Source organism: Triticum aestivum, chromosome 2B (genome assembly GCF_018294505.1).
Source record: "Triticum aestivum cultivar Chinese Spring chromosome 2B, IWGSC CS RefSeq v2.1, whole genome shotgun sequence".
Taxonomy (NCBI): Eukaryota; Viridiplantae; Streptophyta; class Magnoliopsida; order Poales; family Poaceae; genus Triticum; species Triticum aestivum.
In genome coordinates this window covers 249239725-249311813 of record NC_057798.1, presented here as the reverse complement: position 1 = coordinate 249311813, position 72089 = coordinate 249239725, and positions in this window count along the sequence as shown.

The window sequence follows — 72089 nt, the reverse complement described above, 5'->3', positions numbered from 1 at the left end:
GCTCGTTTTGCTGCGATTTTCGATCTCTTAGCTCAAAGCTCCATTCAGAAAACTGCTTTGGGAGATTTTTGCTTGGTATGTGACTCCTCCATTGGTCCAATTAGTTTTTGTTCTAGTGCTTTATTCATTGCAAATTTTTGCTACATAGGTGACCATGTCTTGAGCTTGCATGTTAAATTTTTGAGGTCCCAAGCAATTCCAATGCATGATATAGGCCCTAGGCACTTGTAGGAGTAGTTGCTATCAATCTTGTTTAGTTTTATTCACTTTTATTTTGAAGTTACTAAAATTTCATATAAAAATCAGAAAATGTTAAGGAGGCTCTTTAAAGGCTCTTCTAGCCAAAGCTCTAAGGAAAAACAAGACAAAGAGAAGGAAAAACCCAAGTATAATCTTCCTTGCTTAGCGGAAGTACGGTATGTGAATGGCCGTGTGAGGATTTCTTGAAAGAAGCCGGAATTCATGAAGACTTTTATGCTTTAATCGGGACTGCAGGCCTCACCGGTTTCATGAACGACCGAATCGATCAGTATCTCTTACTTACCAATACTTTCGTGCAAAACTTTTATTATTATCCTAAGAAGTCACCGCCTGCAGTATCATTTCATTTATATGATGAATTCAAAGAAATTTCTTTATGTCATTTTTGCGTGGTATGTAGGATACCTTATGAGGGAGAATTAGAGGAACCCCATCGTGAAGATGTGGATGGCTTCGTTAAAACTATTGTTGTAGAAGAGCCAAAGAAAGGCTCTGGGGCAAAAGTCTCTAGCATACACTTTCCTGTTTTACGCTACTTTGCCATATTTGCTAGTAGATGCTTCATTGGTCGTGGGAATAGTGGAAATTTGAGAGTTCCAGATATTATTATTCTTCAACATGCTTTGCTGAGAGACAATACTTTTAGTATGTGTCGGAGTAATGGGCCACGGGTAGGCTCACCCGAGTCCCTAGATTTATCAAGACTTTGGGCCAGCTCCGCCTAGCTGGGCCCCAAGCTGAAACTCCGCCCTCTGGGGCCAGCTGGCTTAGTGGCCGGCTGCCAGAGGGCGGCTGACCCAAGACTACGATGCTCCGAGTGGCCGGCTCCTGGTGGCCGCCCTCCACAGAGGGCGGCAACGGGCAGGCGGCCACCTCACGACTATGGGGCGGCCGAGCTCCCGTCGAGAGTACAAGTCAAAGCATTGCTACAGTGAGGAACGAGGCCTCCCACATTCGAGACAGGCGTGGCTACAGTGCTCCGTATAGATGGAGATCTCCGCACGATGGGGCACTGTGCCGTATCTACCCTGACGTCACTCCGGGCAGGCGGAGCCCTGTTCCCCACGACGGCCTGTCGGTACGGCCAGCCAGAGGCGGGCCCTATCGGGCAGTGACCCCAAGGAAGATGGTGGAAGCTCAACCAGGCGGATTAGAGACGGGCCGGCCTCCAGCAGGCGGCCGTCCCTTGTCCCGAGGCGAGCACACCGTTAAGCTGATAAGACCAGGTGTGGCTACAGTGTCCTCCCACCAGGCGGCGGGACTGTAGCCACGCTAGGATGACCAAGCCCCCATCACCAACAACACGGCTACAGTGAACAGCCACCAACTAGTCGGCGGGGCCCACCAGGTGGCGGGCCCAGCGGTTGGCGGCGAAGCCGGAGGCTGAAGACACTGACAGTCGGGCCCAGCAGCCGGCCAGATTACCGTTGTACCCCTGGGGGGTAGGCCTATATAAACCCCCCAGGCCACCCATGCAAAGGGTTCCCACCCCATTAGAACTAGCCACCCCCTAGGGCAGGAAGAGAGCTAGCCTTGCCTCCTTCTGCCTCTAGCATACAGCTCGAGGAGCACCATTGTATCACTTGTGCCTTAGTGATTGAGGGAGTCCTGGATTTGGGGGTGTCCGGATGGCCGGACTATGACCTTTGGCCGGACTCCCGGACTATGAAGATACAAGATTGAAGACTCCGTCCCGTGTCCGAATGGGACTTTCCTTGGCGTGGAAGGAAAGCTTGGCGATACGATATGAAGATCTCCTCCCATTGTAACCGACTCTGTGTAACCCTAGCCCTCTCTGGTGTCTATATAAACCGGAGAGTTTTAGTCCGTAGGACGAACAACAATCATACCATAGGCTAGCTTCTAGGGTTTAGCCTCTCTGATGTCATGGTAGATCCACTCTTGTACTACCCATATCATCAATATTAATCAAGCAGGAGTAGGGTTTTACCTCCATCGAGAGGGCCCGAACCTGGGTAAAAACATCGTGTCCCTTGTCTCCTCTTACCATCCGCCTAGACGCACAGTTCGGGACCCCCTACCCGAGATCCGCCGGTTTTGACACTGACATTGGTGCTTTCATTGAGAGTTCCTTTGTGTCGTCACCTTCAGGCCCGATGGCTTCTTCGATCATCAACCATGATGCGGTCAAAGGTGAGACTTTTCTCCATGGACAGATCTTCGTATTCGGGGGCTTCGCACTGTGGGCCAACTCGCTTGGCCATCTGGAGAAGATCGAAAGCCACGCCCCTGGCCATCAGGTCAGGTTTGGAAGCTTAAATTACACTGCCGATATCCGCGGGGACTTGATCTTTGATGGATTCGAGCCACGGCCAAGCGTGCCGCACTGTCTCGATGGGCACGATCTAACTCTGTCGCCGGACAGCGCCCAGAGTGCCGCTCAGGTGTCCGCTCTGATCATTAGCTCGGAGCCAACTGCGCTAGTCGGGGATGGACGGTTGGACGCCGCTCCGGGAGCCGCAATCTCTACAGCGATAGAGCCGAATACCAGCCTAGTCCTTTGCAAGGCCCGTGACTCCAAGGTGTCGGACTCTGTTCCGAACTCCGCAACCCTTCCAATTGAACCCGATTGGGCTCCGGTCATGGAGTTCACCGCCGTGGACGTCCTTCAGCACTCGCCCTTGGACGATATCCTGAATTCACTAAAGTCTCTCTCTTTGTCAGGAGAGCCCTGGCCGGATTACGGTCAGCATGGTTGGGATACGGACGACGAAGAAATTCAAAACCCACCCACCACCCACTTCGTAGCCACTTTCGATGATTTAACCGACATGCTCGACTTCGACTCCGAAGACATTGACGGTATGGACGCCGATGAAGGAGACGACCAAGAACCAGCACCTATAGGGAACTGGAAAGCCACCTCGTCATATGACATATACATGGTGAACACCCCCAAAGCAAGGGATGGCGATGAAAAAACGGAGGACGACCACTCCAAAAAGCAACCCAAGCGCCGACGTCAGCGGCGCCACTCTAAACCCCGCCAAAGTAAAAACGGCGAGTCCGGCACCGGAGATAATAACACGCCGGACAGTGCCGAAGACATCCCCCTCCAGCAGGACTCAGTGCAGGAGGACGAAGGAGCCAACCCTAATGAGAGAGCGGCCGATAGAGAGGTCAAGGATGACAATTATATGCCTCCCTCCGAAGACGAGGCAAGCCTCGACGACGACGAATTCGTCGTGCCAGAGGATCCCGTCACGTGAGAGCATTTCAAACGCAGGCTTATGGCCATGGCAAGCAGCCTCAAGAAAAAACAGCAGCAGCTTTGTAACGCCCCAGATGTAACTTTCCCTATTTGTACTCCAACTCTTGCCGTCTTCGGCGCTAAGTCATATTTATTTCTCGGGTTCAGGTCTTTGTCTCCGTGTGTTGTTTTTGTTTTCATGCATCTCATACCATGTCATCACGTGCATTGCATTTGCATACATGTTCATCTCATGCATTCGAGCATTTTCCCCGTTGTCCGTTTTGCATTCCGGCGCTTCGTTCTCCTCCGGTGGCCTTTTCTAGCTTTCTTTCATGTGTGGGGATCAAACATTTCCGGATTGTACCGAGACTTGTCATGCGGCCTTGGTTTACTACCGGTAGACCGCCTGTCAAGTTTCGTATCATTTGGACTTCGTTTGATACTCCAACGGTTAACCGAGGGACCGAAAAGGCTTCGTGTGTGTTGCAGCCCAACACCCCCCAAAAGTTGTCCCAAAACCCACCAAACTCTGCTCCATGTCCTAGAGCGTTCAATCACGATCGTGTGGGCGAAAACCGCACCTAATTTGGACTCTCCTAGCTCCACTTATGCCTATATATACACCCCCCATTTCGGATCTCGTCTTCCTCCCCGTCCTCCTCCTAAAAAAAACAGCTCAACCCCGCCACCGACGGACGTGTCCGGATCCGACCGGACAACGTCCGCCCGCCGCCGCCATCCAACCCGCCGCCGCCACGTGTCCCCGCGGGACCAGTTCGCCGCCGCCACCGATGCGGGCCCGAGGCCCAGCGCCGGCCCCCGAGGCCCGATCCGCCGCCGCCTCCTCCTTCGCCCGAGGCCGCCACCGCCCGACGCTCCGCCGGCCGCCGCCCTCGTCACCGGCGCGCCCCGCCGCCCGCATCGGCGCCGGCCGCCGCCGCCCTCGCCGGCGCGCGTGCCGCGTCCACCGCCGCCGGGCGCCGCCACCGGCCTCCCCCGGCCTCCCCGGCGCCACCCCGGCCTCTCCCCGCCGCCTCGCCGGCCTCCCCTCCTCCACCGGCTCCAGCGACGAGCTCCTCCGGCGACTCGTGCTACAGTGCCCCGGCCGCCTCGTAATCCGTGCCGCTGGATCTAGATCTGGGTTGACCTCTCTCCCCCGAAACCCTAATTTTCGTGCATTTTTTGACTGCTTGCATCTCCGCAACCGTAGCTCCGCTTTGGGCATATGATATACCAAATCCTTCGTCTGCACATGTACATCATTTCGTTCCATTGCATCATTTGCATTTGAGGTCATTTTGATGCCCAAAATGCTGTTAGAAGAAGGCTTCGTGAGTAGATTGCAGATCCGTTAGTTCATCATGCACTTTTGTCATTTTTGCCATGTTTAATTCGTGCATGATATGCGTGTGCCCCTTTGGGATGAATTGTTAAGCATTTTGTCTTCTTTCCAGAGGTGCCACCCGTGCATTTTTAGGATGTGTGTGGTGTCTTGTGCAAGCTTTCAAAGAGAGGTACCTGAGAATGCAGATTTCAGGGACTTGTTTCCTAGTGATCCGTGCCTCTTTTGAGGATGATCAGTAAGGGAGTTTTGATATTTTTGTTATGCTCTTTCCATCCAAGTCTTTGTTTGCATATGTAGAGTGCTCTAGGTTGACTCAATCGAGCTCAACTTTTGCTTCGTTGTTAATCTGGGCAGATCGTCAACTTGTTTGCGATTTTGCCAATGCTATTGTTAGTGATCCGTGCATGCTATGCCATTGTTCTTGCCATGTATAGCTTGTATTTTGTGTCTTCTTAATGGATGTATGCTTGCCTTGCCATGACTTGCACCGTGGTGAGTGCATCGAGCTCGTTTACATGCCTTCGTGAGTTATATTTCTGCATGCCTCAGTTTTCACTAAGTCTGAAAACTGATTGTGTTCGAGCTATGTTCGTGAGCTCGGTAGAGTATTTTGTGAACCCTTTTGGCCCCAGGTCACTTTGGATGTTTTGTTACGCTTGTTGAGTAGCTCCATGCCATGTTCTTACTTGTCATTTTCAGGTCATGTATCATGTTGTTTTGCTGCTCCGAAGAGGGCTTCGTGATCTGAAATTTCAGACTAGTGTTAATTTCACTAAGTCTGGAATCTGTTTTGCATTTGCATTTTAGCCATGATTGTTTGAACCTCTTAATGGATGAATTGGCCGTGGCTCAGTGCTAGTCTTTTGTTAACCATCTTGTGTACATCACTTTCATGTATTTTGTTTTCATGTTTGGTGGATGTAGCATGTTCATTTCGTTGCATTTAGATGCCTACTTGCTGTAAATCGCAGACCGGTGTCATATCTTAAAACGCTTGCCATTTCCAAACCGTAACTCCGATTCCAATGATCTTTATATCGTATTCAAGAGATTTCATCCCCTCTATCCAGTGGCACACTTGGTTTTCCATGTTGATGCCAGGTTCATGAATTTCCTGTCATATCTTGCATTTTGCATCCCGCATCGCATCCCGCATAGCATATCGTCATTTCATCATATTGCTTGGTCTTGCCCGTGGTTGATTGTATCCTTGTTGCTTGTTTGTCTTGTTGGGTAGAGCCGGGAGACGATTTCGCTACCGAGGAGCCCGTTGAGTTTGCTTGTGAGGATCTAGTCAACTCTAACAACCGTGCAGGCAAGATGATCATACCCTCGAAATCACTACTATCTTTGCTATGCTAGTTTGCTCGCTCTTTTGCTTTGCCACTGCTACGATGCCTACCTTTTTCTTGGCAGCCTCCCAATTGCCATGTTGAACCTCTAACCCACCATTGTCCTAGCAAACCGTTGATTGGCTATGTTACCGCTTTGCTCAGCCCTTCTTATAGCGTTGTTAGTTGCAGGTGAAGATTGGAGCCGTTCCTTGTTGGAACATTTATTTTTCTTGTTGGGATATCATTATATTGCTATGTTGTCTTAATGCATCTATATACTTGGTAAAGGGTGGAAGGCTCGGCCTCTCGCCTAGTGTTTTGTTCCACTCTTGCCGCTCTAGTTTCCGTCATATCGGTGTTATGTTCCCGGATTGTTGCGTCCCTTACGCGGTTGGGTTATAATGGGAACCCCTTGATAGTTTGCCTTTATTAAAGCTTTTCCAGCAATGCCCAACATTGGTTTTACCATTTGCCACCTAGCCTCTTTTTCCCTTGGGTTTCCGGAGCCCGAAGGTCATCTTATTTTAACCCCCCCCCCCCCCCCGGGCCAGTGCTCCTCTGAGCGTTGGTTCAAACTAGAGTCCTGTGCAGCGCCCCCTCGGGGAAACTCGAGGTTTGGTTTTAGTTGTATGGAGCGCTCATCTGAGTGTGCCCTAAGAAAGAGATATGTGCAGCTCCTATCGGGATTTGTCGGCACATTCGGGCGGTGTTGCTGGACTTGTTTTAACGTGTCGAATCATCTTGTTGTACCAAGATACCGAGTCTGATCGGTGTGTCTTGGGTGGAGGTCTATTCCTTCGTTGACCGTGAGAGCTTGTTATGGGCTAAGTTGGGACCCCCCTGCAGGGATTGATCTTTCGAAAGCCGTGCCCGCGGTTATGGGCATATGGGAATTTGTTAATGTCCGGTTGTAGATAACTTTAACTAAACTTAATTAAAATGAATCAACCGTGTGAGTTACCGTGATGGCCCCTTCTCGGCGAAGTTCGGGAAGTGGACACGGTGTTGGAGTTATGCTTGCGCAGGATGTTCCTTTAGATTCTCGCTCGTGCTTCGCCTTCTCTTCTCGCTCTCTTTCGCGTATAAGTTAGCCACCATATATGCTAGTCGCTTGCTGCAACTCCACTTATATTGCCGTACCTGTCCTATAAGCTTAAATAGTCTTGATCGCGTGGGTGTGAGATTGCTGAGTCCCTGTGGCTCACAGATACTACAACTCCAGATGCAGGTCCAGGTGTTTCTGCTCCAGTTGACGATTACGAGCTCAAGTGGGAGTTCGACGAGGACTCTCAGCGATACTACGTGTCTTTTCCGGATGATCAGTAGTGGTTCCTAGTTGGGGTTATCGATTCAGGGCCTTGTCACATGTTGGGGGTCTTTTCTATTTTGGCACCGTAGTCGGGCCATGAGTGATTTGTATGATGGATGTTATTTATGTACTCTGATGTGACGTGGCGAGTGTAAGCCAACTATGTTATCTCCCCCTTTTATTATGTATTACATGGGATGTGTAACGATTTCCCGACTTGCGACATTGCTTTCAATGCGGTTATGCCTCTAAGTCGTGCCTCGACACGTGGGAGATATAGCCGCATCGAGGGCATTACAAGTTGCTAATCAGAGCCTTCCCCGACCTTAGGAGCCCCCATTGCTTGATCATTTTTAGCAGCCGAGTTGTGTCTAGAAAAAAATGTTTTGAGTCCTTAGGAATTATATATCGGAGAGCTTAGGAATTCTTTTACTTCCCAGTCTCCTCATCGCTTTGGTAAGGCATCCTGGCGTAGAGTTTTGACTCTTCTCTTCTCAAATTTCACAAAAAAAAATTTAGGATCACGCGAGTATCTTGGTTTTGTTCCGATGGTTTTGTGACGAGAACATTGTTCTTGGTGCCTCCTGTCTTTAGGGGTTGTGGCAGTGTCCCGGGGAGTTGAGCTCCGAGGTGTTGTCGTCACAATTTTATCGTTGCAATTCTGGTATACTTGAGATATGTGCGCGACATCGGAAATCTCTTTTATTCAGTTCGTTGGTGAGATAACCTCGACGCCACCCAGTACTGGGGCGGGAGTTCGGGAGTATCGCCATAACTTGTATAACAGATGCTTTTCAAAGGTTGAGGTAGATGGTTTCCGAAGTTTTCTTGGTTATGTGTTGAAGGATGGATACAGCTGGATGTAGGATTTGCTAGTTTGGGTGAGATATTGTGCTTCCCCTGTATCCCCAACACCTGATTGCATAACCAGAAAGGTTCGGGAATTTCATAGGTGGGAATTCTTGTAGCTCTAGTTCTTCTTCCACGGATATTGGTTTGAGATTGGGATTTCTTACCGATTATTCGTTCTTGATCCGTACCTTGTTGATTTATTTCTCTACCTTAATTCTTCGTGGCTTCGCAATTTATGGATATGTGACCACTTCAAGAGAAATGCATTCGTTCATTTTGTTCGGATGTGAAGACTTTATGTTGCAATTTCATTCCGTTGGATTCAGCTTCAATACTTGTCTGTTTGGGTGCTAATGGTGGACAACCTGTTCAGGATGGCTCCTCCAACGCGCACGACTCCGAATCCTGATCCGCCTCCACCTCCGCCTCCTCCGGAAGCATGGCAAGCTGTGATGGCCGCTACTAATGCAAATACACAGTTGATCATGCAAATTCTCCAAGAGCGCAATCAAGGCAGTCAAGGGAATCAAGGCCATAATCAGCACCACTTTGCTACTCTGAACCAGTTCCTCGCAAATGGCCCAAAGACGTTCAGCGGTTGTGTTGAGGCTACCGATGCTGACGATTGGCTAGTGGATCTGGGCAAGCATTTTGAATGTAGCAACGTCAGGCCTGAAGATTTCGTCAAGTTCGCTTCTTTCCGGCTCAAAGATCAGGCTGCAGAGTGGTTCCAGCAGTACAAGGATTCCAGAGGTGGACGTCTGATCACTTGGGACGATTTCCGTCAAGATTTCTGCGCTCATCACATCCCTCAAAGTGTGGTTGAGAGTAAGCGTCAGGAATTCCGCAATCTGAAGCAAGCCTCTTTGTCTGTCTATGACTACAACAAGTTGTTCCAGAAGCTCGCCCGTTGTGCCAAGCAGGATGTTCCTGATGAGAAGAGCATGATCTATCAGTTCAGGGGTGGTCTTCGTGAGGAAATTCAGCTCGCTCTTGTCCTCTTTGAGCCGTTGAGATACGATGAGTTCTATAACATGGCACTGAAGCAAGAGGCTGCTCAGATGAGGTGTGATGCTTCCAGGAAGCGTGCCAGAGATGTTACTCCGTCTTCCTCTACTCAAGTGGTCAAGCAGCGGAAGTATTGGCTTCCTCCTCCTCCGTTCCGTCAGCCGTATCAGCAGAAGAGCAAAGGTGGCAGTGGTTTCTCCCACCCACCCAACCCAGGCTTTCAGAACAAGTCTTCGTCTCAAGCGCCAAGACCGAGTGCTCCGTATCACCGTCCGCTTTCAGAGGTCACGTGCAACAAGTGCCAACAGAAGGGTCACTATGCCAACAAGTGTACCAACCAAAGGCGTCTTCCTCCTCCTCCTCCTGTCAGATCGGCAAGTACAGCTGTGGTCAAGCACAATCCCAAACATGCCAAGGTCAATATGGTGAATGCAGCTCAGGCAGAGGATTCTTCAGATGTGATCATGGGTAACCTTCCTGTTAATGATATTCCTGCAAAAGTTCTTTTTGACACGGGTGCATCGCATTGCTTCATTTCCAAACCTTTTGCTTCAAAGTATGAGTGTGATTATCAGTATCTGCAAAGTTCCTTGCAAATTGTGTCACCGGGCAAGCAGATGACAGCTAACACCTGCGTCCCTGAGGTTACTATCACATTGGGTGACTACAAGTTCCTTTCTTCCCCAATTGTTCTCGGTAACTCGGATATTGATCTTATTCTTAGAACGGATTGGCTTTCTAAGCACAAGGCACATCTTGACTGTGCTGCCAGGCAGATTCAACTGACTCATTCGTCTGAGGATGTAATTGTCTTTGCTGCTCGGGATAATACCATCCGGTTGTTTTCTCTCAATGAGAAGGGTGAATTGGATGCTATTTCGCAGATTCCGGTTGTTTGTGAGTATCAAGACGTTTTTCCAGAAGAGCTCCCAGGAATGCTCCGCACCGGCCGGTTGAATTTGTTATTGAACTTGAGCCCGGTACGGAACCTGTGTGCAAACGTCCCTACAAGCTTGGACCTGAAGAGTTGAAGGAGCTGAAGAAACAACTCGATGAGCAAGAAAGATTGGGTCTCATTCGGCCTAGTACTTCTCCGTGGGGTTGTGGTGTTCTTTTTGTGAAGAAGAAGGATGGATCGAGTCGACTTTGTGTTGATTACCGTCCAGTAAACAAGAAGACCATCAAGAACAAATACCCACTTCCCAACATCAATGAGCTATTCGAACAACTCAAGGGTTCTCAAGTATTCTCCAAGCTTGATCTCCGTATGGGTTATCATCAGATTCGTATTCGTGAGCAAGATATTCCCAAGACGGCGTTCAGAACAAGCTTTGGTTCATATGAATACACCGTCATGTCTTTTGGCCTCGCCAACGCTCCGCCAACATTCTCTCGCATGATGAACTTCATCTTCAGCCCCTACACCAATGACTTCGTTTTGGTCTATCTCGATGACATTCTGGTTTTCTCCAAGAACAAGGAAGATCATGCCAAGCACTTGCGTTTGGTTCTTGACAAGCTCAGGGAACATCAGTTCTACGCCAAGTTCTCCAAGTGTGAATTTTGGCTCGATGAAGTTCTTTATCTTGGTCATATCATCTCTGCCAAGGGCATTTCCGTGAATCCTGAGAAGGTGTCCGCAATTGTGAATTGGGAACCTCCTCAGAACGTGAAGCACCTCCGCAGTTTCCTCGGTCTCGCAAGCTACTGCAGAAGATTCGTTGAAAACTTTTCTAAGATCGCCAAGCCTCTCTCAAATCTTCTTCAAAAGCACGTCAAGTACGTTTGGTCTCCGGAGTGTGATATTGCTTTCAACACTTTGAAAGAGAAGTTGATCACTGATCCAGTTCTGACTCCGCCTGATGAAACCAAGCCGTACGAGGTCTTTTGTGATGCCTCTCTCCAAGGTCTCGGTGCTATACTGATGCAAGAGAAGAAAGTTTTTACTCATACCTCTCGCCAGTTGAAACCTAATGAGAAGAACTACCCCACTCATGATCTCGAGTTGGCGGCAGTTGTGCACGCTTTGTTGACTTGGAGACATCTTCTATTGGGAAGAAAAGTGGACATTTTCACTGATCACAAGAGTCTCAAGTACATCTTCACCCAGCCTAATCTCAACCTCAGGCAGACTCGATGGGTCGAAATGATTCAAGAGTACAATCCGAGTATCGAGTATACTCCAGGCAAGGCCAATGTGATTGCTGACGCTTTGAGCAGAAAGCATATTGCAACAGTCTGATTCTCAAGCCTTATCAACCCGAGCTTTGTGAAGCTTTCCGCAAACTTAATCTGCAAATTATTCCTCAAGGTTTCCTCGCCAACCTTCAAGTTTCTCCTACCTTGGAAGACCAGATTCGCCAAGCCCAGCTTCTTGATGATATGGTGAAGAAGGTGAAGATTGGTATTGCAAAGAGTCAGTCCAAGTACAAGTGCTACCGACTTGATGACAAGGACACTCTCTTCTTCGAGGATCGAATTGTTGTGCCCAAAGGTGAACTTCGTAAGGTGATCATGAACGAGGCTCACAATTCTCTCCTCTCCATCCACCCTGGGAGTACGAAGATGTATCAGGACCTCAAGCAAGCTTATTGGTGGACTCGAATGAAGCGCGAGATCGCTCAATTCATGAATGAGTGTGATGTCTGCAGAAGAGTGAAGGCAGAACACCAAAGGCCAGCAGGTCTCCTCCAACCTCTTGCCATTCCAGAATGGAAGTTTGACCACATTGAAATGGACTTCGTGACTGGGTTTCCAAAGTCCAAGCGTGGCAATGATGCTATATTCGTCGTCATCGACAAGCTCACCAAAGTGGCTCACTTTCTGCCTATCAAAGAGTCAATCACTGCAGCTCAATTGGCGGAACTCTATACCTCTCACATTGTCTCTCTGCACGGTATTCCTCAAGTGATATCTTCAGACTGTGGCAGCATCTTTACCTCCAAGTTTTGGGATTCTTTTCAGAAGGCCATGGGCACCAGTATCCGCTTCAGAACCGCTTTTCATCCTCAAACGAGCGGTCAAGTCGAGCGTGTCAACCAGATTCTCGAAGATATGCTCAGGGCTTGTGTGATTTCTTTCGGCATTAAGTGGGAGGACTGTCTTCCTTATGCTGAATTCTCATACAACAACAGTTTTCAAGCAAGTTCGGGCAAGGCCCCTTTGAAATTCTATATGGAAGGAAGTGCCTTACCCCTCTCAACTGGTCTGAAACCGGTGAACGTCAGCTGCTGGGTAATGACTTAATCACAGAAGCAGAAGATATGTGCAAAGTCATTCGTGATAACCTCAAAGAAGCTCAATCCCGCCAGAAGAGCTACTATGATAGTAAGCACCGTGAATTGGCTTTCGAGATCGGAGATCATGTTTACCTCCGCGTCTCTCCCATGAAAGGTACTCGTCGCTTCGGTATCAAAGGGAAGCTTGCCCCTAGATACGTGGGACCTTTCAAGATTGTCAGCAAGAGAGGCGACCTCGCCTATCAACTCGAGCTTCCTTCAAACTTTGCAAATGTTCATGATGTGTTCCATGTCTCTCAGCTTCGAAAGTGCTTCAAGACTCCTGACCGCACCGTCAACTTCGAGGACATTGAGCTCCAAGAAGATCTCTCTTAACGTGAGCACCCAGTTGCTATTCTTGAAGAGACTGAACGCAAGACTCGCAACAAGTCAATCAAATTTCTCAAAGTTAAGTGGTCACACCATTCCGACCGTGAAGCTACCTGGGAACGCGAGGATCACCTCCGTTCGGAGTACCCGGAGTTCTTTCACTCCTAGATCTCGGGACGAGACCTTTCGTAGTGGTGGAGTGTTGTAACGCCCCAGATGTAACTTTCCCTATTTGTACTCCAACTCTTGCCGTCTCCGGCGCTAAGTCATATTTATTTCTCGGGTTCGGGTCTTTGTCTCCGTGTGTTGTTTTCGTTTTCATGCATCTCATACCATGTCATCACGTGCATTGCATTTGCATACATGTTCATCTCATGCATTCGAGCATTTTCCCCGTTGTCCGTTTTGCATTCCGGCGCTTCGTTCTCCTCCGGTGGCCTTTTCTAGCTTTCTTTCTTGTGTGGGGATCAAACATTTCCGGATTGTACTGAGACTTGTCATGCGGCCTTGGTTTACTACCGGTAGACCGCCTGTCAAGTTTCGTATCATTTGGACTTCGTTTGATACTCCAACGGTTAACCGAGGGACCGAAAAGGCTTCGTGTGTGTTGCAGCCCAACAACCCCCAAAATTTGTCCCAAAACCCACCAAACTCTGCTCCATGTCCTAGAGCGTTCGATCACGATCGTGTGGGCGAAAACCGCACCTCATTTGGACTCTCCTAGCTCCACTTATGCCTATATATACACCCCCCATTTCGGATCTCGTCTTCCTCCCCGTCCTCCTCCTAAAAAAAACAGCTCAACCCCGCCACCGATGGACGTGTCCGGATCCGACCGGACAACGTCCGCCCGCCGCCGCCATCCAACCCGCCGCCGCCACGTGTCCCCGCGGGACCAGTTCGCCGCTGCCACCGACGCGGGCCCGAGGCCCAGCGCCGGCCCCCGAGGCCCGATCCGCCGCCGCCTCCTCCTTCGCCCGAGGCCGCCACCGCCCGACGCTCCGCCAGCCGCCGCCCTCGTCACCGGCGCGCCCCGCCACCCGCATCCGCGCCAGCCGCCGCCGCCCTCGCCGGCGCGCGGGCCGCGTCCACCACCGCCGGGCGCCGCCACCGGCCTCCCCCGGCCTCCCCGGCGCCACCCCGGCCTCTCCCCGCCGCCTCGCCGGCCTCCCCTCCTCCACCGGCTCCGGCGACGAGCTCCTCCGGTGACTCGTGCTACAGTGCCCTAGCCGCCTCGTAATCCGTGCCGCTGGATCTAGATCTGGGTTGACCTCTCTCCCCCGAAACCCTAATTTTCGTGCATCCTTTGACTGCTTGCATCTCCGCAACTGTAGCTCCGTTTAGGGCATATGATATACCAAAATCTTCGCCTCGACATGTACATCATTTCGTTCCATTGCATCATTTGCATTTGAGGTCATTTTGATGCCCAAAATGCTGTTAGAAGAAGGCTTCATGAGTAGATTGCAGATCCGTTAGTTCATCATGCACTTTTGTCATTTTTGCCATGTTTAATTCGTGCATGATATGCCTGTGCCCCTTTGGGATGAATTGTTAAGCATTTTGTCTTCTTTCCAGAGGTGCCACCCATGCATTTTTAGGATGTGTGTGGTGTCTTGTGCAAGTCTGGGATATTTTAGTTCATGATGCTATATGTCCAGCTTGTTTCCTAGTGATCCGTGCCTCTTTTGAGGATGATCAGTAAGGGAGTTTTGATATTTATGTTATGCTCTTTTCATCCATGTCTTTGTTTGCATATGTGGAGTGCTCTAGGTTGACTCAATCGAGCTCAACTTTTGCTTCGTTGTTAATCTGGGCAGATCGTCAACATGTTTGCGATTTTGCCGATGCTATTGTTAGTGATCCGTGCATGCTATGCCATTGTTCTTGCCATGTCTAGCTTGTATTTTATGTCTTCTTCATGGATGTATGCTTGCCTTGCCATGACTTGCACCGTGGTGAGTGCATCGAGCTCGTTTACATGCCTTCGTGAGTTATATTTCTGCATGCCTCAGTTTTCACTAAGTCTGAAAACTGATTGTGTTCGAGCTATGTTCGTAAGCTCGGTAGAGTATTTTGTGAACCCTTTTGGCCCCAGGTCACTTTGGGTGTTTTTTTAAGCTTATTAAGTAGCTCCATGCCATTTTCTTACTTGTCATGTTCAGGTCATGTATCATGTTGTTTTGCTGCTCCGAAGAGGGCTTCGTGATCTGAAATTTCAGACTAGTGTTAATTTCACTAAGTCTGGAATCTGTTTTGCATTTGCGTTTTAGCCATGCTTGTTTGAACCTCTTACTGGATGAATTGGCCGTGGCTCATTGCTAGTCTTTTGTTAACCATCTTGTGTACATCACTGCCATGTATTTTGTTTTCATGTTTGGTGGTTGTAGCATGTTCATTTCGTTGCATTTAGATGCCTACTTGCTGTAAATCGCAGACCGGTGTCATATCTTAAAACGCTTGCCATTTCCAAACCGTAACTCCGATTCCAATGATCTTTATATCGTTTTCAAGCGATTTCATCCCCTCTATCCAGTGGCACACTTGGTTTTCCAAGTTGATGCCAGGTTCATGCATTTCCTGTCATATCTTGCATTTTGCATCCCGCATCGCATCCCGCATAGCATATCGTCATTTCATCATATTGCTTGGTCTTGCCCGTGGTTGATTGTATCCTTGTTGCTTGTTTGTCTTGTTGGGTAGAGACAGGAGACGAGTTCGCTACCGAGGAGCCCGTTGAGTTTGCTTGTGAGGATCCAGTCAACTCTGACAACCGTGCAGGCAAGATAATCATACCCTCGAAATTACTACTATCTTTGCTATGCTAGTTTGCTCGCTCTTTTGCTTTGCCACTGCTACGATGCCTACCTTTTGCTTGGAAGCCTCCCAATTGCCATGTTGAACCTCTAACCCACCATTGTCCTAGCAAACCGTTGATTGGCTATGTTACCGCTTTGCTCAGCCCTTCTTATAGCGTTGTTAGTTGCAGGTGAAGATTGGAGCCGTTCCTTGTTGGAACATTTATTTTTCTTGTTGGGATATCATTATATTGCTATGTTGTCTTAATGCATCTATATACTTGGTAAAGGGTGGAAGGCTCGGCCTCTCGCCTAGTGTTTTGTTCCACTCTTGCCGCCCTAGTTTCCGTCATATCGGTGTTATGTTCCCGGATTGTTGCGTCCCTTACGCGGTTGGGTTATAATGGGAACCCCTTGATAGTTCGCCTTGATTAAAGCTTTTCTAGCAATGCCCAACATTGGTTTTACCATTTGCCACCTAGCCTCTTTTTCCCTTGGGTTTCCGGAGCCCGAAGGTCATCTTATTTTAACCCCCCCCGGGCCAGTGCTCCTCTGAGCGTTGGTTCAAACTAGAGTCCTGTGCAGCGCCCCCTCGGGGAAACTCGAGGTTTGGTTTTAGTTGTATGGAGCGCTCATCTGAGTGTGCCCTGAGAAAGAGATATGTGCAGCTCCTATCGGGATTTGTCGGCACATTCGGGCGGTGTTGCTGGACTTGTTTTAACCTGTCGAATCATCTTGTTGTACCAAGATACCGAGTCTGATCGGTGTGTCTTGGGTGGAGGTCTATTCCTTCGTTGACCGTGAGAGCTTGTTATGGGCTAAGTTGGGACCCCCCTACAGGGATTGATCTTTCGAAAGCCGTGCCCGCGGTTATGGGCAGATGGGAATTTGTTAATGTCCGGTTGTAGATAACTTTAACTAAACTTAATTAAAATGAATCAACCGTGTGAGTTACCGTGATGGCCCCTTCTCGGCGGAGTTCGGGAAGTGGACACGGTGTTGGAGTTATGCTTGCGCAGGATGTTCCTTTAGATTCTCGCTCGTGCTTCGCCTTCTCTTCTCGCTCTCTTTCGTGTATAAGTTAGCCACCATATATGCTAGTCGCTTGCTGCAGCTCCACTTATATTGCCGTACCTGTCCTATAAGCTTAAATAGTCTTGATCGCGTGGGTGTGAGATTGCTGAGTCCCTGTGGCTCACAGATACTACAACTCCAGATGCAGGTCCGGGTGTTTCTGCTCCAGTTGACGATTACGAGCTCAAGTGGGAGTTCGACGAGGACTCTCAGCGATACTACGTGTCTTTTCCGGATGATCAGTAGTGGTGCCTAGTTGGGGTTATCGATTCAGGGCCTTGTCGCATGTTGGGGGTCTTTTCTATTTTGGCACCGTAGTCGGGCCATGAGTGATTGGTATGATGGATGTTATTTATGTACTCTGATGTGACGTGGCGAGTGTAAGCCAACTATGTTATCTCCCCCTTTTATTATGTATTACATGGGATGTGTAACGATTTCCCGACTTGCGACATTGCTTTCAATGCGGTTATGCCTCTAAGTCGTGCCTCGACACGTGGGAGATATAGCCGCATCGAGGGCGTTACAAGCTTAGAGCTGACCAAGATTTGCTAGCCGACAGATGGACCGAAGTCCTGGCGGCCGAAGAGAATAAACTCGAACGCCCCTCCAAGAGCTACCCAAAGCGCAGGCTGCTACCCCAACTTGAGGAGGAGGCAACTAAACCTACATCACCAGCATACGATGCGCCCGATCGGCCACCCTGTGGCCGCGACAGAGAGGCCTTCAAGCCCTCGATCCAAGCCGCACCCTGGCACCGCTCAAAAAATACCAGAGTGCGGGGAGACGCAACAGACCTGCGAGACATATTGGAGAATAAGGCAAGGCACACAAGATCGATCTACGGATCGCATGGGCGCCCCGCTTCACGTGACGCTAGCCGTCACGCCGGACATTATAAGTACGGCCAGGCCGAATACAACAGACCAAGCTCATCCGAGATGCGTCGTGATATAGCCCAATACAGGGGCGCCGCACACCCACTATGCTTCACAAACGAAGTAATGGATCATCAAATCCCCGAGGGCTTTAAACCCGTAAACATCGAATCATACGATGGCACAACAGATCCTGCAGTATGGATTGAGGATTATCTCCTTCATATCCACATGGCCCGTGGTGATGATCTACACGCCATCAAATACCTCCCGCTCAATCTTAAAGGACCAGCTCGACATTGGTTTAATAGCCTGCCAGCAGAGTCAATTAGTTGCTGGGAGGACCTGGAATCGACATTCCTTGACAACTTCCAGGGCACTTATGTGCGACCACCAGACGCCGACGACCTAAGCCACATAATCCAGCAGCCAGAGGAATCGACCAGACAATTCTGGACACGGTTCCTAACCAAGAAAAATCAAATAGTCGACTATCCGGACGCCGAGGCCCTTGCAGCCTTCAGGCACAACATCCGAGACGAATGGCTTGCCCGGCACCTAGGACAGGAAAAGCCGAAATCTATGGCAGCCCTCACGACACTCATGACCCGCTTTTGTGCGGGAGAAGACAGCTGGCTAGCTCGTAGCAATAACATAACCAAGAGCCCTGGCAACTCAGATACCAAGGACAACTATGGCAGGTCAAGTCGCAACAAGCACAAGCGCCGCATTAACAGCGACAATACTGAAGATACGGCAGTCAATGCCAGATTCAGAGGCTCTAAACCCGGTCAGCGGAAGAAGCCATTCAAAAGAAACCCTCCGGGCCCATCCAGCTTAGACCGGATACTCGATCGCTCATGCAAGATACACGGCACCCCCGAACAGCCAACCAACCACACCAACAGGGATTGTTGGGTGTTCAAGCAGGCAGGCAAGTTAAGTGCCGAAACCAGAGACAAGGGGCTGCATAGCGATGACGAGGAGGAGCCCCGGCCGCCGAATAACAGAGGACAGAAGGGATTCCCCCCGCAAGTGCGGACGGTGAACATGATATACGCAACCCACATCCCCAAAAGGGAGCGGAGGCGTGCTCTCAAGGATGTCTGTGCGTTGGAGCCAGTCGCCCCAAAGTTCAACCCATGGTCCTCCTGCCCGATCACTTTGGATCGAAGGGACCACCCCACTAGCATCCGTCACGTCGGATTCGCCGCTTTTGTCCTAGACCCAATTATCGACGGATTTCACCTCACTAGAGTCCTAATGGATGACGGCAGTAGCCTGAACCTACTTTATCAGGATACAGTGCGAAAAATAGGTATCGATCCCTCAAGGATTAAACCCACAAAGACAACCTTTAAAGGCGTCATACCAGGTGTGGAAGCCAGCTGTACAGGCTCGGTCACACTCAAAGTGGTCTTCGGATCCCCAGATAATTTCCGAAGACAAGAGTTAATCTTCGACATAGTCCCATTCCGCAGTGGCTATCACGCGCTGCTCAGACGAACCGCATTTGCAAAATTCAATGCGGTGCCGCACTATGCATATCTCAAGCTCAAGATGCCAGGCCCTCGCGGCGTCATCACGGTAAATGGAAACACCGAACGCTCTCTCTGAACGGAGGAGCACACAGCGGCCCTAGCGGCGGAAGTACATAGTAGCCTCTCAAGGCAATTCTCCAATCCAGGTGTTAAACGTCCGGACAACGTCAAGCGAGCCCGAAGTAACCTACAACAAAGCCGGCTGGCACGTTCCGAGCAAGCATAGCAGTGCGGCCCCAACACCAGCCCTCGCCAGATGGCAATACCGGTACCACGCGTACATAATTACGCTTTAGAAATACCATGGGCATAAGGGGAGGGGCACAACTATGGCACGCCCAGAATACGGCTCAATCGCACTAAGGGGCTCCCTATTCCGCCGTTCCTTTTTATATACTTTCAGGACCCAACTATTCGGAAGGCCTGTCCGGCAACACACTTGCCGAACACACGATGCAACAGCTAGGGAGGGAACAAGCCGCGCCAAATGTCCAGGTAGTCCCTATAACGAGCTTAATACCTGTTTTACTTAAAGTCCCGCAGCTTGCCCCTGGAGGGGGACATGTCAAATAATCCCATCTCTTGCTTATCGCACTATTTGTATCGTTCTGCTTTCATAGCAGCCCTTTTTTAATAAACAATACATAGCTCTTATCTATTATTGTACTCATCTATTTTTTATACAAATAGGCTCAGTCATGACATTACGCAACCGTACACTTTGGTACGGCCAATACACCAGGGGCTTAAGCACCCCATAACATGGTGTGAGAAGACCGAACACTCTCACGAGTGCGGCACCCCGAACTTATAGCACTATATGCATCGGCTCCGAATCATGTCTTGGGTCAATAGTTGGGTTTGCCTGGCTCCCATGTTTTGGTACCTTATGTTCCGCAATGTTGCCTAAGGTAGCGCTGGGAGAACTACTGGGATTTTTCCCCAGTTGAGCTGGGTTAACACCTCAGTAGAGAAAGCTAAAACTGACTGTCATGATAGTGCGAGAGACCGGTCGCTGTTCGCGAGGTTTTTTGAGTCCTTAAAGACTTATGCCGCTTAGAGCGAGGAACCGAACTTATCCGGCCTAGGCGTGGATAGCGCCCCGAACTCGATCTTCCGAATACTAGGGGCTTCGCCGAAATTTAAAATTATAGAATTCTATGGCTAAGTGAGAGTGATAAAGCATTATAAGTCCGACGACCTGGTTCGTTGTGCTGAGCGCCTCCCTAGATGAACCCAAGAATGGGAACACGAGCGCTCAGGTTTATCCCGAACACCCCAGCACTCGTGGCATGGGGGTCGAAGCCGACGACTTGCATCTCTCAAATTTGATAAACGGCCGCACAGAAGGTAATATTTTAAATTAACAAGTGTTGCTTAACGCATATGAACAAAGTTTTCAGCGTACAGGATAACAGATGCGAGTCTACTAAAAAATTACATCTTTGGAGCATTCATCCGCTATAAGGCGGTCACCCTTCAGGATGCCCTTATAATACATCTAGGGCGTGCGATACTCCTTGCCCGGCGGTGGCGCGTCCGTCAAAAGCTTCTCACTGTACAGCTTGCCCCAGTGCACTTTAGCACGGGCAAGGGCCCGACAGGCACCTTCGATACAGACGGAGTGCTTGATGACCTCAATCCACGGACACGCATCCACCAGCCGCCGCACCAGACCGAAGTAGCTCCCAGGCATGACTTCTCTAGGCCACAGCCGAACTATGAGGCCCTTCATGGCCTGTTCGGCCACCTTGTGGAGTTCGACCAGCTGCTTCAGCTGGTCGCTCAGGGGCACCGATTGTCCGGCATCAGCATATTGAGACCAGAACACCTTTTCCGTCGAGCTCCCCTCTTCGGCTCGGTAGAATGCGGCAGCATCAGACACACTACGGGGCAGATCGGCGAACGCTCCTGGAGAGCTCCGGATTCGGGTAAGTAACAAATAATTTACTTTTATATTCTTGCTTTGCATAAAGAATGCCTTACCCGCCGCTATCTTCTTCATTGCCTCGATCTCCTGAAGGGCCTTCTGGGCTTCGGCCTTAGCGGTCTTGGCACTCTCAAGAGCCAAGGCAAGCTCGGACTCTCGAGTCTTCGAGTCACGCTCCAAACTCTCGTCTTTTTCCACGAGAGCCTAGAGCTCTTGCCGCACCTCCGCCGCCCACGCCTCCTGCTTCTCTCACTCGGTGCGCTCCAAGGCCGCACTGTTTTCGGCCTTGGAGACCGCCTCCTTCAGGGTCGCCACCTCGGCTGTGGCCCCTGCAACATTTACGTTGGTCCTGTCATTATTTGCAACCAAGTATTTCTATATACATTTACATGTGGTATTACATACCCTCTTTGTCCTCGAGCTGCTTCTTGGCACGGCCGAGCTCGTTCTCGGACCGCTCGAGGTTCTCCTTCAATGCATTGACCTCCGCACTCAGTGCGGCAGAGGTCAGCAGCGCAGCCTGCATTCCCATATTGACATATTTTTTAGACTCCTGTGTATATCTTTTTAGATCCTCAGCCCGGCTTTTCTTTCTGAACGCCGAACTGAGCATCAGGGGCTACTATCTATGTGATAACATTTTTATATGTTTTTGAACACATACCTCAAAGCCTGTTAACAGGCTTGTACAGGCTTTTGTCAGCCCGCTCTTGGCGGACTGAACCTTCTGAATCACCGCACTCATAACAGTGCGGTGTTCCTCATTGATGGAGGCGCCGTTAAGCACCTCCAGCAAATTGTCCGGTGCCTCCGGATGGACGGAGGTCGCCGGCGTCGTAGGCTTGCCCTTCTTAGGAAGGCGTCGCCTGTCGGGCTCTAGAACCATTGACGGTTCCGGAGGAGTGTCCGGCCCAGGGCCGGACTTAGATCCCTCGGCAACGTTATCCCCTGTGGGCCTCGAGTCCGGTAGGTCGCCTTGAGGCGCCTCCAGGACCACCTCCTCCTGGTTCAGTCCCTTTTGGGACTCCACCTCGGCGTCATCTGTAGGGAGAGGGGAGGAGGCCGTCGGAAGTGAAGCACTATTCACATCTGACGAATTCAGGGAGCCGCTCGACGATTCGCCAAGCTGAGCCCTGGGCGGACTGCATAATTAAATTCGCCGTCAGAAGCTACCGAATAATAGAGGAGCGCCATAAGTCATTCGGGTAACCGGATGCATACGATTTTGCCGGGGGCTTGACCCTGGATGGCCACTCCTCCATGCCGTCTTCGGCATCGGAGGCATAGTCCGGCAGAAGGGTCTTCCCCTTCTTGGACCCTCCGGCCTCCCCAGTTGGGGCGGCCTTTCTCTTCTTTCCTCCCCTCGTTGGAGGGGGAGAGGCTTCTTCTTCCTCCTCCTCGTCTTCAGAGGCGGAGGGTGCTTCAGGGTCGTTGGGCGATGAATCCGACACCACCAGGCGCCGGGAACTCTTTAGGGTCCCCGTGGCCTTCTTCTCGGCCTTCTTCTCCAGCACCACGTGAGGTGCCGAAACTAGCAGCTTCGCCAAGCATGCATCTGTTGGGCCTTTGGGCAAAGGGGTCGGACAGTCAAACTGTTCGGACGTCCTCTTCCAGTCCTGTCAAAGGAGCGGGAGTTTAGATCCTGCATAGAGTCAAACTATGAAAATCAAGTGCCCCGTAAAGGATAAAAACAAGCTTACTTCGGTGGCTTGGCGCTTAGCGCAGAATCCGCGATCCTCGGTGACGGGAGGGGAGACCTCGGAGCTCTTGAATAGCACCTTCCAGGCGTCCTCGTGCTTTGTGTCGAAGAGCCTGGACAAAGTCTGGTGCTGGGCCGGGTCGAACTCCCACAAGTTGAAGGCCCGTCGTTGACACGGGAGGATCCGGCGGAAGAGCATGACCTGGACTACGTTGACAAGTTTGACCTTCTTGTTTACCAGGTCTTGGACGCAGGTTAGGAGTCCGGTCACCTCTTCCGGATTACCCACAACTGGCCCGTCTCTTTCCAAGATGTGAGCCGTGTGGGAATGCCAGATTGGAATTCGGGGGCCGCTGCCCACTCAGGATCACGCGGCTCGGTGATGTAGAACCACCCCGATTGCCACCCTTTGATGGTTTCCACGAACGAGCCCTCGAGCCATGTGACGTTGGGTATCTTAAGCACCATGGCGCCTCCGCACTTCGCTTGGCGGCCGCCCACGACCTTCGGCTTGACGCTAAAGATCTTCAGCCATAGGCCAAAGTGAGGCTGGATGCGGAGGAAGGCCTCGCACACGACGATGAACGCCGAGATGTTGAGGATGAAGTTCGGGGCTAGATCGTGGAAGTCCAGGCCATAGTAGAACATGAGCCCCCGGACGAATGGGTGAAGAGGAAAACCCAGTCCGCGGAGGAAATGGGGGAGAAATACAACCCTCTCATGGGGCCTAGGGGTGGGGATGAGTTGCCCCTCTTTTGGAAGCCAGTGCGCGATGTCGTCAAACAAGTATCCGGCCTTCCTCAACTTTTTGATGTGCCTCTCCGTGACGGAGGAGGCCATCCATCTACCTCCCACTCCGGACATGATTGGAGAAGGCTGAGGTGGGAAGTGCGGGCTTGGGCGTTGGAGCTCGAGCGCGCAGGGACGAATAAGCAAAGGAGGAAGAAGGCGTAAATGGAAAGGGTAGATTCTTATCCCCTTATATGGGCGGCCGAAACTACGAGCCCCCACCGGCCTAATAAAACTCGCTTATCTCCCAAGCACCGCAGTTAATGGCGCGGTTGGGTTACCCACGCCCGTATTGATGAGAATCCTGGAATAAGGGGACACGATCTCTTCTTTGACAAGACGTGCCAAGGAAACTGCCTCGCTAAACGCGCTGAGGTGGAACATTAAAATGAATAAAAGCCTAGCCGTGGCGTGATGTCACGCTGCGGAATACGTCAGCAGATTAGATTGGTGCAAATATTATTCTCTCTACGGTGGCATGTGGAACTTATTTTGCAGAGCCGGACACTATCCTGGTGTTCAACATCTTCTATGAAGTATTCGGAGGAGGAACCCGCCTTGCAATGCCGAAGACAACTTGCGCGCCGAACTCATCGTCATTGAAGCCTGGTTCAGGGGCTACTGAGGGAGTCCTAGATTAGGGGGTGTCCGGATGGCCGGACTATGACCTTTGGCCGGACTCTCGGACTATGAAGATACAAGATTGAAGACTCCGTCCCGTGTCCGGATGGGACTTTCCTTGGGGTGGAAGGCAAGCTTGGCGATACGATATGAAGATCTCCTCCCATTGTAACCGACTCTGTGTAACCCTAGCCCTCTCCGGTGTCTATATAAACTGGAGAGTTTTAGTCCGTATGACGAACAACAATCATACCATAGGCTAGCTTCTAGGGTTTAGCCTCTCTGGTCTCGTGGTAGATCCACTCTTGTACTACCCATATTAGCAATATTAATCAAGCAGGAGTAGGGTTTTACCTCCATCGAGAGGGCCCGAACCTGGGTAAAAACATCGTGTCCCTTGTCTCTTGTTACCATCCGCCTAGACGCACAGTTCGAGACCCCCTACCCGAGATCCGCCGGTTTTGACACCGACAGTGATCATGCGGAGACCCCGCAGAGCAGGACTAGGGGTGTTATCTCCTAGGAGAGCCCCGAACCTGGGTAAAGTACACCGGCGTTCGTGTCTACGCCTTATCCCGCTTCTAGGCACCGGCGACGTTCTACTCGCTCCCACCATGATAAGCCATCCATTGGCATATGTTGCACCCAACCCCCAACATTTGGCGCCCACCATGGGGCGAGGTGCACCATCTCCCGGAGATCTGCTCTGGACGGGAAGCCTGTTCCTTCCTGGTGAGCGAAGCCAGCCCAGCACGCCCGACGGTGTCAGCCTCGACGCGCTGCATGGCGCGGAGATTGCCTGCGCAGCGAGTTGCCTCGCTGAGCTCATCGGCGAGATCGACCTCTCCGACGAACCGGCCTCCGACGCGGGCACAAGCTGCCCTGAGAGCCGCCTCGTCAGCCTCCTCGACCAGCTCCATGTCACCAGCGAGCCTGCTATGGACCTGGAGTCCGTCAGCTCGACCGATCCGATGATCGTCGACTCCGACACGGCGTCGCTCGACGCGCTTCCCACCAACGTGGTGGTCTATGACGAGCAGCCCCCTCACGAGTACAGTGGCGGGAGCACCGTCACGGAGGTGCTCGTCATCAACAGCGAGGAGCACTTGGACGAGCGTGCTCAAGATCCCCTCGAGGCCACCCTACGCGACCTCACGGCGCCCATTATCGAGGGCGCGGATGCTGAGGTGCTGGAGGCACGCCGCCTCCAGCTTATCGAGAGTGCTGGCCGCCTGGCCAGCATGCGCCGGCTTTCGGACGCTTATCGGCGCGAGATGGACCGGGCGGTAGGCGGCACGTCAGCTCCTGAGGGGCCTAGCCGCCTCGGCACGGTTCGGCAGCATGGTGCGACCATCGCCAGCATGTTCGGGGCAGAGCGCCCCATCTATGCCACGCCTGCAGAGAACATCTGGGCCGCCCAGGCGGTAACGGATGAGCTGAACAAGTACAACAGTGACGAGCTCCGCCACATGACGGAGCGAGTCCAGCGGCTCCTGGACGCGGCTGCCGCGCATCACGAGGCCGCCTACCACGTTGAAGTCCCAGCCGGACGAAACAACGAGCCGCCCCCATGCCGAGATCATGAGGCGACCTCCCGGACGCCGACTGGTGGCGCCCGCGGAGGAAAGGGCAACGAGCCGGCTGCTAGCCGCAGTCGGACGCGCCTCTCCATCGAGTGGGACGAGGACGGCCGCCCTCGTGCAGTAGAGCGGCGAGGCGACCTGCCGCCTCTCCCGCCTCGTGGAGCGAGGTACCCCACTCTGCCTCCTATCACGCATTCGACACTCGGCGACCGCCTTGGCCGCCGAGAGGGAGTCGGAGAGAATGATGCTCACCATCAGATCGATCATCTCAACCGATCCCTGGCAATTGAATAAGAAGATGCGCTGGGCCTGCCTGCTTCGGCCCCCGAATCCGCGATGAGCCCTTCCCCAAGGGGTTCAGCCTCCCGCGAGACACGCCCAAATACACCGGCTCCGTGAAGCCGGAGGACTGGCTGGTCGACTAGTCCACAGTCGTCAGCATAGCAAACGGCAACAAGCGCGTTGCCGTGAAGTACGTCCCGCTCATGCTTCAAGGCACTGCCCGGACGTGGCTCAACAGCTTGAAGCCCCGCAGCATCAACAGCTGGGTTGATTTCACTGAGGTCTTCATCCGCAACTTCACCAGCACCTACAAGCGGGCTCCCAAGCCCCGACAGCTCTCCTTGTGCGTCCAAGGGACCATGGAGTCAACTCGCGACTACCTCACGCGCTGGACCGAGTTGCGCAATTCCTGCGAGGGCGTGCACGAGGTGTAGGCGATCGAGTACTTCACCGCCGGGTGCCGAGAGGGCACCCTCCTCAAGCACCGCCTCCTCTGCGACGAGCCCGAGACCCTCGATGAGCTGCCGGTCATCGCCGACAAGCATGCCACGGCCGACTCCTCCATGAAGGCGGAAATCCTGGTAGATGCATCCGGCAAGGTGGCACCTTAGGCCCCTCGGACTCCGGCTGGTGACACCAGTCGGCGACAACAACTAGGTGATAACAAGCGGAAGGCCACCCAGCCGGCTTCCACCAGCCGGCAGGTGGCAACGGTCGAGGATCAGCAGCCAGAAGGGCAGCCAGCCCCCAAGCGGTAGAAGGGCGGCAAGTCCAATTGGTTGCCCGCCATCTCTTACGAGCAAACCTTAGATGCACCCTGCAAGTTCCATAGCGGCGCGAAGCCCTCCAACCACACCACTCGGAAGTGTCACTGGCTCACCAGAATTGCCAAGGGAGATGGACTCCTACCTCCTCCGCCTGCCAGACCGCCGCCTCCTCAGCCCTAGTAGCCGGCGGCCCGACCAGTCGGCGCCTTACAAGACGAGTACCCGAAGGAACACGGAGCTTATGTTGTGTTCACCAGCGTGGCCGACGACAGGCGCAACAGGCGGCAACAACAACAAGAAGTGCAAGCAGTGGCCTCCAACACTCTAGAATTCATGCATTGGTCCGAGAAGCCTATCAGTTGGAGCAGGGCCGACCACCCGGAAGTGATGCCTTCCCCTGGTTCTTATGCCTTGGTCCTAGAAGCGACCCTTGCAATGGAGAGGCGGGCAGCCCGCTTCTCCAGAGTCTTGATAGATGGTGGCAGCAGCATCAACATCCTGTACCGCGATACAATGGAGAAGTTGGGAATCAAGCAGAAGCATCTCGTCCCCAATCGGACTGTATTCCATGGCATAGTCCCCGGCCTTTCCTGCTCACCAATCGGCAAGACCCAGATTGATGTCATCTTTGGAGACAAGAATCACTTCCGCCGAGAGCCAGTTTGGTTTGAAGTGGTGGACCTTCAGAGCCCCTACCATGCACTGCTAGGCCGGCCTGCTCTGGCCAAATTCATGGCAGTCCCCCACTACGCCTACCTCAAGATGAAGATGCCGAGTACCAAGGGGATCCTGACAGTGGTCGGAGACTACACGAAGTCGATCACTTGCACCGCAGATAGCAGCCGGCTGGCCGAGTCCCTCGTGATTGCAGCTGAGAAGCGGCTCCTTTACCGGGTGGTGGCGTTGGCAGGCAAAAAGCCGGAAATGTCACCCACACCCCAGGAGTCGGAGGCTGAGGGCTCGTTCAAGCCGGCCAAGGAAACAAAGAAAATACCCTTGGACCCGGAGCACCTGTAGAGGCACGCTGTCGTAGGCACAGGCCTTGACAGCAAATAGGAAGGCGAGCTTGTCGATTTCCTCCATGAGAATCGTGACATCTTCACATGGTCCCCCAAAGACATGCCTGGTGTTCCGACGGATTTCGCCAAGAACAAGCTACATGTCTGACCTGACGCCAAGCCGGTCAGGTAGCCCTTGCGCCGCCTGTCAGAAGAGAAGAGAAGAGTTGTCGGAGAAGAGATAGCCCGGCTCCTAACAGCCGGATTCATCATGGAAGTATTCTTTCCGGAGTGGCTGGCCAACCCAGTCCTAGTGTTGAAGAAGAACAAGCAGTGGCGCATGTGCATTGACTACACCAGCCTCAACAAAGCCTGCCCCAAAGATCCCTTCGCTCTGCCAAGGATTGATCAAGTGATAGACTCCACAGCCAGACGCGAGCTGTTGAGTTTCTTGGATGCTGAACCCGGCTGACAGGCTAAAGACCGCCTTCATCACGCCGTTTGGAGCCTTCTGCTACCTAACCATGACGTTCGGCTTGAGAAACGCCGGTGCCATATTTCAGCGTTGCATGCAGAAGTGCCTCCTCAAGCAACTAGGCAGAAACACCCATGTATATGTGGATGATGTGGTGCTGAAGATGGAGAAGCGTGGCATGCTGCTGGAGGACCTCAAGGAGACATTTGAGAACCTACGCCGATTCCAGATCAAGCTCAACCCGGAGAAATGTGTCTTTGGAGTGCCAGCCGGCCAGCTTCTCGGTTTCCTGGTCTCAGAGCGCGGCATAGAGTGAAATCCCGTGAAAATCAAGGCAATTGAGATGATGAAGGTGCCCACCCGACTGTTGGACGTGCAGAAATTCACCGGCTGCCTGGCATCAGTCAGCCGTTTCATCAGTCGGCTGGGCGAGAAGGCTCTTCCTCTATACCAATTCATGAAGAAGACCATTTTTTCGAGTGGAACGACAAGGCAGACGAGGCATTCCTCCAACTCAAGAAGATGTTGGCAACTCCGCCTGTCCTGGCGGCTCCGACTGATAAGGAGCCCATGCTCCTCTACATTGCAGCCACCAGTCAGGTTGTCAGCATAGTCATGGTCGTAGAGTGCAAGGAGAAGGACAAAGCATTGCCGGTCCAGAGACCGGTGTATTACTTGAGTGAAGTGTTGTCCGCCTCCAAGCAAAACTACCCTCACTACCAGAAGATGTGTTACGGTGTGCATTTTGCCGCCAAGAAGCTGAAGCCTTACTTTCAAGAGCACCCAATAATTGTCGTCTGCACAGCCCCGCTCGCTGAGATCATTGGAAGCCGGGATGCTTCTGGCCGAGTGGCCAAGTGGGCTATTGATATGGCCCCTTATACCATCTACTACCAGCCTCGCACCGCCATCAAATTACAAGTGTTGGCCGACTTCCTCGTCGATTGGGCCGAGACCCAATATTTGCCGCCTGCACCAGACTCCACTCATTGGCGGATGTATTTTGATGGTTCAAAAATGCGCACTGGTCTGGGAGCCGGCGTCGTCCTCACCTCTCCCAAGGGCGACAAGCTTAAATACGTGCTGCAAGTCCACTTCGCCGCCTCCAACAACGTAGCAGAGTATGAGGCACTCATACACGGGTTCCGGCTTGCCAAGGAACTCGGCATTTTCCGGATCCTGTGCTATGGTGACTCCGACTTGGTGGTCCAGCAGTCGTCAGGCGACTGGGATGCCAAGGATGCAAACATGGCAAGCTACCGCTTCCTCATGTAGCAACTCAGTGGATACTTTGATGGGTGCGAGTTCCTTCACGTGCCAAGAAATGACAACGAGCAAGCAGATGCCTTGGCACGGATTGGCTCTACCCGACAAGCAATACTAGCCGGCGTTGCCCTACGGTGCCTTCTGAAGCCGTTTGTCAAGCCGTCTCCTGATTCAGACTCCATCTTTGTGCCGGCCCCACCCCCGAAGCAGTCGGATCCGACTTAGCAACCCCAGAGGCTGGCACGGGGATTTCGACAGGCGGCCCGGGGACTGCTACAGCCGCGCTCGGCCCGGGGACTTCAGAACCCGGCGCGGGGACTTCAGAACCCGGCCCGGGGACTTCGGAGCCCGGCCCGGGGACTTTAGCAGTCGGCCTGGGGACTTCTTCAGCACAGCAGGCGGAAGCAGCTGCCAACCCGCCGCCTCCCGGCCCAACCGCCCTCGTACAAGTTGCAGTGGTCGCAGTCGAAGAAATTGCGCCCCCTCATGGGCTCAGCCGATCCTCAAGTTCTTGGTGAATAAGGAGTTGCCAACCGATGAAATCTTAGCCCGACAAGTACAGAGGCAAGCTGCAGCTTACACCATAGTCAACAAAGAGCTGGTGCGACAAAGCCTCACAGGAGTTTATCAGCGGTGTGTGGAGTCGGACCAAGGACAAGCAATACTCAGAGATATCCATCAAGGTGAGTGCGTCCACCACGCGGCTTCGAGATCACTTGTGGTCAAGGCTTTCCACCACAGTTTCTTCTGGCCGACTGCCCTGGAAGAGGCCAGAGAGCTAGTTCATAAGTGTCAAGGGTGCCAGAGGTTCCGCTCCAAGCCACACCTGTCGGCTTCTACACTCAAGACCATCCCCATAGCCTGGCCCTTTGCTGTATGGGGACTGGATATGGTGGGACCATTCAAGACGGCCCGTGGTGGCATGACGCACCTGCTTGTTGTTGTGGACAAGTTTACCAAGTGGATAGAGGCAAAACCAATCAAGAAGCAGAACGGGCCGACTGCCGTGACCTTCATCGCCGACATCACCACGCGATACGGCATCCCACACAGCATCATCACCGACAACAGCACCAACTTCGCCAAGGGAGCCTTGGCTCGTTTCTGTGCAACACAGGGCATCCGCCTGGACTTAGCGTCTGTTGCCCACCCATAGTCAAACGGCCAGGTGGAGCATGAAAGCGGCCTAATTTTGTCCGGCCTCAAGCCCCGACTGGTCGAGCCTCTGGAGCGTTCGGCCGGCTGCTAGCTCAACGAGCTGCCGGCCATCCTCTGGAGCCTGCGCACAACTCCAAACAAGTCAATGGGCTTCACGCCCTTCTTCCTCGTCTACGGTGCCGAAGGCGTCATCCCGACGGATATTGAGTTCGACTCCCCAAGAGCCACCATGTACACCGAGGCGGATGCCAAGGAGGCACGAGAAGACGGCGTCGACTTGCTAGAAGAGGGCCGGCTGTTGGAACTCAGCCGATCGGCCATCTACCAGCAGAGTCTGCACCGATACTACAACCGCAAGGTGAAGCCAAGATCCTTCCTGGAGGGAGACCTTGTGCTCTGGCTGATCCAGCGAACAGCCGGACAACACAAGCTCTCGGCACCTTGGGAAGGCCCTTTCATCATCAGTAAGGTACTGGGCAATAATGCCTACTATCTAATCGATGCCCAGAAGCCCAGAGCGCGTAAGAGAGATGATTCAGGCAAAGAGACGGAGAGGCCATGGAATGCAAACCTCCTCCGAATGTTTTACAGTTGAAAGCAGTATGTATCACGCTACCTGTCGGTGTCAAAACTAGCGGATCTCGGGTAGGGGGTCCCGAACTGTGCGTCTAGGCGGATAGTAACAGGAGACAGGGGACACGATGTTTTTACCCAGGTTCGGGCCCTCTCGATGGAGGTAAAACTCTACTCCTGCTTGATTAATATTGATGATATGGGTAGTACAAGAGTTGATCTACCACGAGATTAGAGAGGCTAAACCCTAGAAGCTAGCCTATGGTATGATTGTTGTTCGTCCTACAGACTAAAACTCTCCGGTTTATATAGACACCGGAGAGGGCTAGGGTTACACAGAGTCGGTTACAATGGGAGGAAATCGTCATATCAAATCGCCAAGCTTGCCTTCCACGCCAGGGAAAGTCCTATCCGGACACGGGCCGAAGTCTTCAATCTTGTATCTTCATAGTCCGGGAGTCCGGTCAAAGGTCATAGTCCGGCCGTCCGGACACCCCCTAATCCGGGACTGCCTCAGTAGCCCCTGAACCAGGCTTCAATGACGACGAGTCCGGCGTGCAAATTGTCTTCGGCATTGCAAGGCGGGTTCCTCCTCCAAATACTCCATAGAAGATGTTGAACACAAGGATAGTGTCCGGCTCTGCAAAATAAGTTCCACATGCCACCGTAGAGAGAATGATATCTGCATAAATCTAATCTGCTGACGTACTCCACAGTGTGACATCACGCCACGGCCAGGCCTTTATTTGAATCGTTTTACTGTTCCACCTCAGCACATTTAGCGAGGCGGTTTCCTTGGCACGTCTTGTCAAAGTAGAGATCGTGTCCCCTTATTCCAGGATTCTCATCAATACGAGCGTGGGTAACCCAACCGTGCCTTTGGTATGACTCCCTAATTGAAAGTGAGTCCCAAACGGTTACGGGGAGGGCTCTTGGTATTCAACCTCTTTATAAAGAGACCAAGGCTCGACTCCTTTTAACTCAATCGAATCCGCCCCTTGCCTTGAGCTCCAACATCCAGAGCTCCAGCTTTAGGCGCCTCAGACCCTCGACGATGTCCGGCTCCGACCTTAAAGGCCGGTGGATGCCTTCCTCCGTAACGAAAGAAGACGTGCGAAAGCTGAGAGATGCCAGGTATCTGACCAGCGAAATCTCGCATAGGCTGCCTGCACAAGGGCAAGTCATTCCCACTCCCCAGACCGGTGAGAGCGTAGTGTTCATATCCCACTTCCTTTGGGGGCTAGGCTTCCCGATTGATCCCTTCGTGAGGGGACTTATGTTTTATTACGGGCTGGAATTTCATGACCTAGCTCCGGAGTCCATCCTCCAGATCTCATCATTCATTGTCATGTGTGAGGCCTTCCTCCATATTACTCCTCACTTCGGATTGTGGCTGAGAACCTTCAAGGTGGAACCGAAGACAATCGAGGGGCAGCATGCTGAGTGCGGAGGAGCCATCGTAAGCAAGATGGCCGACGCTCCATGGCTCGAGGGCTCTTTCCAAGAGGAGTTCGGCTTATGGCAACGGGGCTGGTTTTACATCACAGCCCCCAGGGGCACCACATGGGTGGAGCCACCTGCTTTTCGCTCGGGTCCCCCACCACGGCTAATGTCATGGGTCAATGAAGGGCTTATCTGGGGGCCGTCCAAAGACGTGCCCTTGCTGCCGGACCGCATTCGAGATCTTCTAGAAAGAGATATTAACTTGACCGTAGTGGCGCAAGTTATACTGATTCGCCGCATGCTGCCCTGCAAACGTCGCCCTCTCCGCCGGTGGGAATTTAACCCAGAGGGACCGCGAGTCCTCCAACACTTTATGGGCACGATGCCTATGGAGATGTACAAATTGTTCTTCGGATCACAAGAAAGGAGTCCGGATTTGTAAGAGGACGCAGGTCTGAGCTGCAATTGCCCGGATGCTCGAGTAAGTAGCCCCGCATTTGGACACGCCATCCGTATTTTCATCATAAAATTACCCTTAACAGAGTTGTCCTTTGAACAAGAGTGGATAGAGAAGGCAAAGCTTATCAGGTGTCCAGCCCCCCTGCCTGAGACCGCGCCGGATCCCGTGTTAACCAGGATGCTGGAGGTCATGCTTTTGGCAGAAGGCGAAGGGGGAACCAAGGAGCTACCGCCTCCGCGAAGGAGGCTGTTGGGAAGGGTGGAATCGAAAATTCCCCTGACCAAGGAAAGAAAAGGACTGCCTCTGAAGACCCGGAGGGGATGGCCTCAAAATGGGAGAAGAAATCTTCGCCAGAGGGTTCGGCATCGGAGAATGCTCCGGCCGCATTGCGCCCTCAAGGGGATACGCTCTCCCCTGAGCCGTAAGTGAAGAGAGGGGTTCCAAAATGAATGACATTCCTGTTTTATTTCTGAGGAAGATAACCGAAACATTATCTTGTAGTTCGGATCTCAACTCTTCTCAGCGGAGCTCATCTTCAGGGGATCTTCGTCCGGAGATGATAGAGAGTGAAACGCCTCCCCCTGTTGCACCGTCTCACAAGGCAGGCGACCCCGAGGTGTCGTCCCGGAGGGTTTTCCCAAGTCCGGACCCTGAAAAAGGTTGTCAGGCTAGTCCGGCACCCTCTGGTGCACGGTCGGAGGGGTTGAAAGATCTGCTCGGGAGGGCGTCCATCTCAGAAGAACACCATATGTTGATGAACACGGTGATTGGAAGGATTTCATCCGCGGAAAGCGGACTGTACGAGGCTGCCAGTAGTTTACTAACAGGTTTTGAGGTACGTAAAAAGGAGTACCTTTTGGTAGAGCCGCATATAAAATGCGCCCTGTATAAATAGTAGCCCCTGAGACTCTATGTGTCGGCAAAAGTGATGGCGCACAGAGGATCATAACCCCAGGTATAATATGTCACCTATTTTATGAAGGTGGCGAGGCGTTTGGTGGCTAGCCGGACTGATGAATCTGCCGAGCTAAAGCGGCAATTTGACGTGGCGGATGCCGACATCGCGCTTGTAAATAAGCGGCTAGATGAGGCACAAGGTATGTTCCCAAGACATCTGATAAGAGGAGTTTGCTGCTCGTGCCTTATAAGATATGTGCTTAATGTAGATAGTGCTACTGCCGTGGAGAACCTTCGGGCGGAACTTGCCTGAGCCAAGGAGCAAGCGAGGGAAAGTGATGCGGCTGCCATTAAGGCGGCTGAAGAGCTAACAGTCGAACAAGCTGCTCACTGCCAGAGCAAGAAAGTAATAGCCGAGATGGCTATAAAATTGAAGGATGCTACCTACCTCTGTAAATTTCTTGAACAAGGAGATAAGGCGGCTTAGAAGGATTTTGAAAAGATCACTACCGAGGCCAAGGAGACTCGCTCTGCAATGAGAGCTATAAAGGAGGATCTACGTCACGCCGGGGATATCACGATTGGAAAGCCCTATATGTTGCGGATGAAGTTTAGGGACCCCAAATATGCTTCGTTAGACCGGCAGTGGATGCCAGGACCCCGATCCTAAGTCACACCGATCTAGCATGTAACACATCATATCACTTTGCGGCCTCACGCACGGTATTCCCACGGGTGCCACCTTACCTGGCCTGGGACCGTTTGCGCCTTTTGGCTCACGTATATGATAGTGCCGCTAGCATCCATATGACAAAGAACCCAGGCTGACATGGCTAGTCGTGAACCCAAAGTGGCACTAACTTACAGGGACAGGCATACATGACCCAGCAACGAACGTGTCGGTCATTAGCAAGTGAATCCGGGCTGTAGCAACTAGGCTAGCAGGACTCCGGTAAACCGGGCTATAGCAGGCTAACAAGACTCCGGTAGACACCGCGTGACATTTCCCCGAAGGGACAGACACAGGAACGAAGAAGGACACATGCCGGCCAGCCTAAGTGTTCCGGAGCAGTAGCAAGCTACCAAGGCTCAGTGGAAGCACTAGGAGACATTTCCCGGTAAGAGAGGCTACCAAGGATAAACAACTAGATAGTCAGATCCCACACATACCAAGCATTTCAATAACATACACACAATATGCTCGATATGTGCAAATACAACATGGCATCACAACATGACTCTACAACTCAAGTATTTTATACAATAGGCTCCGAGGAGCGAGATATTACAAGCATGAGTCTCATGACCCAACATTCAGAGCAAACAAGTCAAGCACAAGCGGAAGCTTAACATGTCTGAGTACAGACATCTACAAAAGAAAAAGGCTGAGAAGCCTGACTGTCTATCAGATCCTGCCGAGGGCACAAGATCGTAGCTGAGGTAACAAGCTAAACGTCGAAGTCCACTCGGAACTACTAGCGAGACTGAAGTCTCTCTACAAAAACATAAATTAAGCAACGTGAGTACAAATGTACCCAGCAAGACTTACATCAGAACTAACTACATATGCATCATTATCAACAAAGGGGATGGTGGGGTTTAACTGCAGCAAGCCAGCTTTGACTCGGTGGCTATCCTGAACTACGACTGCAAGTAACTCTTTTGAGGTGGCACACATGAGTCCACATATTCACCAACCAATACACCACTATGGATCCGCTCCCGTCTCCCTGCGAGAACGCCATCCATAGTACTCACGCTTATCTTGCATACTTTAGAGTATCCACTTTCACTTGTCTATGAACTGTACAGGCAACCCAGAAGTCCTTTACCGCGGACACGGCTATTCGAATAGATCATATTAACCCTACAGGGGTGTACTTCTTCACACACGCTCTCACCACTTACCGCCGTTTACACGACATGTACTCGGCAACCTTCAAGCGGAAGCCCAGCGAGGGTGTCGGCCACGACCTGACTAACCACACAAGTCTCTCGTCCAGGTTTATCGCCTATTCGGGTTCCATCCGCAAGGAGATCCGGCCGGGGTGTCGCTCACGGCCCCAAACGATGTGAGCAGGGTTCCCAAGCCCACCATCCGGGTGCCACTTGGTACACCGTGCCACTGTGCCTAGTCTGTCCCAAGCCCACCTATACCGGGTGCCACTTGGTAGACTACTAACACTACCTACAAACACCAGAAACTAGTTGCAACTCCTGGACAGAGATCAGGTTGATTAATAAGTCGAGAGGGGCACTTAAGCATTCCAATGCGTGGTAGTAGCTGTTCATGGATCACAAACACAGAACTCAGTTCCTAAGGATGGCTTCAATGACACAACCCACCATGTACTCCTACATGGCCTCTCACCGCTACCTTTACCAAATCGTGTTCACACACTTAGCTCACACACAGTAGGACATGTTCACACACCTCCAATTCATCCCCGATGAAGCAGACCTGACTCAACTCTAAGCAGTAGCAGGCATGACAAACAAGCATGAATGAGTAGGCACATCAGGGCTCAAACAACTCTTAATCATGCTAGTGGGTTTCATCTATTTACTGTGGCAATGACAGGTCATGCAGAGGAAAGGGGTTCAACTACCGCAACATGTAACAGTTGAATCGTTGTTGTCCTAATGCAGTAAAAGAGAGAAGGAGCGAGAGAGTGGGATTGTATCGGAATGAACAAGGGGTTTTTTCTTGCCTGCCACTTCTGAAGATAATATAGCTCTTCATCGGTGTCATCGATCTCATCGTCGGAACCACGTCTACTGAGTGGGAACAATTCCCGGTAACAGAGAGGAAACACAATCAATGCAATGCAACATTATGATGCATGATCATGACATGGCAACATGCTGGTATTTTGAGCTAATGCAGCTAGCAACAAAGTTAAATGAAGTTGGTTTGAACCCTAAGTTGAAATACAAACTCCATATGTGAAATTCAAATGTCATTTATATGATTTGTACTAAACAGCAGCCATAAGTTGTTCTAACATGCATGAAAATGATACATATGGATACATTGGATTTTTCTGATAATTTTTCATATATAATTTGTTTCATTTGGATTTACGATTGATTTTATATGAATTTTAGAAGTTTTGGATATTTTTTAAATTAAATAAATCAAATAGATTTATTTAAAATCCAGAAAAGCATTACAGCATCAGCCTGGCGTCAGAATGATGTCATCAGGTCAACAGCGCTGGCCCAGGTCAAACCTGACGCCAGGACCCACTAGTCAGTGACTAGGCTAATTAACAGAGACTGTTAGTGCTAATTTAGTCCTAACTAAAAGTGTTTAGTGGGCATGGGCCCACATGTCAGTGACCCAGGGGATAATTAGCAGGGTCATTAGCCCCTAATGACGGTGCCACGTCAGCATGTCAGAGACCAGCCGGTGGCGACCACAGAACACGGCGGGGGCACGCCGGACTTGCACTAGAAGCATCGGACTAGCGCGATGAGGGCACTGGGGCATAGCCCTCGCTCTTGCGCATCCAGAGAGCCAAGTGGGAGGGGCTGGGGTGGAATGAGCTCGCCGGAGTCGAGCTCGTGGTGGCGGCCGGTGTTTGGGAACAGTCGAGTATGGTGCTAGAGGGCACGGGAGGCGGAGCTACTGGTGGCTGCAGGTTCGTGGAGGCGTGTTGAGCACATTGGTGTGCTCAGATACGGGCTGCAGTGCCCATGGCATTGTCTGCACCATTGCCGGCGGCGAGGAGCTCGCGGCTTCAGTGGAAAAGGAGGCTGGAGGAGGAGAACGATGGCGGGTAGAGAGGGGTTCGGAGCAGGGGCTCACTGTAAGGTCGCAGAGCAGGTCGGCGTGCTCGGGGAGGAGGCGGAGACGGCGAATCGGACAGCCACATCCGGCGGCCGTGGTCGGGGAAGAAGGCCACAGGCATCGTCTTGGGGCCATCCTGGCTAGTGTGGCTCGGCGAGGGAGGGAGTAGAGGTTGCGGCGGAGCCTCTGAGAGCATTGGCGGGGCGAGGCAGTGGTTGTGGCCTTGGTGGTGCTCGTCGGCGGCAACGGCTGCGCTCGGTGGCTACGCGTAGGAGAAACAGAGGAGGGGGAGGGAGAGCAGCGAGTGAGGGAGAGGAGAGAGGGGCCACGGGGCGTCTCCACGCGCTTGAATGGGGGCGGGGAGGAAGCAGGAGGTGGAAGGAGGAGGTGGTCGCGGCTCGGCTGTGCGCGCGCCACGCGCAACGCCGGTAGGCGCGAGGAAGACGACGCGCGACGGGGTGGGCTGGGCCTAACAGGCCAGCTACTGTAGCAGGTAGGCCAGGTAAGTTCCAGGTGAGCCTCTGTTCTTTCCTATTTTTATTTCTCTTTTCTATTTCTTCTGCAACTTGATGGGTTTATTAAAAATACTAAAACATTTCCAAAATCCTGCAAATAATTGTGGGCTTTGTTGGAATTATTCAAAACAGCCCACACTTAAGTTCAGAATTAACTGAGCACTTAAAATAATATATAGCATTTAAATGCCCAATTGCAAATACTATGTGATTTAATTAAGTGACCAATATGTCATGGAAAAATGTGCAACACCTCTGATTATGGTTTCAAGCATTATCCAGTAATGATGAATAATATTTTAAAGCCATTTGGACTTTCTGAAAATATTTTAGGTGAACCTAGTGAATTCCTTTAATGCTAGGGTTTGGACAATCCCCATTTCAACTTTCTGTAAAAGTAAACATGATGCATCACCAAAGACTAGTACTAGTGCATTGCCAGAAGCTAGGGATGTGACAACTCACCCCCACTAAGCAAGGATCTCGTCCCGAGATTCAAGCGTATTGTAAGATGAAGGGGGAACGCAAACTAACACAATCTTCACGATCCAGGGTGGACTTCATAAGAACATTGATTCGATCACCATCATTGTCTTGAAGTCTTGCTTTGAGAACTCCAACTAACATGATGACGAGAGGAAAGGGAAAACTCTAAAAGGATCGATCTTCTCGAAGATCGGGCAACTTAGGATCAACTCATGGAGTGGATCAGATGAGGAGGGTCACTAGGTAGACAACAATTCCATATCTAAGAGGGTGGTGAACGGTTGTCATCGTAGCGAGGATTTGAGTTGCCATGACATCGCAACGGAACACCTTAGAGGAGGGTGACCCGTAGAATTATCCCCTAAGTGGCAAAAGAATTACTTTTGATTCAGAGATCAATAAAATTCTCTATACCAGCCTAGGGAAAATCAAAATTGATCATTTGAAGGAATTTGAAGGAATGTCATACTCAGTTTGGAAAGGAAACTAGAGTTATAAGACAACTGTCAAACGGAAGGCACATCCCGATTGATACCGGAAATATAGCCGAGTGTGTGAGCATGCTCTCAAGAACTTGAGTATTTCCATATTCATCATGGTCTTATCAACATCCGTGCCGAGGATCCTGGCAACACATCATACTACCATGATGAACAACGATGCATGATGCAGATGCAAAGGAAGATAACACTTTCTCAGATTTCACCTTAGCGAGGCCAAGGAATCAAAATCTGGAAGATCGACCGAGAGACATTTAGCACTCCGCTTCTAATGTTCTCCTTGATGTACTAGCATAACCCATTCATAGATGTGGTTTGATATCTAGAACATCAAGTAAAAGATCGGACTTCGGGAACACAAAAATCATAAGGCTCAACTAGGGAGTAAATCCTATGAAGTCCTTATGGGGAGGTGGCCAACTTCCTCAATCAAGATACTATAATAATTGGTCTTCCAGTTGGGTGTGTTGGCCACGACATCCACTTTACCGGGTTACAGAGAGACCAATATTACAGTTCTTGGGAAACATTCCAACCATCATATCCGCCTGAGATTCAGAGCTGGTTGGTGTCAGAATATTCCAAACTCATCAAGTCTAGAGGGAAAAACGAAAGCTTGCAACACAAATCGATGAGACAGCGTTGCAAAATTCTCGGGGAATGATCTACGGTAGTAAGCTCCAAAACATGAGTTGGTTCTGCTACACACATGTGAACATGTTGTTCCAGACAAGCATGACCACATGGTAGTCTTACAACAAAACACTACCAGTTCTGGTTGGGAACCATCATCGAGGATACCGGAGTCTTGTGCATGATCTAGAATTAATACAACCAATTCCTTTTCCTTGAGCAAATCAATCAGTGGCTTGGGGTGCTAGGGAATACATATGGGATGAAGGTTGCAAGTCTCCAAACCACAGAATACTTCGCACATATGCTTGACTGACTTCGGATGATTCCGGAGGAGGCAAAAATAAACTTTCTCGAATTCACGACGGCAACTTCCATCAAATGCACATGAATTAGAGGGAGTCACTTCTTTCATCCGGACATATGCTTCACGAACGGGTCATGAAGAAAATGCTTACACAAGTTTCCAATGCTAACTTAGATGTTCAACATGAACAATGGAGAAGACAAAATGCTGCTGATGGGCTCAACAGCAACTCATCGGAATTTCCATATCACTGTATTTCCACCATTATGTGAACAATGTGATAGTATTGGTCAGACCAAAAGATGTAATGGTGTATGCTCGAGGAATCAACCACGAGTAAAACAACATTATGAATATCGTTGGTTCTGATTTGATTTGACGATAGCCCATACTCAAATCAAAGTTTCTATAAGACATTAGGTCCAACAACTGATCACAGGGCCCAATCGATGAAGATATCATCTTTCTTCAACTAACACACCAACACTAGGATATCCCTTTAAAACGAACTATGTTAGGTAAGCTTTTATCTTCCTACTCTCCAAGTTGTCGTTTAGCTTAACCAACTAGCTCAGGGGTATCCAACACGGATTCTTGGAGAAAGGGGTGGTTTACAAGAAACCAACTTGATCACGAAGCTCAACATAGCGGTTAGGTGAAAACCTGGTAATACTTCCGAGAAGATATACGGAAAATCATGAACCACCGATATGTCACTAGGCTCGAGAATAATCTTGCTTTTCAGGGCAAGACGATATGATCAAATAAGCGAGGGATTGGCACAATCCTAACTCATTGATCGAAGAGTGCATCAGAGATAAGGACTAGGTAGCACAATCTATCTTAGGATGATGATTCAAGAACCAACACACTAAGAATTAAATTATTGTCCTTTAACTACCAAGCAACGGGGTTGCTAGAAGTATTGATTTCACACATCACGGTTCACTTGTCAGCATTCCGGTTGCAACAACACGGAAGCTGAGAAATGAATAATGAGGGCGAGAAGTATCACTGTATCAAGAGTTCATAGAATGGTGTGCAATTCCCATGATATTCTTGATATAAAGATGGTAATACTCCAAGGTAGAACAGAACAAGAGCTAGATTAGCATTTTGATCTGCAGAACACAACTACTTTGACCCAATCCTGGATATGGATGAGGTACTGGAGTTTGTTTCTCCTAGTCACTCTGGAATAGAATGGCTTGATGGACCACAAGAATAACAAGCATTGATGAACACGAGGCACAACTACTCTTCACTATCAATTGATAGACGGGGGTCGGAATACAACTAAAGAGGGACAACTCAAAGGAACATATGATTTTCTGAGTCGTGGATGCATAGATTAGTATGTCGAGCAGAGCTCATCATATTTCTTCTGGATAACCCATGCAGAAGGGTAGAACTGGCAGAGTAACAGTACAGAATCGAGAACTCGTCAAGAGCACTCTGGTTGTGATCTTTCGGTTCGACGAGGAACTACTGCCATAAGTAGTTCATGGTATTTAGAAGAACGATATACCATGGACCTCGAGGACTAAAGCAAAGGTTGCTAATATCCTATAGGGACTAGCAAACACTATCAACATGAAGTAGGTGGAGTGATTCTTGGGTTCAAAACCCAAGGAGTAGAATACCTACTAGTAAGTGGCATCACGGGATGCTTTCGAGAATAAAGGCCAGAATCATCACACTAGGACACAAATCATGGCTAGATTACTAGATGATCCCCTAAGACACCTAGGGTCATAATAATAACTCCAACATATATGTCGAGGTAATAGAATACCTCAACTCAGCATTTAGTGTGGTTAACCTGGCCAGAAAAGTCATCGAAAATAGAGGGAAGGATTTTGCAATTGCATCAGATTATTTAGAAACCTGGGATGACTCGGACAGCATAACAGTTGTAAACGCTCAAAAGATTTGAGACATCCTACAAAAATGGTGGCATAACCACTCAGAAGCACAATAACAAGGTTCGAAGACCAACTATGAACACACAGAGGTAATAGGAACTGAGCTGAGGTCTAAATCCATCAATTCTAAGAGTCTATGGATTAGTAACACGTGATCCTGATAGAAAGAAGAGAAAACCTAGTTCCTTAACCCCGTAGGAATGATAAGATGACTCAGATCAGAAGGCATAAGGTATAAGGAGTAAAAAGAGCCTTACGTTCCATCCCACAATCAATTCCCTTATATAACTAAAGAATTTCTAGACTCAACTTCGACCAGTTTGGCTTGGTAATCCTACAGGCAGTCAAGATCTGATACCAAAGCTGTCAGGACCCCGATCCTAAGTCACACCGATCTAGCATGTAACACATCATATCACTTTGCGGCCTCACGCACGGTATTCCCACGGGTGCCACCTTACCTGGCCCGGGACCGTTTGCGCCTTTTGGCTCACGTATATGATAGTGCCGCTAGCATCCATATGACAAAGAACCCGGGCTGACATGGCTAGTCGTGAACCCAAAGTGGCACTAACTTACAGGGACAGGCATACATGACCCAACAACGAACGTGTCGGTCATCAGCGAGTGAATCCGGGCTGTAGCAACTGGGCTAGCAGGACTCCGGTAAATCGGGCTGTAGCAGGCTAACAGGACTCCGGTAGACACCGCGTGACATTTCCCCGAAGGGACAGACACAGGAACGAAGAAGGACACATGCCGGCCAGCCTAAGTGTTCCGGAGCAGTAGCAAGCTACCAAGGCTCAGTGGAAGCACTAGGAGACATTTCCCGGTAAGAGAGGCTACCAAGGATAAACAACTAGATAGTCAGATCCCACACATACCAAGCATTTCAATAACATACACACAATATGCTCGATATGTGCAAATACAACATGGCATCACAACATGACTCTACAACTCAAGTATTTTATTCAATAGGCTCCGAGGAGCGAGATATTACAACATGAGTCTCATGACCCAACATTCAGAGCATACAAGTCAAAGCACAAGCGGAAGCTTAACATGTCTGAGTACAGACATCTACAAATGAAAAAGGCTGAGAAGCCTGACTATCTACCAGATCCTGCCGAGGGCACAAGATCGTAGCTGAGGTAACAAGCTAAACGTCGAAGTCCACGTGGAACTACTAGCGAGACTGAAGTCTCTCTGCAAAAACATAAATAAGCAACGTGAGTACAAATGTACCCAGCAAGACTTACATCAGAACTAACTACATATGCATCATTATCAACAAAGGGGATGGTGGGGTTTAACTGCAGCAAGCCAGCTTTGACTCGGTGGCTATCCTGAACTACGACTGCAAGTAACTCTTTTGAGGTGGCGCACACGAGTCCACATATTCACCAACCAATACACCACTATGGATCCGCTCCCGTCTCCCTACGAGAACGCCATCCATAGTACTCACGCTTATCTTGCGTATTTTAGAGTATCCACTTTCACTTGTCTATGAACTGTATAGGCAACCCGGAAGTCCTTTACCGCGGACAGGCTATTCGAATAGATCATATTAACCCTGCAGGGGTGTACTTCTTCACACACGCTCTCACCACTTACCGCCGTTTACACGACATGTACTCGGCAACCTTCAAGCGGAAGCCCAGCGAGGGTGTCGGCCACGACCTGACTAACCACACAAGTCTCTCGTCCAGGTTTATCGCCTATTCGGGTTCCATCCGCAAGGAGATCCGGCCGGGGTGTCGCTCACGGCCCCAAACGATGTGAGCAGGGTTCCCAAGCCCACCATCCGGGTGCCACTTGGTACACCGTGCCACTGTGCCTAGTCTGTCCCAAGCCCACCTGTACCGGGTGCCACTTGGTAGACTACTAACACTACCTACAAACACCAGAAACTAGTTGCAACTCCTGGACAGAGATCAGTTGATTAATAAGTCGAGAGGGGCACTTAAGCATTCCAATGCGTGGTAGTAGCTGTTCATGGATCACAAACACAAAACTCAGTTCCTAAGGACGGCTTCAATGAGACAACCCACCATGTACTCCTACATGGCCTCTCACCGCTACCTTTACCAAATCGTGTTCACACACTTAGCTCACACACAGTAGGACATGTTCACACACCTCCAATTCATCCCCGATGAATCAGACCTGACTCAACTCTAAGCAGTAGCAGGCATGACAAACAAGCATGAATGAGTAGGCACATCAGGGCTCAAACAACTCCTACTCATGCTAGTGAGTTTCATCTATTTACTGTGGCAATGACAGGTCATGCAGAGGAAAGGGGTTCAACTACCGCAGCATGTAACAGTTGAATCGTTGTTGTCCTAATGCAGTAAAAGAGAGCAGGAGCGAGAGAGTGGGATTGTATCGGAATGAACAAGGGGGTTTTGCTTGCCTGGCACTTCTGAAGATAATATAGCTCTTCATCGGTGTCATCGATCTCATCGTCGGAACCACGTCTACTGAGAGGGAACAATTACCGGCAACAGAGAGGAAACACAATCAATGCAATGCAACATTATGATGCATGATCATGACATGGCAACATGCTGGTGTTTTGAGCTAATGCAGCTAGCAAGAAAGTTAAATGAAGTTGGTTTGAACCCTAAGTTCAAATCCAAACTCCATATGTGAAATTCAAATGTCATTTATATGATTTGTACTAAACAGCAGCCATAACTTGTTCTAACATGCATGAAAATGATACATATGGATAGATTGGATTTTTCTGATAATTTTTCATATATAATTTGTTTCATTTGGAGTTACGATTGATTTTATATGAATTTTAGAAGTTTTGGATATTTTCTGAAATTAAATAAATCAAATAGATTTATTTAAAATCCAGAAAAGCATTACTGCATCAGCCTGGTGTCAGAATGATGTCATCAGGTCAACAGCACCGGCCCAGGTCAAACCTGACTCCAGGACCCACTGGTCAGTGCTAGGCTAATTAACAGAGACTGTTAGTGCTAATTTAATCCTAACTAAAAGTGTTTAGTGGGCGTGGGCCCACATGTCAGTGATCCAGGGGTTAATTAGCAGGGTCGTTAGCCCCTAATAACGGTGCCACGTCAACACGTCAGAGACCAGCCGGCGGCGACCATAGAACACGGCGGGGGCACGCCGGACTTGCGCTAGAAGCGTCGGATTAGCGCGATGAGGGCACTGGGGCATAGCCCTCGCTCTTGCGCATCCAGAGAACCAAGTGGGAGGGACTGGGGTGGAACGAGCTCGCCGGAGTCGATCTTGTGGCGGCGGCCGGCATTCGGGAGCAGTCGAGTATGGTGCTAGAGGGCACGGGAGGCGGAGCTACTGGTGGCTGCAGGTTCGTGGAGGCGCGCTGAGCACATTGGTGTGCTCAGATACAGGTTGCAGTGCCCATGACCTCGTCTGCACCATCACCGGCGGCGAGGAGCTCGCGGCTTCGGTGGAAAAGGCAACTGGAGGAGGAGAACGAAGGTGGGTAGAGAGGGGTTCGGAGCAGGGGCTCACTGTGAGGTCACAGAGCAGGTTAGCGTGCTCCGGGAGGCGGCAGAGACGGTGAATCGGACAGCAGCATCCGGCGGCCGTGGTCGGGGAAGAAGGCCACAGTCGTCGTCTTGGGGCCATCTTGGCTCGTGTGGCTCGGCGAGGGGGGGAGTAGAGGTTGTGGCGGAGCCTCTGAGAACATCGGCAGGGCGAGGCAGGGGTTGTAGCCTTGGTGGTGCTCGTCGGCTGCAACGGCTGCGCTCGGTGGCTGCGCGTAGGAGAAACAGAGGGGGGGAGGGAGAGCAGCGAGTGAGGGAGAGGAGAGAGGGGCCACGGGGCGTCTCCACGCGCTTGAATGGGGGCGGGGAGGAAGCAAGAGGTGGAAGCAGGAGGTGGCCGCAGCTCGGCTGTGCGTGCGCCACGCGCAACGCCAGTAGGCGCGAGGAAGACGACGTGCGACGGGGTGGGCTAGGCCTAACAGGCCAGCTACTGTAGCAGGTAGGCCAGGTAAGTTCCAGGTGAGCCTCTGTTCTTTCCTATTTTTATTTCTCTTTTCTATTTCTTCTACAACTTGATGGCTTTATTAAAAATACTAAAACGTTTCAAAAAATCCTGCAAATAATTGTGGGCTTTGTTGGAATTATTCAAAACAGCCCACACTTAAGTTCAGAATTAGCTGAGCACTTAAAATAATATATAGCATTTAAATGCCCAATTGCAAATACTATATGATTTAATTCAGTGACCAAATATGTCATGGAAAAATGTGCAACACCTCTGGTTATGGTTTCAAGCATTATCCAGAAATGATGAACATTTTTTAAAGTCATTTGGACTTACTAAAAATATTTTAGGTGAACCTAGTGAATTCCTTTAATGGTAGGGTTTGGACAGTGCCCATTTCAACTTTCTGTAAAAGTAAACATGATGCATCACCAAAGACTAGTACTAGTGCATTGCCAGAAGCTAGGGATGTGACAGTGGAGTGCGGAAAACACGTATCTGGATTTGGCAGCTAGTGCGGCAGACGTGACCGAACACTTCCACGGTCGAGGTGACCATAGATTGGAAGAGCTTTTGGTCATAGTTCCACAATCCAGAGCGCCCGCTTTAGGTATCCGATCGTTTGGCCGCCTGGGCAGAGTTGAACAGGTTATTCGGACTCGCCATGAGGTATGTTGCGAGCCGTTTGTGGCCGGAGAAGCCGCAGCCTAAGAGTTATTTTGGCTTGGTGCAGCAGTTCCTTGGTTCGGTGCCGCATGCTGATGCAATGAAGAGGTCGGCGTGCATAGAGGGTGCACAGATGGCTCTTGCCCATGTCAAAACATACTGGGCAGGTATGAAGGCCAGTGTTGTTGCATCCCGGGATTCAGACAAAAGCCGAGTACCTGCCAAGCACTACTTTGAGGAAATTCTTTAGGGCACTCGTTTAATAGAGTCGCAGTGCTCGAAGGATGTTGTGTTTGAATAGCATGTGCTATTGTAAAACGAATATTTTGATAGAATATAAAAGCTTTTTATACTTGTGCTTGCAAGAATTATAATGCCTCATGTGCGGCCGTTAACGTATATGTGTATATAACCTGAAAGATGGCAGTCGTTGGCTTCAGCCCCCACGCATAGAATGCGGGGGTGTTCGCAAAAAGGCGCCTTTTCACACTTAATCCAACGTCTTGGTCCTATAAAGGAGGTAGTAGCGCAGCGAACTAGGCAACTGGACTATCATGCTTTATCACTTTCACTTAGCCATAGGAGTTTGACAGTGGGGCTACTAAATAGCCCCTATGGGCACCGCGCTCGCTCGAATTTGGGGCGCGTGTGTGCCTGACCGGTAAGCGGCCCTTCGTTAATGCGGAGGAATCCTAAAGATTCCGGAAGTCATCGAGTGGTTGACCAGTCTCTTGCTACATCATGACAGTCAGTTTTCGGCTTTCTCTACAGAGGTGCTCGCCTGGCCGAACCGGGGCACAATCACAGTAGTTCTCCTGGTGCCGCCTTAGCCGATAGAGAGGAACGTAAGGCAGCAAAACACAGGAGCCGGGCAAACCCAACATTTGACCAAAGACATGATTCGGAGCTGATGCATATAAGGCTAAACTCACGACGCCGAACACTCCCTAAGGTATTCGGTCTTTCTGAGGGCGGGCCGAACAATATCCCTTTGGTAAAAAAAGCCCCAGGTGTCCAGGTACGTGCAAAATTCTGGCGTGGCCACATGCCAAGACGCCAGCCTCCTCCTCGGCTATAGTGAAAGCAGGGGGATGGTATCAACAAGAGACAGTAAGAAAGGTTTATGCAGGGTCTTAATCTAAAGAGAATCCTTAGAACGGGTCCCTACTGCACGTCTGCGCCTGTATCTCCGTTATGCCATATCCTGGACGGGCGTAGCATGATGTTTGTCTGCGAAAGAGAGGGACTTAGTGAGAAATAATCGTGCGAGAAATCTATAACAGAATATAACACAGAGGCATGAGTAAGATTGGGCCGTATTATCTCCCGGTGTAAACACGCGGAGCCCCTTGTATAGGGTTATGCGGCTGTTAGGCTTTTGTATGTTTACGCCGGACTTATCGAACCGTGTCCGGGGTAGTGAAGCTGGATTAGTGTGCGGCTGTCAAGGTGGCCGTACCATTATCCGTACTTCAGGGATCAATTGATATTTCCCTTTAATGAGATGATGCCTCGCGGACCGGGCATTTTGAGTGTGAGGGATGCATAATGCGGTATTGCGTTAAAGCGGGTGAAAGCTTCACGTCCCGGTAGCGCTTGATAGCGAATTATGAATGGGGCGATGTGGAAGGTTAGCTTTTCACTTCGGAAGTTGTCCGGTGAGCCGAACATGACTTCTAACACCAGGGAACCCATACTCTGGGTATCTGGGCCCGGCGTGATTCCTTGAAAGGAAGTGTTGTCATGGCGAATTGTTGCTGGGTTTACCCCTAGTTTGCGGATTGTGTCCTAATATAATAGGTTTAGGTCATTGCCGCTGTCCATTAGGACTTGTGTAAATTGGAGTCTGTCAATTATTGGATCCAAGACCAAGGCAGTCCGGCCTGCATTCCGGATATCTCTGGAGTAATCCTAATGATCGAAGCTGATTGGTTGTAGCAACCAGTGACGGTGCTCCTCTGGGGCGGGCCGTGTGGCGCGTATCTTCGTGGGTGCCGTTTTGTTTTTCCCTTTTATCACCTGAAGTGAATTTACTGTTTTGACCTCCTATGGGAACTTCTTTTGTTCTCCGTTGTTCTGCTTGTGGGGCGCGTCGTCATCCTCGCTTGGTGTGTCGAGCCCCTTGTGTTCGGCATTGAGTTTGTCGGACTGCTTGAAGACCTAGCAATCTCTGTGGGTGTGGTTTGCAGGTCTCCCGGGAGTACTATGGATTTGACATACTTTGTCTAAGATATTGTTGAGGTTGGATAGCTCGTCCCTGTCATCTTTGGGGGGGAGGCTTTTTCTGATTTTGTCGAGAGCTTTTGAATCCGGCGTCTACTGCCGTGCTCATCGGGTTGTTGTCCTTGATCCGGCGGGGCTCTTTGTTACGGCGCGGTTTCTCGTTCCCATATCTGGGTTCATACGTATTCAGGTTGCCGGTGCTACTTCGTGCCAACCAGCTATCCTCTCCTGCACAAAAGCGGGTCATGAGGCTTGTTAATGCGGCCATTGTTCTTGGCTTTTCTTGGCCGAGGTGTCTGGCGAGCCATTCATCTCGGACGCTATGTTTGAAAGCTGCTAGGGCTTCGGCGTCCGGACAGTCGACTATCTGATTCTTTTTGGTAAGAAATCTGTTCCAGAGTTTCCGGGCTGACTCCCCGGGTTGTTGAGTTATATGACTCAAATCATCTGCATCTGGGGGTCGGACATAGGTCCCTTGGAAATTTTCCCGGAAAGCATCCTCGAGCTCTTCCCAACTTCCCATAGTGTTTTCGGGGAGGCTTTTAAGCCAATGCTGGGATGGCCCTTTGAGCTTAAGGGGTAAATATTTTATGGCGTGAAGGTCATCTCCTCTGGCCATGTGTATATGGAGGATATAATCCTCGATCCAGACTCCAGGGTCTGTTGTTCCGTCGTATGCTTCTATGTTTACGGGCTTGAATCCCGCTGGAAATTCATGATCCAGTACCTCATCGGTAAAACATAGGGGGTGCGCGGCGCCCCTGTATGTAGGTGTGCCGCGATGTTCGGATATTTTTCGCGTTGCATTGCTCAATGGAGCTTGCTTTCTTGGCCCGTAGATGGATCTGGTCGGTCCGGTTTTCTGATGTGAATCTTTGTGTGGCTCGCGTGCCGCATTGAATGCGGCACCCTTTGTTGGTGGAGGTCGATCGTGGGTTCATCTATCCAACCTGGTGACTTCCTTGTTTTTTGATTGTGGGGGCTCTAGGGCCTCGTCATCAAATTCCGGTAGTAATTTCCGCTTCGGAAAGCTCTTTGTGTGACGACTGTTGCTGTACTTGTGTGCGGTGTTGAGTACTTTGCTCCATCTTATTCTGATTGCATCTTCCGCTGTTTTGAGCTTTCGCTTCTGCTTTTTCAGGCTACATGCAGTGGCGACGAGCCTTTGGTGGAGGTTCTGGTGCTCCAGCGACTTGTCCGGCGTTTGGTCATCCAGACTATTATCTTTGCTGGGGCCGGATTGTTCGGTTTGTCCGCCTTGTTTGGACGGTTGCTCGATGGCATGTTCGTCTTCTGTTGATTCGCCCTGCTCCATGGCTGGGTCTCTGTCGAGGTGGGGCTTGGCATGGCGCCTACGCCGCCGCTTTGATTGTTTTCCAAGGGAACGATCCCTGGTTGTGCCCTTTTGATCCTCGTTGTTGCTTCTTTTAGGTGTGTCCACCATGCATACATCATGTGATAAGGCGATTGTACGGCGCTCTATAGGTGCTAGTTCTCGTTCGTTTCCTTCATTGGCGTCCACACCGTCGATGTCTTCGGAGTCGAAGTTGAGCATGTCGGTTAAATCGTCAACAGTGGCTACAAAGTGGGTGGTGGGTGGGTTTCGAATTTCTTCGTCGTCCGCATCCCAACCGTGCTGACCATAGTCCGGCCAGGGCTCTCCTGACAAATACAGAGACTTTAATGAATTCAGGATATCGCCAAAGGGTGAGTGCTGAAAGACGTCCGTGGCGGTGAACTCCATGATCGGAGTCCGATCGGGTTCAATCGGAAGAGGTGCGGAGGATTCGGAGTCCGAAACGGAGTCCGGCACCCTGGAGTCATAGGCCTCGCAAAGGACTGGGCTGGTGTTTGGCTCTATCGCCGTAGATATTGCGGCCCCTGAGGCGGCGTCCAACCGTCCGTCCCCAATTGGCGCAGTCGGCTCCGAGCTAATGGTCGGAGCGGGCGCTTGAGCGACACTCTGAGCATTATCCGGCGGCAGAGCTAAATCATGCCCCTCGTGACAGTGCGGCGTGCTCGGCCGCGGCTCGAGCCCGTCGAAGATCAAGTCCCCGCGGATGTCGGCCGTGTAGTTCAAACTTCCAAACCTGACCTGATGGCCAGGGGCGTAGCCTTCGATCTGCTCCAGATGGCCAAGCGAATTGGCCCGCAGTGCGAAGCCGCCGAATACGAAGATCTGTCCGGGGAGAAAAGTTTCACCCTGGACCGCGTCGTGGTTGATGATTGAAGAAGCCATCGGGCCTAAAGGTGACGGCACAAAGGAACTCTCAACGAAAGCACCAATGTCGGTGTCAAAACCGGCGGATCTCGGGTAGGGGGTCCCGAACTGTGCGTCTAGGCGGATGGTAACAGGAGACAGGGGACACGATGTTTTTACCCAGGTTCGGGCCCTCTCGATGGAGGTAAAACCCTACTCCTGCTTGATTAATATTGATGATATCGGTAGTACAAGAGTTGATCTACCACGAGATCAGAGAGCCTATGGTATGATTGTTGTTCGTCCTACGGACTAAAACTCTCTGGTTTATATAGACACCGGAGAGGGTTCGGGTTACATAGAGTCGGTTACAATGGGAGGAAATCTTCATATCAAATCACCAAGCTTGCCTTCCATGCCAGGGAAAGTCTTATCCGGACACGGGACGAAGTCTTCAATCGTGTATCTTCATAGTCCGGGAGTCCGGTCAAAGGTCATAGTCCGGCCATCCGGACACCCCCTAATCCGGGACTCCCTCACTACCTTGTGTACTATGTATAAAGACTCCGGGTCCCCCGAGAAGAGCTCGGGGACTGCCTTCTTCTATCTATATGATAAGTGTCATGCCTATGAGAATGTATAGTCTATTTCTTCCGCCTGCCACCGGGTTCGACCAGTCGGCCTGGAGCCTCGCCGCCTTCGACAACATGCCGCCTCCTGCAGCCGGACAAGTTGTGTGTCGGCACCAAAAACTTCCTTTGTCAGAAGCCACAGCTTGCAGAGTGACTGCATGGCAGGCAAAGGTTGCAAAGAAGTGCCCCACACAAAAAAACGACTAAGGAGGAAAGCGCATATAGTAGAAGGCGGCATCGCACCTAGCCGTCTGGCTGCTTGGCAGCCAGACGGCCGGCCTCCACCATACTACCCAAAGCTTCGAATGGCTAAGTCCTAGCCCCCCTCACAAACGGCTAGAGTGCTCAAACCAGCCACGGTCAGAGCGGCCGCCTGGCTGGTGAAAGCAAAGCCAAAGGGTCGGCGGCAAAGGAAAAAACCAAGGAGTAAAAGGAAAAAAGATTGGAGGTCGACATACCAAGCATAAGCAATGATAAAATATTTACATGGATAAAAGGCCTCTGGCCGGCATTCAAACAGAGTTTGATATACACCCCGAGGGTGGAATTGTGCAAATTTAACCAAAGTGATCAGAATAGCAAGCAGAAAACAGATAAAATCCTAAGGAGCAGCAGAAGACTCCGGCTGGACGGCGCCGGTTGGTGCAGCAGAGGACTCGGGCTGGGCAGCGCCGGATGGCGTGGCAGAAAGATCCGGCTGGACGATGCCAGATGGCGTCGCCAAGGGATCCGGCTGAACGCTGGAGTCGGCTGTGCCACCTGGCGCAGCAGGCGGCTCCGTCTCAGCAAAGGGATCGCCAGCAGCAGGCAGGATGGTGGAGGACTGGAGGATGGAGCCGGTGGCATCCGTCGGAGGAACGGGTGGCTGGTCGGTCCCTGCCTGGCCGTCTCCATTAGCAGCCGGCTCCTTCGTGCGCGGCTTGTTGCTTGAGGCCCGGTCAGGTTGGGGCTGACCGTCCGCCCTGACCTCCGGCAGGTCGAAGTCGCTCTCGTCTTCCTCCTCTTCCTCCTCCTCCTCCTCCTCTTCCTCCTTCACGTCTTCCCCTTCGTCGCTGGAGTCGATGACTTCAGCTGAGTCTTTGCTGTCTTCTGGGTTTAGCCCAAGCCATTCGTGCGGAGCTTCGCCGCCTTCCTCGACCACCTCCGGGACGAAGACGCTAGTGTCAGTGAAGTCGGCGACCGCCGCTGCCCTGCTGACAAGCTCAGCTTCCACCGCCGCCAGCTCCTCCTGCGCCTCCAGTCGGAACGTGGCCAACTGGGCTAGATCTAGCCCAGGGTACCACGCCTTGACAAATTCCAAGGCCCGGCGCGCCCCTGCCCGGGCTGCTGAGCCTTTCCAGGCTTCCAGGCGGTCGGCCGCCACCTCCAGCCAGTCGGCAATCGGACTTGGGGTGCGTGGAGCCGGCAAGCCTGGCCAGAGGGCGGAGACCGCCTGGGCTCCAATGCACTGCAAGCGGCGCAGCAAGAGGTGAGCAGGCCGCAGCCGGGCCTGAATGCTGAGGACGTGTTCACCAAGGGTCCGGGAGGCATCAGTGGTGATCTGCGCACCCTCTTCCCTTCGCTCATCGCGCTGGGCCTTGATCATCTGGGTCGCAGCTACAGAATGGCCCGAGAAGAAGTCTGTCCGGGCAGAAGAAGAAAAAGGCCAAGGCTATAAGCAAGGGCTGATAACTCAAAGCAAGAAACTAAGAGAATAGGGCCTACCATCGACCAAGTCTTCGATGCTGCTGAAGCAGGCCGTCACCTGGGCCTCCTTGTTAGCCCAGGCAGAGCGCTCGAGCTCGGCTCGGCAAGCAGGCTGGTCTCCGCCGTCTCCGCCTTCAGCTGGGCCGCCTTGAGGGTTTCCGCCTGTTCGGCAGGTTGGGCGACCAGGCGGTCCCGCTCCTCCGCCAGCTTGTTGCACTCCGCCTCCTTGCCACGCAAGGCGGTCTTGGCTTCGCCTAGCTGCTATTGCTGATCGGCATTGGCCTCTGAAGAAAGAAAGAAAAAAGAAGGCATCAGACAAGCGGACAAGACAAAGGAAAGAAGCAACCGAGGAGATTCGGCCCGACTGCTCAGCAGTCGGCCCGAACCTCGGGGACTACAGCCTGCGGGCGCGCCAGCGCGCCCCCGCAGAAAAGAAGTAGTCGATAAGGGAAAAAGACAACTGAGGAGATTCAGCCCGACTGCTCAGCAGTCGGCCCGAACCTCGGAGACTACAGCCCGCGGGTGCGCCAGCGCGCCCCGCGAAGAAAAAAGATAGAAACTAACGCCGGCTTTTGGCCAGATGAGCCGTCTGCGCCTCCAATTCCCGACCCTTGGAGTTATAGGCGGTCGTGCGGAGGTTGTGATAATCCTACAGGAGAGGCATCGGTGAAATTAGCAGTCAAACAATTATAAGATAAAGTTCCGACCCGCCTGCTCAGCAGCCGGCTCGGAACTTGGGGACTACACCCAGTCGGTGCGCTTGCGCGCCCCACGAGAGAAGCAGAGAAGATCATTCGAAGAAAAAACCCAAAGACAACTTACCCGGATGGCGGTGCGCGAGTCCAAGTAAGCCTCGTTGCAGCGCTTGAGCGCCTCCGCCTCCACCCGAAGCTTGGCCTGGACAACAAGAGACGCCTGGTTCAGGGCGCCAGTCCCGCCCCCATGTATCCAACCCAAGGGCACGGCGCTGGTCGCCTCGGTGTCGGGGGCCGACGAGCTCGTAGCACCGATCTCCTGCGGCCGGGGTGCTGAGGCCGTCTTCTCCAGATAGCGGCACGTGGGGATGCGGACCGAAGGAACCAGGACCGACACCACCGTATTGTCGACTGGCTGCACACGCGGTGCCACCGGCTGCTCGTCCCGCGGCTCGCTGGCTGGCGGAGGTGGTGGGGGCGGGGGCTATCGTGGTTCTAAGTCTGACAGTAATGTAGGGGGGTACTAAGGAGAGGCAAGATCCTAGCTATGGAGTAGTTGTGCACACAGGTGTTTTACGAGTTCAGGCCCTTCTTGGAAGAAGTAATAGCCCTACGTCTCGGAGCCCGGAGGCGGTCCACTGGATTATATGTGTGAGAGTTACAGGGGTGCGAACCCTTCTGCCAGTGGAGGGGGTGGCTTATATAGAGGATGCCAAGACCCCAGCCAGCCCACCTAGCGGAGGGTTTAAAGTACATTAAGGTCAGGCATTACTGGTAACGCCCTGCATAAAGTGTCATCATGACCATAAAGACTACTTAATTACAGACCGTTTGGATATAGAGTAGATCTTGAACTCCTGGTGGTCGAGTGAGTCTTCATGGTTGAGTGTCTTTAAGTTTGTCGAGTGTCTTCCAGTCCGTCGAGTGGATTCCCTCTTGGTCGACTGGAAGATGGCTTCTTCTAAAGATGTCCTCGGGGAGGGTACCTTGGACATGTCAATGATCCTACCCCAGGTACATGACTTCATCATTAGCCCCCGAATGGATCGACGTTTGAGTAAGGAAGGAGTTGATAATCCTTCCGACCTGCTTTCTGGTGCTGTAAATGTGTCTTACCCTGGATCAGCGACTTTCAAGTGAGGGTGTCAACTTTCTTTCAGTCGCCTTGATCCATTCTTTATATCTGTCGAGTGAACTTTATGGACTTGAAGATTTCCGAGCGACAGATCACAGGAGATCTTCCGTCTGACAAGTTGTCCTGCGGTTAGGGGATTTAGTGTGATCTGAATTTTGGGAAGCGCGCGAAGCGGAGAAGACCGCGGTACTCGGATGGGATAAGGCAGAGATGCCTCGATTCTCGCGCCGCCTTTTTCGCCACGTATCGCCTGCGCGACTGTTTCGGGATTTGACAGGATTGCCCGGGCCTACCAGTCAGCCACTCGGAAGCGACTCCATATAAGGGACCGGGCGGAGGTTTTTGAACAGTGCTCCCTCATTTCCCCCTCCCTCGTCTCCAGATTCCTCCACTGCATTCGCCAACTGCTCAGCACCGCTGCTCTGTTCCAGCCTCGTCGGCGACAATGGTGAAGGAGAGGACGGCGGCTTTGGAGCGGGCGAAGAAGGCGACGACGAAGGTGAAGGGGAGAGCGACCAACCGGGGCGGATCCTCGTCGCGGTCCCGCCTGCCACAAGGTTGGATCCAAGGTGATTGGATCCGCTCGACCATCACCCAGAAGGATCTCGATGACCTGGCCAGCGAAGGCCTGATTGCGCACGGGGCGGCGAGGCTCCCGGGGACGGAGTGGCAGCCGCAGCTCAAGAGGGTGAGTGTGTCCTCTTAGCGACTCATGTAGATCGTGGGTTCTCTCTGCCGCCACATCTTTTCTTTCGAGGGTTTCTGAACTTCTTCGGGGCTCAGCTTCACCACCTCACACACAATTCCGTTGCCTATCTCGCCGCTTTCGTATCTTTGTGCGAAAACTTCTTGGGTTGTCGGCCGCACTGGGGCCTTTTCAAACACATATTCACTTGTCGCTCTCAGACGGTGAAAAAGGCCAACCCAAATGACGAGAGAACTCAGGTAATCCAGATGTGTGGGGGTCTTGGGGTCCAGATGAGGAGTAAGAGTGCTTTCCCGGCTATGAGCCTTCCCGAGTCAGTCAGAGGGTGGCAGTCGACCTCGTTCTACTGCCAGGACCAGCCGACACCAGGGCAGTCGACTGGGCTCCCTCCCTTTTCTATGAGTCGAGTGAACAAGCCATCCTCTCTGAAAGTAGTTCCGGAGGAGAAGGCTCAGGTTAAAATTTTGATGGAGCGTGTAGTCCAGCTTATTCGCGACGGTGTGACTGGCATGGATCTTCTGGAGGTTTTCCTTCGGCGGCGCATCCATCCACTCCAGTACCGGGGCCACCCGATGTGGTTGTACTCTGGTACTGAAGACACCACTCGGGTCCACCCAGAGGAGGTCGACGATGCCACACTAGAGAGGTGGATGACTGCCATCACAGGGAACAAGGACAACCCTCGTGGGGCCAGGAGGATCCCGCCACTCGACCAGTCTTATGATCCAGACAAGGTATGACCACTTATCTCCAACTGCAATCATGCTTCGTCAATTCTGTTTTGCTGTAGATCAGTCGATCGACTTTTATCTTGTTTGTTGTCTTTCAGGCCACCACTGAGTTGTATTCGATGCCCAACGGGGCGCAAGCACAGACCGAGGAGGAGGAAGGAAGTGGAGGTGAAAGTCAAGATGAGTGGGAGTCGGACGGCGACGAGGATGATGAAGATGCAGACTTCGATGAGGAGGAGGAGGAGGAAGAGGAGGAGGAAGTTGTGCCTCCCCGTTCTGAAAGAAGGTCCAAGCTCGCCCACGACCCTGCGGTCGAACGCGGAAAGGGAGTCGTGCCTGCTGGGCAATCGACGAAACACCCTCGGACGACTTCACCGGCGCCGACTGAGAAGGCGTCGAAGCAACCCCGAGCGGCCCCGACAAAACCAGCGAAGGCCCTACCAAAGATGAGGATGGAGATTCCGACTGTTTCTGGGTAACAGCATAACTCATGTTTTTCCTTTTAACATGGGTATATTCTTGGTCGACTCAATCGCTGACCGACTGATTTTTGAAATCGCAGTGCTGCTACTTCTGAAACTTCAGCCAGGCATGAGGATCAAGAAATGGAAGATGCTGCTACTTCTCATCTTGGTATGATCTGTGCAGTTTCGCTTTCGGTCGATTGGATCTTTATTTTTGACTTTGAACTTCTTCAGCAGCTCCACCTAGCGTTATCATCGATCTCCCTGACGATGACGATGAAGCGCCGCTGAGGCCGAGGAGGAGCAGGAAGGCGACTGTTGGCAAGACTACTCAGGTTGTATCCGCACCTGAACCACTAATTCCGGAGGGGAGCAATGGTGCTCGGGCTACCGTGTCCTTTGCGGAGCCGTTGACGGTTGCCCGCCCTTCGTTGTCGAGTGCTGATCCACCTTCTCTCTTCTCCACGTACCACGTCCCGGAGGACCAAGCAAGCGCTGCCAAGGAAGCCATACGCCAAGCCGGGATTATAATGGAGCAGGTGAAGGCGATCCGAACCACCAGCCAAGTAGCTTATGACGCGAGTTCAGCTCTTCAGAGTAATGTCCAAGTTAGTTGAACACCGACTGAAAATCTTAGAGTTTGTCATGCACCCGCTGGGTGTGTCGATTGGAATGTCTGTATTAGTGGGGGCACGCTGAGTGCACCCACTGGGTGTAGTCCCCGAGACTACGGTGGCCTGCTTGCAGTCGACTGTAGTCTTTATGTCTTGAACTTTTTTTTCACTTTTACTTGTTTCACTCGAACTGGTCGAGTGGAATCATGGAATCGGTGGGGGCACGCTGAGTGATCCCACTGGGTGTAGTCCCCGAGACCGTGGTCGACTGCTGGCAGTCAGCTATGGTCTGAATAATTCTTCGTTTTTTTAGCCTAACTGCTGACAGTTAGCTACTTTCGGTCGACTGATCGATCCGAGCCGGTAGAACCAGTGGGGGCACGTTGAGTGCACCCACTGGGTGTAGTCCCCGAATGATGAAGTCATGTACCTGGGGTAGGATCATTGACATGTCCAAGGTACCCTCCCCGAGGACATCTTTAGAAGAAGCCATCTTCCAGTCGACCAAGAGGGAATCCACTCGACGGACTGGAAGACACTCGACAAACTTAAAGACACTCCACCATGAAGACTCACTCGACCACCAGGAGTTCAAGATCTACTCTGTATCCAAACGGTCTGTAATTAAGTAGTCTTTATGGTCATGATGACACTTTATGCAGGGCATTACCAGTAACGCCTGACCTTAATGTACTTTAAACCCTCCGCTATGTGGGCTGGCTGGGGTCTTGGCATCCTCTATATAAGCCACCCCCCTCCACTGGCAGAAGGCTTCGCACCCCTGTAACTCTCACACATATACTCCAGTCGACCACCTCCGGGCTCCGAGACGTAGGGCTGTTACTTCTTCCGAGAAGGGCCTGAACTCGTAAAACACTTGTGTGCACAACTACTCCATAGCTAGGATCTTGCCTCTCCTTAGTACCCCCCTACATTACTGTCAGACTTAGAACCACGACAGTTGGCGCCCACTGTGGGGCAGGTGTCTTAGTGACTTATTGGAGAAGTTGTAATCTTTCTGATTCCCATCATCATGGTTTCAGGTGGAGTTTTGGTTGAGGGCCGCGAGATCCATCTCGGCACGCTCACATTCGTCGCCGACGACTCTGCCTATCTGCAGGAGGCTCCGCTCGACGTGGATGCGCTCCTGGCCCGCGGAGCTATGCACTTTCGAGCATGCATCCGCGGCGTCCTTCTGCGGCAACCGTCGACTCAATATCGGGGTTTTTGTGTCATCCTCCCTCCCAGCTTCCCGCTGGCATAAGCGCTCCAGTCGGTCGAGGCTTCAGCAGTGGGTGAGGAACGCAGTGGCTCGCCAGTCGACCACCGCCCAAGTCGCGGAAATCGGGCCCGATGAATCTCTCTACGGTCCTGATGGTCAACGGCCCGCACGTTCCCCCCGGCTTTCTTGGTGCCGAGGGAGGCAACGGCGGAGGCGATCCATCGCACGACCATGAGGAATACCTCCCTGAGCCCCTCAATTCGCAGCAGAGGGAAGAGCTTCGCCGCCGGAACATGGATGCGCCTTAGAAGACGCGCGCTTGGCCAACCTGGCGGAGCGCACTCGACTGGAGAACCTTCAGCAGGCACTCGACGAGTGCGCGCGGCAACGGATTCCAGACTCCAGTCGATGCCAACTCTTTAAACCTCCGACTCAGGTATATCGAACTCCGATTCAGAATTTAGCAGCTGCAGCCCGTATAGCAGAGTCGGTTCAGCCTTCCCAGTCAGAGGCTGGCAGAGGCTTGATGCAGATCAGGGATTTGCTCCGGGCAGCAGGAGATCAGAATTCAGCTGTATCGCAGTCGCGGAATAGGACTCACAGCAAATTCGTGGCGGTTAATACGGTCCAGTCGGCTCATAGCCCTAGATCGCCCCCGAGGCGTGAAGGGCGTGGCGATCGGCACGGTCAGTACAGGAACTATGAGCAGTATGATCACCGATTCGATCGCAACGATCGACGTCGAGTGCCCACTCCTCCCCCAAGGGGTGGATCATATGTGCCTCGACAGCAGGATGATAGATGCCAGCACAATGGCGGGCGAAGGATTCCAGTCGACTCCAGGGAACCAGGCTTTGATGCGAGATCCATCATCGTTCAAGGTTTGGTCGATTGGAACAGAGCCCACAGAGAGGGTAATGACAGAGATGTACCCACCAGCAGCCGAGTGCATGTCTCCGGACCAGAGTGTTTCAGCAGAGCCATCAGAGCCACGGTGATTCCTCCCAACTTGAGGTTGGCGACTGGAGTCAGCAAGTTCAACGGTGAGTCCAAGCCTGATACTTGGCTTGAGGACTACCGAGTGGTTGTTCAGATCGGCGGTGGGAATGACGAGGTGGCCATGAAGCATCTGCCTCTTATGTTGGAAGGGTCAGCCAGAGCATGGCTGAATCAGTTGACACCCAGCAGCATTTACACGTGGGAAGACCTCTCCCGAGTGTTTGTCAGGACGTTGAAAGGAACGTGCAAGCGACCAGCAGGACTGACAGAGCTGCAATCTTGTGTGCAGAAGTCGAATGAGACTCTGAGGGATTACATCCAGAGATGGATCACACTGCATCACACGGTAGAGAATGTATCTGATCACCAGGCAGTTTGCGCCTTAAAGGAGGGCGTAAAATACAGAGAGCTAAGCCTGAAATTCGGTCGAACCGAGACATGTCTCTGAGTCGAATGATGGAAATAGCCACCAAATATGCCAATGGTGAGGAAGAGGATCGCCTCCGGAGCGGCAAGCACAAGTCAGTCGCCCAGGATACCGGAGGCGGAAATTCCAGTCGGAAGCAAAAGCGGAAAGCCGAGCCAGCCGCTCCTGGAGAAGCCTTGGCCCTGAATCAAGGAAAGTTCAAAGGGAAGCCCAAAGGGCCTTGGAACCCCAACAAAGTAAAAGTTAAAGAAGGAAATGACGTGATGGATTTGCCATGTCACATCCACACCAAGAAAGATGAAGAGGGTAACTTCATTTACCCGAAGCATACCACTTGATAGTGTCGACTCCTGATACAGCAGTTCCAAGGGAAGCAGTCCAAGGTCAAAGAAAAAGAGTCGGACAAGGTTGAGGACAAGGAGGACAGTGACGAGGAATATTCACAGGTCAATTCCACCCTGATGATTTTTGCTGACGTTGAGAGCAAAAACCGACTGAAAGTTATAAACCGAGAGGTGAATATGGCTTCTCCGTCAACACACAATTATCTGAAGTGGTCTCAAACTGCCATTACATTCGACCAATCTGATCACCCGACGCACATAGCCACCCCTGGGAGGTAAGCGTTGGTGGTCGACCCAGTCGTAGAGGGCACTCGACTGACCAAAGTGTTGATGGATGGCGGCAGCAGTTTCAATATACTGTACGCTGAGATGCTGAAAGGGATGGGCATTCCGATGTCCAGACTGAGCACAAGCAACATGAGTTTCTGTGGAGTCATTCCTCGCAAGAAGGCCGCGTCACTCGGCCAGATTGCTCTTGATGTGGTTTTTGGTGATTCAGAGAATTTCCGCACAGAGAAGCTGACATTTGAGGTTGTGGATTTCCAGAGTGCCTACCATGCTATTTTGGGCAGGCCAGCTTATGCATGTTTTATGGCCCGACCATGTTACGTGTACCTCAAACTAAAGATGCCTGGCCCTAAAGGCATGATCACTGTCACTGGTAACCGCAAGAAGGCAGAAGAGAGCTTCCAGAAAGGCTCAAAGATCGCCGATGCTCAGATGGTGGCAGAAGAGTGGGAGGAACACCAAAGGAATGCAGACCCGAGTGATTTGTTGCGAGCCAAAAAGCCTGCTACGGAATCAGCGTTCCAGTCGTCCGGTGAGACAAAACTAGTTCACATCCACCCGACCGACCCCAACGCTGCTCCGACTCATATCTCCACAACACTCGACCCCAAATAGGAAGAAGCGATCATCCAGTTCCTCCGTGAGAACTGGGACATCTTTGCATGGAAACCTTCTAACATGTCGGGTGTACCCAGGGGACTGGCTGAGCATCGTCTGCGAGTCGATTCAAAAGCAAAACTTATGAAGGAACATCTGCGACAGTCCGCCGTCCAGAAAAGGAAGGCTATTGGCGAAGAAGTGGCTCGGCTCCTAGCAGCAGAGTTTATCCGAGAGATTTACCACTCCGAGTGGCTCCCAATGTCGTCATGGTCCCCAAAAAGGACAATTCGCTTTGCATGTGCATTGATTTTAAGCATATCAATCGGGCCTTCCCGAAAGATCATTTTCCTCTTCCCCGCATCGACCAAATAGTCGACTCGACTGCGGGATGCGAGCGACTGTCTTTTTTGGACGCTTATTCCGGATACCATCACATCCGTCTGTTTGGACCCGACGAGATCAAAACAGCTTTCATCACCCCATTCGGGTGCTTCTGTTATGTCACCATGCCATTCGACCTCAAGAATGTCGGAGCCACGTTCATGAGAATGATTCAGAAGTGTTTGCTCACTCAAATCAGTCGGAATGTGGAAGCATACATGGATGACATTGTGGTCAAGTCACGGAAAGGTTCCGACCTGCTGACTGACCTCGCGGAAACATTTGCCAACCTCAGGAGGTATGATATCAAGCTTAACCCATCCAAGTGCACATTCGGAGTTCCTGGTGGAAAGTTACTCGGTTTTCTCGTTTCAGAACGAGGAATCAATGCAAACCCAGAGAAAGTGGGCACTATACTCTGAATGAAATGGCCTGTGCGTGTGCACGATGTTCAGAAGCTTACTGGTTGCTTGGCCGCTTTAAGTCGATTCATCTCTCGTCTCGGTGAGAAGGCATTGCCTCTTTACCGATTGATGAAGAAGTCAGACAAGTTCGAGTGGACTCCCGAAGCTGATGCAGCGTTTGCAGAGTTAAAAACCCTGCTTTCCACCCAGTCGGTGCTTGCTGCCACGATCAGCAAAGAGCCTTTGCTGCTTTACATTGCAGCCACAGGACAAGTTGTCAGTACTGTACTTACGGTTGAGCGGGAAGAAGAAGGGAAAGCCTTCAAAGTTCAGCGCCCAGTATATTACATTTTCGAAGTCCTGACCCCATCCAAGCAACGATACCCTCATTATCAGAAGCTTGTATATGGGATTTATATGACCACGAAGAAAGTTGCTCACTACTTCTCTGACCATATCATCACAGTCATCAGCGACGCCCCCTTATCAGAGATTCTGCACAACAGAGATGCAACTGGTCGAGTGGAAAAATGGGCGATTGAACTTCTTCCCTTGGATATCAGATTTGAGGCAAAGAAAGCTATCAAGTCCCAAGCAATAGCAGATTTCCTCGCCGAGTGGACTGAACAGCAGTTACCGACTCAAGTTCACTCGGAGCACTGGACTATGTTCTTCGATGGCTCCAAAATGTTGAATGGTTCCGGTGCCGGGGTAGTGTTGGTTTCCCCTCGAGGAGATAAGCTCAGATATGTACTCCAGATTCACTTTGATTCCTCCAACAATGAAGCAGAATACGAAGCACTCTTGTACGGGTTGCGTATGGCCATTTCACTCGGTGTCCGTCGCCTCATGGGTGACTCGGATTTAGTGGTCAATCAAGTGATGAAGGAGTGGGCCGTCAGAAGCCCAGCCATGACTGGTTACTGCAATGCAGTCAGAAAGCTGGAGAAGAAATTTGAGGGATTAGAGCTCCATCACGTCCCCCGACTGAAAAATCAAGCAGCCGACGACTTGGCGAAGATAGGTTCCAAAAGAGAAGCCATCCCGAGTGGCGTGTTTCTAGAGCATGTTCACACACCATCAGTTCAAGAAGATCCTTCACTGAGGAAGCCCCGCAGCCAAAAAGCGCCACAGATCCGACTGAAGTCGAGGTCCCAGCTGTGGTCGACTTAATCATGGAAGTTCTGGTCATCACTCCCGACTGGACAGTGCCCTATATCGCCTATATTCTGAGGAAAGAGCTCCAAGAGAATGAAGAAGAGGCTCGGGAGATCGTCCGCCGATCCAAAGCCTTTACTGTCATGAGGGGACAGTTGTACAGAGAAAGTGCGACTAGAGTCAGCCAGAAATGCATAACACTGGAAGAAGGTCGAATGATTCTCAACAACATCCACTCAGGGACCTGTGGCCATCATGAGTCCTCTCGGACCATTGTGGCTAAAGCATACCGAGCGGGTTTTTACTGGCCCAGAGCAAATGAAATGGCGAAAGAGATAGTCAACGAGTGTGAAGGATGTCAGTTCTACTCCAACATGTCACACAAACCCTCCTCAGCCTTGAAGACCATCCCGATCATCTGGCCTTTCGCTGTTTGGGGTTTAGATATGGTTGGACCACTGAGAACTGGCAGGAGCGGCTTCACCCATGTACTGGTGGCAGTCGACAAGTTCACCAAGTGGATCGAGGCCAAGCCCATTAAAAATCTTGATGCATGCACTGCCATCAGCTTCATCCGAGAATTAATATTCAGATATGGAGTTCCGCATAGTATCATCACTGATAATGGGTCAAACTTTGACTCCGATCAATAAAGCTTTCTGCGCTTCCCAAGGCACATGAGTCGACTATGCTTCAGTCGCCCACCCTCAGTCGAATGGACAAGCAAAAAGAGAAAACAGCCTGATTCTCAAAGGCATGAAACCTCGGTTGATGCGCGACCTTAAGCACGCAGCAGGAGCGTGGGTCGTCGAACTTCCATCGGTTCTTTGGGGATTGAGGACTACTCCAAATCGGTCGACCGGGAGGACTCCGTTCTTTCTGGTCTACGGAGCTGAAGCAGTTCTGCCGAGCGACCTGCTTCACAATGCGCCGAGAGTCGAGCTCTACTCTGAAGCCGAAGCAGAACCAGCCCGGCAGGATGCAGTCGACCTCCTAGAAGATGAAAGAGAGATGGCCATGATCCGATCGACCATCTATCAGCAAGACTTGCATCGATTCTATGAAGAAACGTGAAGGGCCGAGCCTTGCAAGAAGGAGACTTGGTCCTTCGAGTCGACCAACAGAAGCCGCACAAACTCGCCCCTACTTGGGAAGGCCCCTTCATTGTTACCAAAGTTCTCCACAACGGAGCATACCGCCTTTACAACGTCGATCGCCAGATTGACGAGCCACGAGCCTGGAATGCGGATCTGCTCCGCCCCTTTTATACTTAAGTTTTCACTCGGATGAGTTGTAATAAAAGTACTTCTGTAGTGTATCAAAGACAAGAGTTTCATAATTTTCCAGTGATTGTTATTGCTTTTGTTCTCATAACATCCCCCAGTGGGTGGCTTAGCTGCGAACCGTTTCGCCTAAGTTTGTAAAAAATCCTACCGAGTGGTAAGCCAGCCTTCCACTCGGAGGCTTAGCTGCGAATCCGTTTCGCCTAAGTTTAAACAAAATCCTACCGAGTGGTAAGCCAGCCTTCCACTCGGAGGCTTAGCTGCAGCCAAGTCTCGCCTAAGTTTAAAAAAATCCTACCGAGTGGTAAGCCAGCCTTCCACTCGGAGGCTTAGCTGCAGCCAGTGCTCGCCTAAGTTTAAAATCCTACCGAGTGGTAAGCCAGCCTTCCACTCGGGGCTTAGCTGCAGCCAGTGCTCGCCTAAGTTTAAAATCCTACCGAGTGGTAAGCAGCCTTCCACTCGGGGCTTAGCTGCAGCCCAGTGCTTAAGTATTCTAAAATCCTACTGAGTGGAGAGCAGACCTCCCACTTGGAGGCTTAGCTGCGGCCCAGTGCTCGCCTAAGTGTTTTAAAATCCTACTGAGTGGAGAGCAGACCTCCCACTCGGGGGCTTAGCTGCAGCGCAGTGCTCGCCTAAGTATTCTAAAATCTTACCGAGTGGAGAGCAGACCTCCCACTCGGGGAGCTTAGCTACAACCCAGTGCTCGCCTAAGTGTTTAAAATCCTACCGAGTGGAGAGCAGACCTCCCACTCGGGGGCTTAGCTGCAGCCCAGTGCTCGCCTAAGTATTCTAAAATCCTAACGAGTGGAGAGCAGACCTCCCACTCGGGGGCTTAGCTGCGGCCCAGTGCTCGCCTAAGTGTTTTAAAATCCTACCGAGTGGAGAGCAGACCTCCCACTCGGGGACTTAGCTGCAGCCCAGTGCTCGCCTAAGTATTTAAAATCCTACCGAGTGGAGAGCAGACCTCCCACTCGGGGGCTTAGCTGCAGCCCAATGCTCGCCTAAGTATCAAAAATCATACCGAGTGGAGAGCAGACCTCCCACTCGGAAATTTAGCTGCAGAAGCGCACGTCGACTGATACCTCCTCCTCCTGAGCTTCTCCACAAATACAAGATGCAGGTCGACTGCAACCTGAACTCCAACCTGCAAGAGTGCATCACCAGTTCTAAAATATATGCCGAGTGAAGGACATGCAAACATATTCGACGGTAAGACCAAGTTCGGATAACGTCCTAACAAATCCCGAAGTGCTCAGGCACTAAGCCTGTTAAAGTTTATCCGTTACAAGACCACTCGGCATTCCGAGGCAAATTTAAGACATCAAGCGTAAAAGTATTTTACCCCTCCTGCGGAGGGCTGGAAGGCGCAACAAACTCGTCCAGGTCGATCCCGTCTGCGATCTGAGTGGCAGCAGCAATGAAGGTCTCCATGAAAGAACGGAAGTCATGCTTCCTGGTATTGGCCACCTTGAGAGACACCAGCTCGTCTTCTCTCGCTTCCTTGCAGTGGACGTGGACTAAGGACAGAGCAACATCGGCACCACACCTGGCAGAAGACTTCTTCCATTCTTGCACTCGACTTGGAACTTCGTTCAGTCGAGTCATCAGAGACTCGAGGTCGTTCTGAAGTGTTTCTTCTGGCCAGAGTGATGTGTCGATGTGCGACGTTACAACCTTCAGTCTTGCGAGGTAGTCGACTACTGCAGCAACGCGAGACTCAAGGCGGAGCACGTTCATAGCGGCTTCATCTTTCACTGGAGAGTTGATGGGATCCAAGCCAGTTTCCACTCGACCAGTCTCCTCTTCAAAGTTTTGGCAGAATTCTGTGGACACGATTCAAGGATAAGCTAATGTTCCTACAGCAAGTCAGTAATTACCAGTCAGATACAAAGGGTTACCTTCAAGCATGAGGAATAGCTTCTTGGCGAGTCCTCCCAGATAAGCCTCCAAGTCATTCTTCTTTCCCACCAGTTCGCTAGCTTTTTCACTCAGGACCATCTTGTCATTCTTCAGTCGAGTGACTTCCTGGTTGGCCATGTCGAGAGCAGCTTTCATATTAGTGTTTTCCTCTTCAAGTTTGCTGACGGAAGCCTACTTCTCTTCTGCAAGTTTTGTCTGGTCCGAAGCCGCTTTCTGCACCTCGGTGAGGTCAAGGTCCTTCTTCTTTAGAGCATCCTTCAGTTTATCTGCAAAATCACAATAAGATTAGACTCGGGGACAGGCAAGAAGCAAAGACAGTCGTCAAGATTCTAACCAAACATACCTTTTGCATCCTCCTTCGACTTCGTGAAGTTCTCTTGGACAAGCTTCAGATCAAGTTCAAGCTGGATATGCTTGTTCTCCAACTCGGTATAACGAGAAACAAGGTCGCAAGGTTTCTGCGAAAAATCAGTCAACAGACATCAAAGATAGAGCACTTCCGAGTGACTAAGAGAAAAATCGTAGTGTTTCTAAGACTACAGCCGAATCAAACGGGGACTACACCCAGTGGGTGCACTCAGCGTGCCCCCACTAATATAGACATTCCAATCGACACACCCAGCGGGTGCATGACAAACACTAAGATTTTCAGTCGGTGTTCAACTAACCTGGACATTACTCTGAAGAGCTGAACTCGCGACATAAGCTGCTTGGCTGGCGGTTCAGATCGCCTTCACCTGCTCCATCATAATCCCGGCTTGGCGTATGGCTTACTTGGCAACGCTTGCTTAGTCCTCCGGGACGTGGTACGTGGAGAAGAGAGAAGGTGGATCAGCACTCGATGACGAAGGGCGGGAAACCGTCAACGGCTCCGCAAAGGACACGGTAGCCCGAGCAACATTGCTCCCCTACACAACCTGAGCAGTCTTGCCAACAGTCGCCTTCCTGCTCCTCCTCGGCCTCAGCGGCGCTTCATCGTCATCGTCAGGGAGATCGATGATAACGCTAGGTGGAGCTGCTGAAGAAGTTCAAAGTCAAAAATAAAGATCCAATCGACCGAAAGCGAACTGCGCAGATCATACCAGGATGAGAAGTAGCAGCATCTTCCATTTCTTGATCCTCATGCCTGGCTGAAGTTTCAGAAGTAGCAGCACTGCAATTTCAAAAATCAGTCGGTCAGCGATCGAGTCGACCAAGAATATATCCATGTTAAAAGGAAAAACATGAGTTATGTTGTTACCCAGAAACAGTCGGAATCTCCATCCTCATCTTCGGTAGGGCCTTCGCCGGTTTTGTTTGGGCCGCTCGGGGTTGCTTCGACGCCTTCTCAGTCGGCGCCGGTGAAGTCGTCCGAGGGCGTTTCGTCGATTGCCCAGCAGGCACGACTCCCTTGCCGCGTTCGACCGCAGGGTCATGGGCGAGCTTGGACCTTCTTTTAGAACGGGGAGGCGTAACTTCCTCCTCCTCTTCCTCCTCCTCCTCCTCATCAGAGTCTGCATCTTCATCATCCTCGTCGCCGTCTGACTCCCACTCCTCTTGACTTTCACCTCCACTTCCTTCCTCCTCCTCGGTCTATGCTTGCGCCCCGTTGGGCATCGAATACAACTCAGTGGTGGCCTGAAAGACAACAAACAAGACAAAAGTCGATCGACTGATCTACAGCAAAACAGAATGGACGAAGCATGATTGCAGTAGGAGATAAGTGGTCATACCTTGTCTGGATCATAAGTCTGGTCGAGTGGCAGGATCCTCCTGGCCCCACGAGGGTTGTCCTTGTTCCCTGTGATGGCAGTCATCCACCTCTCCAGTGTGGCATCGTCGACCTCCTCTGGGTGGACCCGAGTGGTGTCTTCAGTACCAGAGTACAACCACATCGGGTGGCCCCGATACTGGAGTGGTTGGATGCGCCGCCGAAGGAAAACCTCCAGAAGATCCATGTCAGTCACACCGTCACGAATAAGCTGGACTACACGCTCCATCAACATTTTAACCTGAGCCTTCTCCTCCGGAACTACTTTCAGAGAGGATGGCTTGTTCACTTGACTCATAGAAAAGGGAGGGAGCCCAGTCGACTGCCCTGGCGTCGGCTGGTCCTGGCAGTAGAACCAGGTCGACTGCCACCCTCTGACTGACTCGGGAAGGGTCATAGCCGGGAAAGCACTCTTACTCCTCATCTGGACCCCAAGACCCCCACACATCTAGATTACCTAAGTTCTCTCCTCATTTGGGTTGGCCTTTTTCACCGTCTGAGAGCGACAAGTGAATATGTGTTTGAAAAGGCCCCAGTGCGGCCGACAACCCAAGAAGTTTTCGCACAAAGATACGAAAGCGGCGAGATAGGCAATGGAATTGGGTGTGAAGTGGTGAAGCTGAGCCCCGAAGAAGTTCAGAAACCCTCGAAAGAAAAGATGCGGCGGCAGAGAGAACCCACGATCTACATGAGTCGCTAAGAGGACACACTCACCCTCCTGAGGCTGTGGCTGCCACTCCGTCCCCGGGAGCCTCACCGCCCCATGCGCAATCAGGCCTTTGCTAGCCAGGTCATCGAGATCCTTCTGGGTGATGGTCGAGCGGATCCAATCACCTTGGATCCAACCTTGTGGCAGGCGGGACCGCGACGAGGATCCGCCCCGGTTGGTCGCTCTCCCCTTCACCTTTGTTGTCGCCTTCTTCGCCCGCTCCAAAGCCGCCGTCCTCTCCTTCACCATTGTCGCCGACGAGGCTGGAACAGAGCAACGGTGCTGAGCAGTTGGCGAATGCAGCGGAGGAATCTGGAGACTAGGGAGGGGGAAATGAGGGAGCACTGTTCAAAAACCTCCGCCCGGTCCCTTATATGGAGTCGCTTCCGAGTGGCTGACTGGTAGGCCCGAGCAATCCTGTCAAATCCCGAAACAGTCGCGCGGGCGATACGTGGCAAAAAAGGTGGCGCAAGAATCGAGGCGTCTCTGCCTTATCCCATCCGAGTACCGTGGTCTTCTCCGCTTCGCGCGCTTCCCAAAATTCAGATCCCACTAAATCCGCTAACCGCAGGACAACTTGTCAGACGGAAGATCTCCTCCGATCCGTCGCTCGGAAATCTCCAAGTCCATAAAGTTCACTTGACGAATATAAAGAATGGATCAAGGCGACTGAAAGAAAGTTGACACCCTCACTTGAAAGTCACTGATCCAGGGTAAGACACATTTACAGCACCAGAAAACAGGTTGGAAAGATTATCAACTCCTTCCTCACTCAAACCTCGATCCATTCGGGGGCTAATGATGAAGTCATGTACCTGGGGTAGGATCATGGACCTGTCCAAGGTACCCTCCCCGAGGACATCTTTAGAAGAAGCCATCTTCCAGTCGACCAAGAGGGAATCCACTCGACGGACTGGAAGACACTCGACAAACTTAAAGACACTCGACCATGAAGACTCACTCGACCACCAGGAGTTCAAGATCTACTCTGTATCCAAACGGTTTGTAATTAAGTAGTCTTTATGGTCATGATGACACTTTATGCAGGGCGTTACCAGTAACGCCTGACCTTAATGTACTTTAAACCCTCCGCTACGTGGGCTGGCTGGGGTCTTGGCATCCTCTATATAAGCCACACCCCTCCACTGGCAGAAGGGTTCGCACCCATGTAACTCTCACACATATAATCCAGTCGACTGCCTCCGGGCTCTGAGACGTAGGGTTGCTACTTCTTCCGAGAAGGGCCTGAACTCGTAAAACACTTCTGTGCACAACTACTCCATAGCTAGGATCTTGCCTGTCCCTAGTACCCCCCCTACATTACTGTCAGACTTAGAACCACGACAGGGGCGGTGGCACAAAGATGTCCGACATGGCTACGTCGCCGCCCCCTGCTCCCGGATCGGGTAGTCGCCGCCGGCTCCTCCGGCCGTCGCCTAGAAATAAGGTGGAGGCGGCGCAGTGTTCAGGGGGGGCACCAGTAGCGGCTCTTGGCGGCGGGCGGCCTCCGTGAGCCGCTCCTTCTATCCGGCATGGGCTTCCGCCTGCGCCAGCGCCCTCTCGGCAGACGCGGCGGACAAGGACGCCTGCTCCTTGGCCAGGCGGTCGGCCTCCGCCTCATCGCGCGCCTCCCGTGCATTCCTCTGTATCGCCTCCCGGAGGTCGGCGGCCGGGTCGATGCGCTGACTGGTCGAGGAGGTCGCTGCCGACCTAAGGACCGAGCCGGCGCCCATGTTCTCGAGGGTTAGTGGGGCCCTGAAACAAGAAGACAAGTCAGAAGGATTTCACGCCAGATTGATGAAAAGACAAGGAGTAAGGGAATGATGCTTACGCCGACTCCATAACTGGCACCTTCGGCTGCCTCTGATATTGGGTCGCCCTGGCCGTGGTTTCTTTCCGCCTGGTCACCGCGGCCGGGTTCTTGGGCTTCTTTGGGGCGCTGCCGAACAGGGTCGAGCCCTATTTCCGCTTGCGCTTGCCGCCTGGGGTGGGCGGCCCAGAAGAGGGGCCGGCGCCGGTGGTGGCGGAGCTCCGGGAAGGGAGCGGCTCGTCTTCGTCTTCGTCGTCGTCAGGCCAGACCTCCAGGCCGCCGCCTCCCTCAGAGTCGCCTGCTCCACTACCGTCGTCCGCCCTGCCATTGCTGCCTGTCGCGTCGTCAGCCAGGGCGGCCGCCCCCAAGTCGGGGTCGTCCAAATCACTCTCCGCCCTGTCCGCCTGGAGGGCATCACCCGGCCCCAGGAGGGCGGCCGTCACCACGGACATATAAATCTGCAACCAAGAAAGGGTGGCGTCATAAAGAAGAACGAAGCCGAAGGAAACAGTTCAAAATACAAAATGGAGAGACTTACAGTGGGAGGCGGGTTGTGGCGGGAGTATGGCCGCTTCCCGTACCGCCACTCCTTCTCCGACATCTTGAGGTCGGAGATCTTGTTCACCATCCGCGAGACTTCAGCAGGAGGCATCCCCTTCATGCACAGCTGGCACGGATCATGGTGTCCGCCCATCCAGAAGATCGGATGAGGGCGGCT